Source organism: Myotis yumanensis, unplaced genomic scaffold, assembly GCF_028538775.1.
Source record: "Myotis yumanensis isolate MYYU_CA2020_CCGP unplaced genomic scaffold, mMyoYum1.0.hap1 SCAF_6, whole genome shotgun sequence".
NCBI lineage: Eukaryota > Metazoa > Chordata > Mammalia > Chiroptera > Vespertilionidae > Myotis > Myotis yumanensis.
This window is the reverse complement of record NW_027223757.1, coordinates 74,250,977-74,323,065: the sequence shown is the minus strand read 5'-3', so window position 1 is coordinate 74,323,065 and position 72,089 is coordinate 74,250,977. Positions and strand designations below refer to the sequence as shown.

At 37.7% G+C, this 72,089-nt stretch overlaps 1 protein-coding gene across 1 annotated transcript; it reads left to right on the top strand.

Moving 5' to 3' along the window:
- The first annotated feature begins 18,804 nt into the window (after nucleotides 1-18,804).
- Nucleotides 18,805-71,882, top strand: GFRAL (GDNF family receptor alpha like). Its single transcript, XM_070419342.1, has 9 exons — nucleotides 18,805-18,922; nucleotides 23,568-23,702; nucleotides 25,616-25,768; nucleotides 27,537-27,947; nucleotides 33,937-34,267; nucleotides 39,185-39,435; nucleotides 68,587-68,682; nucleotides 68,769-68,841; nucleotides 71,196-71,882. The coding sequence occupies exons 1-9, from the start codon at nucleotides 18,844-18,846 to the stop codon at nucleotides 71,266-71,268; spliced, it is 1,602 nt and encodes a 533-aa protein (XP_070275443.1). The 5' UTR covers nucleotides 18,805-18,843; the 3' UTR covers nucleotides 71,269-71,882.
- The last annotated feature ends 207 nt before the right edge of the window (nucleotides 71,883-72,089 follow it).

Here is a 72,089-nt window from a genome sequence, read left to right as displayed (position 1 = left end):
GAATGTTTCAGAGGCTAACTCACAAAAGGCAACGCTGGCTTCCATCTGGCTTTCTCTTGGGCCATGTGCCATGGGAGCCCTGAACTGACATATACAAGAGCAGCATGTGGAGAAACTACGTAGAGACAAAACCTATGTCCAAGGAGTACCAGATGCTCCAGTTTTCACAAGTCAGGCACCAGACACATGGTGAAGAGACTTTTGAGATCATCTCTCTGAAATAACTCTTCAATATCGAGAGAGGTTTATGCCAGAACACACAACCAAACCACTCCCAATTCCAGACCCACAAAAAGAGTAAGCTATAGTAAATTGTTATTATTGTTTCAAGACACTATGCTTTGGCATAATTTTTACATTGCAATAGAAAAGAAAACCTAATAAATTGGAGACATGGAAAAACATGCAAAGTAGGAGAAAATGGGGGTGAGATAAAGAGAAAATGGGGGGGGGGGGTGAGTTAAAGTGCTCTGCAGAAAAAGGCAATGGAATGGCTTTCAAAAGGAAAAGTTTGCTCTGAGAATCTTAATGAATAGTCAGATTACATGGTTCAAGTACCATTAATCCCAGGCCCTATTTGTAATAATTGAACTGTTAGGAAAATATGATTTGAAAACGAACATTACATCAACAGAGATGTTGAATTTGTTTAGAAATCTATCATAGGAGGGGAAGAACAAAAGCTGTTGGAAAAGTTTTTATGATAATTCCATTAAAGAGACAAAGGCCTTTTCAGGAGGGGATGAAAGGGGAGTGAAAATATGATGACCTGCTTAACATGATATAACATATTAATAACGTATTAATAGTTTCCGTAAAGCAGCAGACAGATGTAGAATATGGATGAGAGAAAAACATGTGAAATGACACCAAAATGGGGGTGAAGAAAACTAATCTCAGGTGGGTGCTTCTAACTGAGAGACATGGGGCCTACAGGAAAGAGCCACAGTTGTACTATAGAAGTGACTCAAACATTCACTTCAATTATATCTGCCATCAGGAAAAGTGTGTTAGGTATAGAACAAATATATTGAATATCTCTCCCTTGACCTCATATCCCTCCCCAGATATTTCCCCAATTCTGTTTCACTCCTTTCCCTGAAAGAGGAAATACCTATTGTCAGAAATTCTTCTGCTTCTATTTTATCCTCAATCTACTCTATCTAGGTTTTTGCACCCCAGGTTTCACAATTGCTTTATTATTATCACCAATGACCTCCACGTTGCTAACTTAATACTCCGTTCTCATTGTATTTGAGTTATTGGTACCTGGTTACCCACCTTCTCCTTGAAACACTTCTACTTGGCTTCTAGAATGCTTCGTGTTCGTGGACTACTTTCACTTCATTGGCCATTTCTTCCCAGTTTCTTGTCACCTTCCTGACCCTGTATTTTGGTGCCCCCTCCCATGGCACTTAACTAGCCTCCCAACTAGGCTTCCTGCTTTCACCTTAACTCCTGTACTATGTTCTCCACACAGCAGGAGTTGTGATCCATTTGTAAAAACTATAATCAATCCTATTACTACTCTGCAATGTTATTCAAGTAAAAAATAAATAAAAATCCTAGATCTACAAATTCCCATATGGTCTGGCCACAGAACCCCTTTGACTCCATGTCCTATCACTCTGCCAGTCCAGCCACAGGGGCCTACTTGCTCATCTGGGAACATACCCAAAACTTACCTATCTCAAGATTTTTTACTTGCTCCTCCCCTGCTTGGAATTTCTCCCTAACTTGTTCTCTTGAGTGTCTTGTTTCTTCACTTACTTATCCTATATAAAATAGTAATTCTTTTTCCCACAACTCAGGCATTTCACTTTTTTTTAATCTTTCCTTATTTTTCTTCTTAAACTTACAGATATCTGGTATAGATGGTATTTATTTCTTATTTTGTTTATGCCTGTATATCCCAAGTAGAATATATGAAAACAAGAGCAATGTCTCTTTTATTACCTATCTCCAAAACAAGAGCTGTGCCTGGAATATAGTAGGTGCTCAATAGATATCTTTTGAATCAATAAATGAATATTATAATTAATAATGTTTAAAATATCCCCATAATAGAATACAAGGCAGACATAAATATGATAATTTTGATATTGACATATGTACATGGAAACGTGTTTGTGGTACATTGTTAAGGGGACAAATCAAATTATAAAACAGTATGTGGAGTATAATGTTAAAAGATATATATAAAATAGGGGCCCGGTGCACGAAGATTCATGCATGGGCGGTGGGGGGGGGGGGGGGGGGGGGGGGAGGGCGTCCCTCAGCCCGACCTGCCCTCTCCAATCTGGGAGCTCTCAGGGGAGCCCTCTCCAATCCAGAAGTTTCTGTCTGTCTTTGCAATCATATGAGCGAATTGTCTGAGACCCCAACCCAGTTTGGTTTGTTACTCACAGAATAATAGAGGCATTTTTTTTTCCTTTGCTTCATTGTGGAGATTTCCTGGAAGTTTTAGGATATCTTCCCTTTAATTTTTCCTAGACACTCTGATTTTACTTATGTCTCTCATCTTTGCTTTCCCTCCATCCCCAACCGCAACAGTAACTTGCTCCAGGCTCACTTTGCTCTAGTGTCTAGGAGATCTGTCTGCCACCAGAACTATGATTCCCAGCATTCCTGGTGCTCCCCGCACTCTGGGCTTCCACTTCCAGTTCTAGGGCTGCCATCAGAACTACTATTCCCAGAATTCCTGGTGCTCCCCATGCTGGGAGCAACCAAGGGGGCCATGGCCCCCCAAGGGAGTACTGAGGGAGCCACGTCCCCCCAATTTGCTGGCTCTCCTGCTTCTGCTCTCCGCCTGGCACCTGTGTATGCAAATTAACCCACCATCTTTGTCATGTTAATTTGCATATTCACCCTGATTGGCTGGTGAGAGTAGCAAAGGGGTGGTCAATTTACATGTTTCTCTTTTATTATATAGGATATATATATATATATGCCTAGAAACATTTTGAAAGTTGTGCATTGAATCTTAACATCATTTATCTCAGGGAGTAAAATAACGTAGTATTTTTTTTTTAGATTCTTTATTGTTTAAAGTATTACATATAGTATTACATATGTCTCCTTTTCCCCCCATTGACTTCTCCCCAGTCACCCCACCCCTAGCACATGCCCTCACTCCCCCTATTGTCTGTATCCATTGGTTATGCTTATATGCATGCATACAAGTCCTTTGGTTGACCTCTTACTCTCCCCTGCCTTCCCTCTGAAGTTTGACGATCTGTTCAATACTTCTCTGTCTCTGGATCTATTTTGTTCATCAGTTTATGTTGTTCATTTTATTCCACAAATTGGTGAGATCATGTGATATTTATCTTTCTCCAATTGGCTTATTTAGCTTAGCATAATGCTCTCCATGTCCATTCATGCTGTTGCGAATGGTAAGAGTTCTTTCTATTTTAAAGCAGTGTAGTATTCCATTGTGTAGATGTACCATCATTTTTTAAAAATATATTTTTATTGATTAAGTGATGAAGGAAGAAGTAGAGAGAGAGATAAACATCAATGATGAGAGAGAATCCTTGATCGGCTGCCTCCTGCACACCCTCTCTGGGGATCGAGCCCAAAACCCAGGCATGTTCCCTTGGCCAGAATCAAACCTGGGACCCTTCAGTCCACAGGCTGATGCTCTATCCATTCAGGCAAACCAGATAGGGCAATAGATGTACCACCATTCCATTTTTTAATCCACTTACCTGATGACAGGCACTTAGGCTGTTTCCAAATCTTAGCTATTGTAAATTGTGCTGCTATGAACATAGGGATGCATATGTCCTTTCTGATTGGTGTTTCTGTTTTTGGGGGATATATTCCTAGAAGTGGTATTACTGGGTCAAATGGGAGTTCCATTTTTAATTTTTTGAGGAAAATCCATACTGTTTTCCACAGTGGCTGTACCAGTCTGCATTCCCACCAGCAGTGCACGAGGGTTCCTTTTTCTCCACATCCTGCATATAAAATTTGCATATTATGTGCCAGAGCCTTTGCAAACATCACATGTAATCTACATCAGAATGGCTTACACAAAATGAATGCACTCCCACAGATCAGCAAACATTATCTTCTGATCCAAAGTGGGTAATGAAGTGACAAAGCCTGATAGGGAGGAACAGCAGGCCTGGGCTTCTGACAGGGCTTCTGGGCCTGTCAGTGGTTAGAGAAGGTTCACAGGCAGTTGAGGCACATACAGGATCACAGGGAAAGACACACTCGAGGGGCCGCCCTGCACTGGCTCTAAGACCAGGGAACTAGAAGCTTGAGGAAGAGAATCCATCACAGGGGGCTACTTCTTAACTTTCACCTTCGTCCCTGTCCCAACTACATCTCCATTGTAGCTAGAAGGGAAGGAAACTATTGACTTGCACTTGGCTAAATTTCCTCTAAGTGGAGGACTTTGTAGTTGCTCCAAGTAAACTTCTTCCCAAAGAGCCTTTCCTGTCGGTGTTGTATGGCAAGAGAAGGCCCATGGCCGTTTGCTATGAAGGAGACCTGGCATTTCTGCAGGGACATAACCAACCTGAATCACCTAACTTCACTCCCCTAAAGAAGCTGTGGGAGCAGGAGAGGCAGGCAGACATCCTGGTTCTCAGTGGCTCTTATACTCGCCACAGTTGGTCACCAAGGAAGACCCCAAGGCCCTGGCTGTTGCTTTGCACTGGGACATAAAGAAGACGGAAATTGTTCAACAGGCCTGTCGTCAGGAGCTGAGCCTGTGCCTCCAGCAGACACAGAGTTTGCACTTCCTCGGGAGCATTTCAGCAGGGAGGGGCTCACTGCCTGGAGAACTGCAGAATTCCAAAGAGCCAAGCAAGACCCCACATTGCTGTAGCTGCAGATATGCCAAAGAAAGCCCCATGACCTTGGTTTTGTTATCAGTAAATCCCTTCAGCCTTTTCAGCTACCTGTGTACTACTCTGCCCCCTGCCTTGGAGCACGATCTCCCGGGAGAGGCTGGAAGACAGCTCCAGATCTCAGCATCTGCCCTTCTGCCATTTTGAATGCTGTAGCTGCACCAATATACCCAGCTCCTCTACGTATTCTTATGTCCTGTTTTAAGTTGCGAAGGGCAGTGAAAAGATATTGTCATACTTCAGACTGACCATCCTGTTCTAAAGGTAGAAATGCAGAATTTAAACAAGTAATGGTAAAGAAGGTGGCACAATAGTGTTGATTATGGCCACACACTTGTTTCCCAAATCAATGAACTTTTTTGTTTATCTGTTCAAAGGCACATATTAAGTTTGCAGACCTTAGGGACATACGGAGAGTCTCATGATTTCTAATATCCAATTCAGGATTGTGAAATTGTATCTGAAACTCTTTTCAGTTTTCTAATATGTTTTATCAGCAGGGGTATAAGAGGTCATTGAATCGATTTCCATGTGATATGACTGAGTCTCTCTGGGTGCAAAGCAGAGACTTCTGGTTTACATGCCTTCTGTTTCTGTGCAAACTTACTCTTCAGGTTTTGTAATCTACAGTACCTCTCCTTGCAAGGAAAAGGTAACGGGTTATCATTGACTGATTTTTTTTTTAAAGCATGCTTAAAGAAAGTAGAGTGCTATTGAGATACATTGGCTAATTTTTATTTTAAGTGAATTATTAAGTGAAGAAATATAACAGTGTGTCCTGGGGCCAGGGTAACACACAGAATAGGAAAACTGTTTCCTTCTGTGATCTTTAAGGAGGGCTCAGCTGTATTCAGCATCCTTTCACTAATGCCTTACACCCTTGGTTCGCACTTATTAGCTATTTCCTTTTTGATAGCATACTTTGTTATGCCTCCTTAATTATCCTTAAATGAAAGCCAGGACTGATAACCTGCCTACATACGTACTTTCGAAAGCACTGAAATAATACCCCAAATGTAATATTTCAGAAGAAACAAAAGGAAAATTTCCAATAAAATGGCATTATATCTATAAAGAAAAAGAAAAAAGATATTGCTACGACATATGGCTGATATTTTGCTGCCTGTGGATTCCTCTAAGATTTTTATGCTTTCCCGTCTTACATATAAGTCCTTTATCCATTTTGAGTTTATTTTTGTGTATGGTGTAAGTTGGTGGTCTAGTTTTATTTTTGCATGTATCTGTCCACTTTTCCCTGCACCATTTATTGAAGAGACTGTCTTGACTCCATTGTATGCTCTTGCCTCTTTTGTCAAATATTAATTGAGCATAATGGCTTGGATCAATTTCTGGGTTCTCTGTTCTGTTCTATTGGGCTATATGTCTGTTCTTGTGCCAGTACATTGAGAACAGTGGCTTTGTAATACAGCTTGATATCTGGTATTGTGGTCCTTCCAACTTTGTTCTTCTTTCTCAGGATTGCTGCAGTTATTCAGGGTCTTTTTTTTTTTTTTTATCCCATATGAATATTTGGAGAGTTTGTTCTAGGTCTGTGAAATATGCCATTGGTATTTTAATGGGGAGTGCATTGAATCTATAGATTGCTTTGGGTAGTATGGACAATTTAACGATGTTGATCCTACCAACCCATGAACACGGTATGTTCTTCCATCTGTTTATGTCTTCCTCTATCTCTTTTTTCAATGTCCTGTAGTTTTCCGAGTACAGGTCTCTTACCTCCTTAGTTAAGAGACTAAGTAACTTAATTTTCTTGATGAAATGGTAAATGGGATTATTATTATTATTTATTTCTCTTCCTGTGAGTTTATTGGTGCATAAAAAAGCCATAGATGTCTGGGTGTTAATTTTGTATCCTGTTACATTGCCAAATTCATTTATTAAGTCTAGTAGGTTATTTTGGGGAGTCTTTAGGGTTTTCTATGTACAATATCATGACATCTGCAAATAATGACAGTTTTACTTCTTCTTTTCCAATTTGGATGCCTTTTATTTGTTCTTATTGTCTGATTTCTATGGCTAGCACTTCCAGTACGATGTCGAACAGGAATGGTGAAAGTGGGCATCCCTGTCTTTTCCTGAATAAATAGTATCTTTATTTCCTGATTTATAATTTTCTGAATTTCCCAATATTTTAACAATATTGTAAGTTTACTTGTACATTTACAAAATGCATATGAATAATTTTCACATCAGAAAAAAAAAAAGACACTGTCTGGACAAATGTTATTTTATGAAATTTTTATTTCTATTTTAACATTTAGGATTTAGAAAACCTGGTTTAAAAAATTAATATCTTAAATCCAAGAATTAAATGTAGAATTTTAATGGAAATATCTGAAAAGTCAGTATATATACTAACTTTCAACCCTTTTTTCACATTATTTTAATTTACAATTTGAGTAATACTGTGCTATCTATGCTTTGAAAAATGATGTATAGAGTATATATCTATGTAGATATGTAACAAGAGCTAGAAGAAAAACAAACATGTACATTAGTTGCCCATAAGTCATAGGGTTATTGTGATTTTTTTCCTTCACATTTGTAATCAGAAGAAAAGATGGTTTTATCATTTTTAAAAAATATATTTTTATTGATTTCAGAGAGGAAGGGAGAAGAAGAAAGAGATAGAAACAACAATGATGAGAGAGAATCATTGATGGGCTGCCTCCTGTATGCCCCACACTGGGGATCGAGCCCACAACCCAGGCATGTGCTCAGACTGGGAATTGAACCGTGACCTCTGGTTCCTAGGTCGATGCTCAACCACTGAGCCATGCCGGCTGGGCGGTTTTATCATTTTAATGAACAAATGTGTATATGAATATGATAATGATCTTTTAAAAGTAATAAAAAATATAGGTAAAATAATTTAAAGAAAATAAATCAAAAGGTAAATTGCCGGGGCTGACCAGCAGACCCTGAGCAATGGATGACTGATTACTCTTAACACATGTTTCTGTGAAAGAGAGGGCTAAGGGACTACTTGGCTATTGCTGCCAAGTAGTCCTGTTCGCCTGCCTCCTTTGGCTTTTAATGTCATAACAGCTTGAACTAAAATTAACTATTAGATACTCTTAGCAGGGTAAGCATCCTTGAGTAAGTATATGCTTCTACAGGTTGGGTCTAAACGACTAAACATAGAGATTCAGGGAAAACACCCCAGGGGGTCGGACTTGTTTGGAAAAATCAAGGGAGCAGCCGCCACCTTTGGCAAGGCCCCCTCAGAGGCCCCTGACCTTTCAGACATTCCCACCAAGTCCTGTGCTTCCCCACAGTAAATATTGGATATCTCTTATAATCTAAATGCAAATATTTTCATTTGTTGTTTTTTCCAATGCTATACTTAAGTACCAAATATTTTACAAGGGAAACAAACTTTACTTTGAAAAGAATAAGAAGGTAATTTAAACAGTATAATCTGCTTCCAGTAGCTTTGACAACATATTAATAATAGCACGTTCCTGTATGTTATTGTCAGACATCTCTTCCATGGGATGTACAAATCCTCTCTCCAATACTCCCTTGGGAGAATTGATCTTATAAAAACAGTTCAGTCTGTAATTCAGCAGCAAACTTTCCCTACCGCTAATCATTTATTTCTTTGGAGGACAATGCACCATGCGTGGATGACCTCATTTCAAAGGCTGCTATATCTTATAATAAAGGGAAGAAAGTATGTTAAAATTAAAAATAAATATATGATACTTTGAGGTTATCTGATAATAAGTGGTCCCGCCTCCATTTAGTAATAAATTTACCAAGACAGCAGACACATAAAATCTTCCTGCCATGATGATTAGAATGTCCACTAGACCTTAGCATTAACATGAATTGGGAAGCAGAGAGCACAACAGAGTAAGGAAAACAAAATTTAAAGGAATTAAACATTTCTCAAAAGTTGGTTTTGATTCTGTTTTTAGAGGTGTCACAAATTCCCCAAAATTAGACCCAACTAATAGAAATTCCAGAGAAAGTCAAAGCCAGTATACAGAACTGCTGTTTCAGATATGAATATTAGCTATTTTATAGACAAAACTTTCTGTCATACATTTGACTCTTACAATTAGCCCAATTGTAAATGATGTTCTACTATATAAATATTTAAATTATGTGTCAACACAAAGGATATGAGCACATTAGAGTTGCAATATTTCTCAAGAGCTTGGAAGAAAATTTACCAAAATTTAAACTATAAAATCAATAAACCACAATATGGAGAGAGATGTCCAATTTTAGCTGAAATATTGTCTTGGGCTGCTCTGATTGAGTACATTAATTTACTCAAAGAAAGCAACAGTGTGTCATATACCCCATTGTCACAAAGAGTGATATCTGGGGATTATTCTAACCTGATGTCAAAAAGTATTCAGGACTAATCCTCCTTAATGTAAAACTTTCATCTATTTCCCCTGTTGGCATGCTTACATGAAGTAAATATACTAGCTAGGAATTAGATTTCTTCTTATGAATAAATAAATTGGCAATATCATTAATATTTCCATTTCCATGATCTTTCTTAATGTTAGCGAGGTCCTAAAGGACAAATCCATTCTTGATCCTATTAGATAGCAAGCAGTCCTTGTACAACAATAATCACCCACAGCAGTGCTATCTCCTGGAGCTGTTTGATCCTCTTGGAGATAGCCAACCTGTCTTCCCCAGTGACAGATGGACCATAGAAACTGCTGTTTCATCCTAATTTTTAAGTTCTTCAATGGATAATATTATATTGTATATAGAGCATTGGACTGTGAGCCAAGTGACTCAATAAGTAACAGCAATCAACACCACATTACACAAACCACAAGTAAGGATGCATCCTGGACTCCTCCTTCTCCCCATCCTGTCTGTATCTCAAATGGTCACCAGATCCTGTATACATCTTGGATCTACCAACCTCTCCATTGTCACTACTTCTTAGTTCAGCCATTGCCATGTCTCTCCTCAACTACTGAAATAGACTCAGAACTGGTAATTATATTTGTTTCCAAACCATCTTCCATAGCATTGCTCAAGCAGTTTCTCAGAACACCAATCTGATTATTTTCTCTTAAAACCCACTAATATCCTCCTTTTTCTCTATGGATAAACACTAGTCTCCTTGGTGAGGTATAAAATGCTTCCCATAGTATGGTTATTTATCTTTTTTCCCACCCACCACGAGTTTCAGTGATATTAGTCCTTCTGAAGTCCCCAGAACATGCCGTAGGGTCATGTCTCTATGCTGTTTCTTGTTTCCTTCCAATCCTGGCTGCCCTGTCTCCTCACTCAAAGCCATCTCCCATCAGTTTGTTAGTGAGGAGACCAGTAGGCAACTCAGGATGAGGTGATTACATACACCATCACATTGGCCTAATTTTTCTTTTCTAGTGAAGCCCTCCAGTAAAAGACAGTGAGAAGCTCTTATTTTCCTCCAAAATACTGCATGTCTTCCTTTACTACTGTCCTAGAACCTTTAGAGACCTCATAGTCAAGGTATATAAATACATAAATAAATGAATAAATGAATAAATAAATAAATAAATAAATATCCTATATAATAAAGAGGTAATATGTAAATTAACCCTCATGACCTCAGAAGATGGCTGCCTATGACCAGGCCGGCAGGGGGTTTAGTGAGGGAAGACCAAATGATTGAACAAGCAGGCTGTGTGGGGCGACCAGGCCGGTAGGGGGGTTAGTGAGGGACAATCAAATGACTGAAAAAGCAGGCTGCGTGGGGCAACCAAGTAGGCAGGGGGACCGTGAGGGGAGACCAGGTTGCAGGGAGTCAGTTGGGGGCGACCAGGCTGGCAGGGGAGCAGTTGGGGGCAACCAGGCAGGCAGGGGGGGCAGTAAGAGGCCACCAGGCCGGCAGGGGGGCAGTAAGGGGAGACTAGGCTGGAGGGGGGGGGAGGAGTTGGGGGCTACCAGGCCAGCGGGGGGGGGGGGCAGTTAGGGGCAATCAGGCCGGCACGCAGAGGCAGTGAGGAGTGATCAGGCCAGTGGGGGGGCGGGCAGTTAGAGGCAACCAGGCAGGCAGGCAGGTGAGCGATTAGGAGCCAGTGGTCCAGGATTGTGAGAGGGATGTCTGACTGCTGGTTTAGGCCGGATCCCCAGGATCGGGCCTAAACCGGCAGTCGGACATGCCCCGAGGGGTCCCAGATTGGAGAGGATGCAGGCTGGACTGCACAGGCCCTCTAGTATATATATTTTTTCTTCCTAGAGCTGTCAATTTTAGTTTGACTCTAAATTTGAGGCTGATTAAGTTTTATTTCTCTCCTCCAGATGAGTGAGTGTCTTATGGAATTTTAAGTAGTTGGATAGAGAATATAGTATCAATGCAGGGATAGTTGGAGAGGAATTGCTGTTGTTGTTACCAAAGTAGTTTCCTTGTGTTCATTCCAAAAGAAAATGTCTTCTAGGAATAGGTGTTTTACTGATTGGCTATTGCTTTCATTTTTCAACAATTTTCTTTTCTTTCTTATTTGTAGTTTCATCTGATCTGTGAAACAAGGGACCATTCCTCATTTTTACACAGAGGCTTGGGTATAGCAGGCTTTTAGTAAACATCCTATCTAATAAAAGAGAAACATGGTAATTAGCCACACCTCTGCTACCCTTCCCATTGGCTAATCAGGGCGATATGCAAATTAACTGCCAGCCAAGATAGCGGCCAGTAGCCAGGCAGCTTGAAGCGAACATGAGGCTTGCTTGCTTCAGTGATGGAGGAAGCCAACGTTCCCCGCCTGCCGCTGCCGGCCTCTGAGCTTGCAGTTTGAAACATTGTTACAAATATAGAAGCTAAACAAAACCCCAGAAGCCTGCTTTCAGCCAGCCGGGATCTCAAAGCTGGAGTTGAAACAGTGTTTCGATTATAGAACCCAAACAAACCAGATACCTGCTTTCAGCAGCGAGTCCTCAGAGCTGGAGCCAAGCCTCGAGCTAAAGCTGGCCCAGAATAAAAAAAAAAAAAGGAAAAAGGAGCGGTTGGGAGCTTCAGTCACCCGCCAGCCTGAAAACAGCCCTCAGCCCCTCACCCAGACTGGCCAGGCATCCCAGTGGGGACCCCGACCCTGAAGGGGGTGTGACCAGCTGCAAACAGCCCTCAGCCCCTCACAAAGGCTGGCCAGGCACCCAAGCAGGACCCCCACCCTGATCCAGGACACGCTTCAGGGCAAACCAGCCGGCCCCCACCCGTGCACAAGGCCTCTATCCTATATAGTAAAAAGGTAATATGCCTCCCAGCACCGGGATCAGCGGAGCAGCAAGGCTCCCGGCACCGGGATCAGCGTGACAGGCGGCAGCGCCCAAACCCCCTGATCGCCCTGCGGCTCTGTGTGTGACAGGGGGCAGGGCCACAACCTCACAAACCCAGTACCTGCTTTCAGCAGCCAAGGTCTTAGAGCTGCAGCTGAGGTCTCAGAGCTGCAGCCGAGCCGCAGAGCTAAAGCCGGCTCTCAGCTCCAGTGACAGCCATAGAAGGTAAATAAATCCCAGAATAAAAGAAAAAAGAAAAAAAAGGAGAGGTTGGGAGCTTCAGTCGCCCGCCAGCCTGAAAACAGCCCTCAGCCCCTCACCCAGACTGGCCAGGTACCACAGTGGGGACCCCCTCCCTGAAGGGGGTGTGACCAGCTGCAAACAGCCATCATCCCCTCACCTAGACTGGCCAGGCACCCCAGTGGGGACCCCCACCCTGAAGCAACAAGATGGAGGCTAATTTGAATACTGAAGGCGGGCGGCAGTGGGCAAGGCTGTCCGTGGTCCTGGGACCCGGATCTGTGACCCTGCTGGACGGGGGGCAGTGCTTGAGGTTGTCCACAGTCCAGGACCAGATCTCTGACCCTGCTTGGCAGGGGGTAGCAGGGGAGGCTGTCCGCAGTCCAGGACCGGATCTGTGACCCTGCCGGGCAGGGGGCAGTGCTTGAAGCTGTCCGTGGTCTGGGACCTGGATCTGTGACCTGGTGGGCGGGTAGCAGTACTTGAGGCTGTCCGAGGTCCAGATCCTGATCCGTGACCTGGAAGGCGGGGGGGTGCCTCGGGGGGTGCCGCGGGAGGCTGTCCGCGGTCCCGGGACCCAGATCCGTGACCCTGCCAAGCGGGGGGCAGTGCTTGAGGCTGTCGGCGGTCTAGGACCTGGATCCGTGACCTGGCGGATGGGGGGCAGCGTTTGACGCTTTCTGTGATCCCAGGACCCAGATTTGTGACCCTGCCGAGGCGGGTGGGGGCAGTGCTTGAGGCTGTCCGCAGTCCCAGGACCTGGATTCGTGACCCTTCCTGGCGGGGTGGCAGCTCGCACAGGGGAGGATCAGCCAGGGTTGGGCAGGGCAGGACGCCTGGCTTCCGCCCAGCCCCAGTCACTTTGGGCAGGTGAGCAGCGCAGAGAGCCTCTGGACAGGGGAGGCAGGCCGGCGGAAGGCAGCCTGTACTCCCCACATGGCGGTGGTGACAGCTGTGAGCACGCCAAGCGGAGCCTGCAGGCTGAGCTGAAGTAGCGCCTGCAGGCCATCAGCGCCCAGGAGTGGCTGCGCAAGATCCGCCTCCTGGCCCAGAAGGTGCAGGATCGAAGGGACAGCCACCATGGCCGGCCAGACTGACATCCTCCTGGCCGCACCACGGGGGTTTGCGGATCTGCAAAGCCAGTGGCCTCTGGTGTGCACATCCTCCCCTGGTGTGCGAACATCCCCTAGGACACTGTCACCCTCCCATGCCTGCAACAGTTGCAAACCAAGGCTTGCACAAGTTCCCCCTGCCTCTCCACCGCACTTCCATCAACCCGGCATGCCTAACACCCCCACAGGATGTGCACACATCCCCTCTGATGCGTCCTTTGGAGAGTGTCAGGGTTTCTGGATGCCGAGGGTGGGCACCTGTGAGATGACAGTGAGAGGGTGGAGTGGTGATGCCCTGTTCCCATGGAGGCCAGTGCAGCTACGAGATCACCTCTGGGGGGTTAATGCAGGTGCTGAGGTGGGAGCAGGTGCAGACAGACACACCTGGTGGGCGCGGGCGGCCCTCTCTGAGGTGCCTTCGGTCAGCGTTCAAGATCAAGAACCCAGAGGCGGAGAGGAATTCCGTCCTCTCAGTGAAACAGTGGGATAGTCGGGGCGACTGTAGAGGAGGAATGTGCACTTTGGGTGACAGCACCCATGAGCAAAGGCTGCCCTGACTGAGCCTCACTTGCTTGGGGCCTAGCGCACTCCTGCCGGGCAGCGGGTGACAGGACGTGCTTTTCTGAGTTAATGAGAGAAAACATTGATTCTGCTGCTGCCCACGAAGGTGGAAAGTGAAGTGGGGAGACATGTGGGGAGTGAGCGAGGTTCCCTGTCTGGGGGTTCCAAATCTGCTTTTGGTTTCTTTCACCGCTGACTAGAGATATACAGGGGGTCCCCCCAAAATGTATACACACTTTGAATACCTACTAATTCCAATGGTTTTAAGCATAAGAAAGAAACAACAATGGAGCTGTTATCTGTTAAAAGTGTGGGCACAAACAGGCAGTTGGACATTCCCTGAGGGGTCTCAGATTGGAGAGGGTGAAGGCCAGACTGAGGGGCCCCTCCCCCCCACCCCACCCCAGTGCACGAATTTCGTGCACCGGGCTACTAGTTTGTTGAATAAAAACCCTAGTGTCTTTTGCCCAGTGACAAGGTATAAGGTATTGTGCATTTCACTTATCGGTTATGAGAATGGATTCTTTATGTGAAAAAATTAGAACAATCAAATGAGATCAGTGAATTCTGAATAGGAGTTCTGGAAACCGTGGATGCCTCAGTGGTATCTGTGGATGGTGATGGCAAAGCCAATGAACAGAGGTTGGGCTTCTCACATAGATTTCAGCCAAATCAACTCTGTTTTTCTCTTTTATTCATTAATTAGTTGCATGCTATTCAAAACATAGATATATTTTAAAAATCTCACACTGGTGATCATTGTAAACTATTGGAGTACAAGATTTTATCATTTCCTCTCACCTCTAAAATGTTCTATTTCAATGGCTGGTTTTCATTTGAGTAAGTAATCAAGTTGAAATTACTTTTTTTGTTAATGTTAGAATAAGGTTTATTAATTTGGGGTTTCTGTACATTTGCCTGGAGCAAAATTGTATTCTATTTTTACTAAACTCCAATTGAAATTCAGTACATCTTGTGCTGTCATTGTCACCAATAGAAATTACAGATATTTTTATGGCACTGAATTTGTGGAAATTATCCCAAATTAGCATTTATGGTCATCAATCACTACAGTGAAATTACAGTATTATTTTGTTCCACCTGGATCTTGATATTTACTCTTGTGATAAAGTACCATATATATTTCTTTCTTAGAAATTTATTTGATAAATATATTTTAATATGGTTAATCTTTTTCATAATCCTCTTAAAAATTGTACCTTAAAAATAGTCATAAAAATATAGAGAAAGGATTTAAAGAGCATTATGCTAAGAGAAGTAGGCCAGTTAGAGAAAGATAGTATCACATGATCTCACTCATTTGTGGAATCTAATGAACAAAATAAACTGATGAACAAAAATAGATCCAGAGACATGGAAGCAACAAACAGAGTGTTGAACCACAGTGGGAAAGTAGGGGAGGGTTTGTGGGTGGAGAGAGATCAACCAATGAACTTATATGCATATATACATAACCCATGGATATAAACAATATGGTGGTGAAGGCCTGGGATGGAGAGGTGGAAGTGGGCTGGACGAGGTCAATGGGGTAAAAGAGGGGACATATGTAACACTTTCAGCAATAAAGAAAAACATGAAAAGTTAAAACAACAAATGAAATTTAAGGAAAAACATGTTCTGGAATATGTATATGGATAATTTGAATAAAATAAAAAGGATACTAGCAAAAATATATAGAGAGAAAGGGTGCAGATGGCACACTGAAATGCTAAAAATTTCCTGATTTAGATGGTGACACAGCTAATAATTATTGTTTTGGGATAAGCAGCTATAAGAGCACAGATACTTTCTACACCTGTCAGTGGTAGACCTCAGCAGCTGTACCTATTTGCAATGATTAGCCTCTTTCACCCGGTGTCATAAGTTCAGGTTCTGTGTATCACTGTACTCAAGAAAGTCATAACTATATCACCTCCTTGAACAGGAAACTGTGTTTTAATATTCTTTTCTTTTGTTTCATCAGTTTATTTTGCTTGTGGTAGCCCTACATAAATTCACCCTTTTTTAGATGCTTTACTGAATAGGTTTTTTTCTCCTCCCAGGATCCTTTCACATGCTTCTTTGAATACAATAATTTTCCTTGGTGATGCACTCTTCTCCCACCATGGGCACCTGTGGATTGAGCAGGGTCAAACTCTACCTAAGTCTGTGATGCTGGGCACCAACTGGGGTCAGTTTCAATGGATGGGCATGGGACACATGTAGAACTCAGGTGACTCAATTCTGGAATTTTAATAGGAAAAGAGTCACATTTCTTACTCTGGCTTCTAAGAGAGAAAGGCGCATACCCAGTGCTACCTTCCAAAGGAAGAAAAGAAACTGCCTGAGAATGAAGCTGACACAGAAGAAAGTGCTCAGAGACAGGAGGGGGAAAACCCTCAGACCCAAAAGACAAGGTATAAAACATGCCTGAAGTCCATTCTACACCTGGACTCTTCAGCTATGGAGCCTATTGGAGGAGGTCAAGAAGAGGACATGACTGCCTGTTGACCCTCAAGCTGGACTCAGCAATTGGAGGCTCCTCACCCCCTTCCCTGTCCTTGGAATGTTCATTCTGTTCACAGTTCCCTCAGTGGAAGCTGTTTTAAGGACACAACCACGAAAGAATAATGTATTGTTGAGCCCATGTGGGCTGAATATGTGACTGAACCCAGTAAGGCTTCTATATAAACTTTGAAGAATCTGGCAGATGGGTGCAGAGATCTACTAATCTTTCCGGCACCTAAGACAACCCACATCACAGGTCAGTTTCCTTGCATAGTAACCCTGTCACCTGCCAGTCCGGAGTGGCCTGCTTCTTTTGGGTCTCTCCTTGCCCCCATGTATGGGAGCCACCAAAGCTCTCTCTAGCTTAAGGCATTTTTAGTTGGCTTCTATATAAAAGAACAATTATCTTGGTAAAATTATAATACAAGCTTAGTGACTCGGTACCTTTACAAAGGAAACCTTTGATTAATTTTATGACAGTATAATTATTGTATTAAATAATAATTAAGTCTGTGGGTGAAATATAACTGGCATTTGTTGATCTCTGTGGTATACAGTAAATCTGATCCATATACTTAATATTTATAGCACCATGAATACAATTAGCCCATTATTACAGAGGAATAAATATAAATAACTTCCTACATTTATAGAGGAAAAGCAGTGTTACTATTTTGGTTTTTTGGACTCCAGAGTCTTGTTTTTTCATTATGCATTCTTAAAACAAAATATAGCTTCTTTCTTAGTATAAAATAAACATGGACAATTGCAATCAACAACTCTCTCATTTTATAACTGTGTACACACAAATGCTTCTTTCCTATATCAATAGTTGATTATCTAAACCTGTCTTTTTCTAATTTCTTGTCAAAGTGGCATTTATATTTCTAAGCATCCATTACAGAAAGGTTTCGAGGCGGGGGGGGGGGGGGGAGGATTAAAAGTGGAAGCCCCATGATGCCCCAAGGGAGACGATGTGTTCTGGGTTCCTGTGAGGAAGAACACAAAGTACAATGAGCCTGACCGACATGGCTCAGTGGTTGAGTGTCAACCTATGAACCAAGAGGTCATGGTTTGATTCCCAATCAGAGCACATGGCCAGGTTTTGGGCTTGATTCCCAGTATGGGGCTTGCAGGAGGCAGCCAATCAATGATTCTCTCTCATTATTGATGTTTCTGGCTCTCTCTCTCCCTCTCCCTTCCTCTCTGAAATCAATTTTTTAAAAGTACAGTGAGGTAAATAATGCTTTCTAGTCCAGACTTTGCATTTTTGCTATAACAAAATATTACAAACTAGGAGGCTTATAAAACAATGGAAATTTATTTCTCACGGTTCTGGAAACTGAAGTCCAATGTCAAGGCATCTCCAAAAAGTCACATTCTCACGAGGGTGTTCTTCCTCGTTCATAGATGGCACTTCTTGCTATGTCTAGAGCCTCCTTCTTAAGGCAATAATTCAGTTCTGGGGGTTTCACACTCACAAGCATCTGCAACCTCTCTGCCTCCTCACTCCTCCTCACCTTTGGGGTTTAGGATTTCAACATATGAATTTTAGGAGGACACATTTATTTAGACAATAGCATTGCCTCCCATTGATGCCAGGAGGAAAATAGTTGTCAAGTGATGAGCACATGTGGAGGAATAGCACATAGAATAGCACATATCTATTTCCATTTCCATTGAAGGAGGATTTCTGCATTATGGTGAGAAGTGGTTTCTTACACTGTCATTGCATTGGAGGCTTTGAGGAACTGTAGCTGAAGCATACTGAACCTGGTTGTGGCACATGGAGAGAGCATTTCCTATTTGGGAGGATGAAGTACACCAGTTTGATACTAGTGGATCTTGAATTCCCCAGGCATTTTTTCTGAGCTGCCTTGATGCCTTTTTTCCTTAAATCTCAAATAACATAAAATTGCCTTAATGAGACTAATTAAGCAAGTGGAAACTGAGCATGCTCAAGTGTTTAGGAAAATGTTGGGTTATAGTTGGCAGTCTTTTACACAATTTCATATTCTAGTTGTAGGGAAAAAAAAAAAACACTTTCCATGAATGTGCAGAGTATGTATCATTTCTTAGTATCTGGCTTGTGGGCTTTCTTGGAAGAGTAATATCTGAGATCAGTACACTCAAAACAAAATAATTGAATTTGGACGTAATAAGGAAAGTTCACAGCTCAGAAAAGATCGGTGAGGAAGTGGTGACCTAGGTACATGACTTGTCTGAATCTGTAATGCTTTTAGGAAGCAAGAGCAGGGGCTGAAGGCTTATTCTGGACAGTTGTTGTTAAGAAGATGGTTGGAGAAGGTACATCTGCCTTTCTTCCAGGTGAACAGCCCAAGTCGTCCAGCATGCTAGTCTTCATTTTCCTGGGTAAGTGAATTATGCTCTGGTTTATCTGACTTCACACCACCAATTCTTTGGGCACCAAATGCTTTTCTATGTAATTTAACTATTGAATAAGCTAGTAGGGGCTTATAATATAAAGTACAAATTATAAATTTTTATTTTAGCATGGTTTATGACTTTTGCAAAAATTTACACTTACTTTTGCTCATTTATAATTACAGAAGATACATAATGTGAGAATTGCATTAATTACTCAGGTTGCTTCTGTTTTAGTGTATAGGATAATCCAGTTACTTTGAGTTATTTATTAGGACTTATGGAACTCACATATATACTAGAACCTTTTAGAAATAAAACCTTCCAGTATCTATTTACAAGTTATAAGATGACAAATTTCAAATTATTATCTATTTTTCTTTAAAATTAAATAAAAATGAAATTAATTTAAACCATACAGTCCTCCTACTTTTAAGGTGTTTATATTTAAAAGGTAGGAGTCATTTATAGTATAAAATAGCACTGAAGCAAATTCTTAGTCTTTCAGTCAGTTTCTGGGACCGAGAGATAAAGTATGGCTATATCTCTCTTATATTGGGTAGTGTAGATCTATTGTAAGATATTGGTGAGAAAAGAATTCTACTTAAAGTAGAATTCATGAACTCTATTTGACATATGTGTTATTGGAGAAGTTATGTTTATATATTTAGTAGAATATATAAAATTAATTTAGAATAAAAGGGATATTTAAGATTATAGCTGAATAGCAATAGTCTACTCATTAAACCAAAGCTAGTATATTTTCAGCTTATTCTACACTAATAAATTTTGATAAATAAAGACATAATTGTGGGCAAGAAAACAGAAAAGTCTATTTCAAATTATGTTAAGCACAAAAGGATAGTTAATTTAAACCAAGTTAAAGAAATTAAGGCAAGAAGTGAAAGCATTTTTAACATGTTTTTAGCTTTTCTTTAGTTTAAGTAATAGTTATTCAGTGTTCCAAAAATTTGCTTCTTGTATTTATTTCTAACAATAGCAATTTCTTATTTCTATTCTTTATTATAAAGAGAATGTAGGAGAGTTTAACTTTTGTAGATCAGGTAGCCATATAACAAAATACAAAACATATTACAACCTCATTATGGCCCCAGTTGAGAAGGCAATGGTGGCCTCCTGTTTTCAACTTTTACTCCTAGATAACCTTGACACTAGGTTGCATGAAGGAGAGAAATAATTTCCAATACTCACAGGGTTAAAATAGTACTATTTGATAGGGTTTTTTTTGTTTGTTTTTAAATATATTTTTATTGATTTTCAGAGAGGAAGGGAAAGGAAGAGAGAGAGATAGAAACATCAATGATGAGAGAGAATCATTGATTGGCTGCCTCCTGCACACCCCCTACTGGGGATGGAGCCCACAACCTGGGCATGTGCCCTTGACTGGAATCGAACCTGGGAACTCTTGAGTCCACAGGCCAATGCTCTATCCATTGAGCCAAACCGGCCAGGGCAATAGTTTTAACCAGTATTTACCACAGTTCATCCTTCAAAATGCTTGTTTAACATTATCTAAATAGGTCTTGTGATGTGGGAAAGTCCAAAGACATGTGGGACATAGTGAATTATTAAAAGAGTATTTAATATCCTCATGAGCCTTTTACATCTTTAAAGGGTAAATATAATCTGCAACATTCTTCATCATATTAATTTTAAAATATACCTTTTTTTTTTTTTCACTGAGCACTTTAAGAGAACCCTTGAAAACTGGGTTAAATACACAGTCACAAACAAATCCCAGTTAGGAATGAATAAGATTTTGGAAAGTTGAAGATATTTGGTGTTGTGTGGGCCAAATCATTGAGATGATTTTTCTAGTTGGTTCAGTGTTTCATCGGAGTGGAAGCTATAAAAAATTATGTAAAATAAACAATCTGAATTGTTCAACCTAAACATTTAAATATGAAAGAAAATGAAAGGGTTTATGGAAAGACCATAAGTAGAATTCATTAATGATTATTGCATTGAGATACTGGTGAGGTTTCAATGATATATCCAGGAGATCATCACATATTATAAGTTGGTGGAGGGAGATAATTATAAGATATAATGATCAATGGAAAATAAAATTCCAGTGTTTTGTAAATAGAATTTCTGACATAAAATCCCTACTTCAGGGTGTTCGGCAAACTGGATTTAAACAAGTAACCTGGGCCAGAATCCAAGGAGCTCACTTTATCTTTCTCTAAGTTTGCAAACCTAGGGCTGGGGCTTGGCTAAATGAGGTTATCCATGAACACATAAACAACAAACAAACAAACGAAACTGAAAACTGTTATGTTAATTTTTGTTCCAGTCCTCAATTAAAAAAAAATGTGACCAAATTACACCCATGGCCCTAACCTTCAAATGTGGTGACCCAGAAAGTAGCACATATGATCTAATCAGTTGTCTTGGATTCTCCTTATGAGAAGAGATTGGAAAAGATGTAAGATAAATATTTTAAGCCTATAATTTTATATTGTCACAGATGATTAATAATTAACATCACCCTTTTAAAAATTCAAGTTATTTGGCTCTGGTTAAGATATAGCTAAATGTCTCTCTTTTTTTTTTTTCTTTTTTAAAAAATATATTTTATTGATTTTTCACAGAGAGGAAGGAAGAGGGACAGAGAGTTAGAAACATCAATGAGAGAGAAACATTGATCAGCTGCCTCCTGCACACCCCCCACTGGGGACGTTCTGGCAACCAAGGTACATGCCCTTGACCGGACTCGAACCTGAGACTCCCCAGTCCGCAGGCTGACGCTCTATCCACTGAGCCAAACCGGCCAGGGCTTGCTAAATGTCTCTTGATTCTAGTTAATATTCTATCTCTGTAATTCATCTGCAATTTTCAAATTTTTCTATGGATTGATTAAGCAAGTTTAAGTTTGCATGCTTACAGAATCAATTTGAGTAATTTGTATAATATGCTAAATTAACATTGCTCCTTGATATTTTTAGAAAACTTGCTGGAATCTTTACTCTTCTATTCAAAATAACTTGTAAATATCTGGAATGTATTATTGTTATAGAATATTATAAGTTTTTTTTTAAATATGTAACTCATCCATAAACAACTATTCAAGTTGATGTATGTTAACACTCATTTATTAGATATCTATAATGCATCGTTGTGTTTGATGAGGAGGATACAATAATGAATTACCTGTAATGCCAGTAAAACCCTAAAATCCAATTGTGGAGACAAGCATAAAGATACACACTTTTATTACGGAGTAATAAATGCTTTAGATGAGGAATTCCCAAAATTGTAGTGAAACAAATGAAGGGTATTAAATTCAATTTGGATGTAGGAAAAGGGGGTATTGAATTAAGGGACAATTTCTATAAAATAGGCAATTATGTTGAGACTTAAAGGACAAAAAAAAATTATTTCAGAAGAAAAAGAAAATGAGTGCCTACTAGTGACTGTACAGCAAATGATCAGAGGTACAAGACAGCATGGAACATTTGGGAAACCATAAAGATGAAGAATATAAGTCATGCTATGAGGGACCATTCAAAGGATAAAGCAGAGAAATGACAGCACTGGAATATTGCATTAGGCAATTTAGGGCATGTAAAGAATCAATGGGGGAAAAAAGGAGACATATGTACTACTATTTGTAATACTGTACTTTAAACAATAAAATAAAATTAAAAAAATATAAAAAAAGAATCTATCTGAATAGATGGAACTGGAGTCAGACTGATTAACTAATGAACTGGTGAAATATCCTAAATGATAGTCAATGAATTATGCATGAATGGATATGGGAGAGTGAAGTTCAGGATAGAAAAGGAATCTATGACAAATTCAAGGTTTCTAGTTGGGTGCCTATGTGAATGTGGAATTGCTGATGAAGTAGGGTAGTCCATCAGGAAATGTAACTATGAGGTCAATATTAAAGATACTATAGTCTGGAGATGTGTTTGGAACATTAGGTCGGATTAACAGCATCTATAACTGGAATTCTAGAAAATGATGGGATTTAATTGTACATTTGAGAATCCAGTCTGAAGATGTTAGTTAAAATGATGAGAGTACATGGAATTATCCACAGAGAATGTATAAAATGAGAATGGAAAACCTGTGAGGAAAGAACATAAACTAAAACTATATGTTAACAGAAGAGTAAGAGGATCCTGGGAAGGATTCTGAGTGATCAGAAAATATCAAATGAGTAAGTATCAAGAGAACTAGAAGAGAAGGAAGGGAGAGTTTGAAGAACAAAACAACAACAAAATGCCCAATGATAAAAGTAGGCAAGGTAAAGTCTTAAAACTATTAAAATTTGATGTTATAAAAATGATTAGGACATGTTAAATACCAGTGTCAATAGAGTAATCGTCATAACAATAAATTATAAGTTGAGAAATACATAGGCAGTAAGAAAGAGAGAGAGAGAGCAAATGCAGACTATTCATTGAAGAATTTTATGTAGGAAAAAATATAGACCTAAAGCTAGAGGGGAGGTAAAGATCCATTCCAATCTTGAATGATCTCATCACACTTTATTTTCCACAATTATGCTCTTTATCATTAATGATGTAGATTTGAGGTAAATAACTGTCATGCTGTAATATCTCAAACTTGTTTTGTCCTGTGATTGTTGTTATTCAAGCCATGGGGCTGTGCTCAGAAAATGAATCCACTCCCCAAACCACTGACTGCACACATTTGAGAGCCCAATGCCTAAGTGATGTGAATGGATGTAAACATGCCTGGAGAAGAATGGAAGATGCCTGCAGTGTTTCAGGTAAAACAAATTGTTTGAAATACATTCAGATGATTTTCTTGTACTGAGATAAGACTAGGATTTGATATTTTCTTTCACTATCTGATGAACTAAGTTAGTTTTGCTCTAAATATTTTACTCAAATGTGGTATTCAAGTGATTCACCTGCAATTGCTTATTAGAGAATTATAACTATAAAATGATATTCTTAAATTACTCAAGGGTTCTAAATGTATTGACACCATGGGCAGCATTATGCAGTATTTCAGCCTATCTTTTTTTTTTTTTTTTTACTTATCTCATTATGTATAATGTCACAATTATATGTATGCTTCTCAGAAGCATAACAACTAATTTTCAAATCAAATTTCTTCTGCTTTATATGTTAATATATCAATGACAAAATAGGGAAATAATAATATTGGTAATAATCAAAGGCATTATTATTTATTTGTAAGTGTATAACATGCATTCTATATTCTCACAACATATACACTATTTTGCATTCCAACTGTATCAAGAGCATGCTAAAATTTATTATTTATAACTTGTTCTACATTCCAAATATCTGGGGACAGGCCCAAAGGGTAGAGCATGTAAAGATTAGAGGACCACTGTTACTTATTTAAAACAAAAACAAAAAAACACGTTTTAAATATATCAAGTACTGAAGAAATATTGAGTGAGAGCATTATAGGAAGACTCAATTTTTAGATAATCTGGTTATATAGTAGGACATTGCCCTAATAGTATTATGACAAAACTTTTCAAAATATCATATTCTAACATAATGATAATTGTATCATCCTGTATAGCGAATATGTAATACAATAAAACCTGTTCAGCTTTCTGGAATATTCAATAAAAGAAATCTGAAAGGGAAAATAAAAATATATCCTCCCTGACTCACTTTATTTCTCCATCTATTTCAGAAAGAGTAAATTCTGTAAAGCTCATAACTCCTGCCTATTGGCATCTATTTATTCTACCTCCCAAAAGATGTCAGGTGGAGTGTGTTGGGTTAACAGGAGCGACCTGTAGTTCTGACAATGTCAAAGTGTTCCATCCCCTGGTGGAAAGGAGAGAGATTTCCTTCTCTTCCCTGCACTTGAAGGGAGGTCATGGACTATTCATACTGCAAAGAAAGATATATCTCTCTAATCCAAACATTCTTATTACTATTTAGGAAAAGATTTTCAAAGGCATAATTTGCTCAAAGTGACACAATATTTTTAAGTGAGAATAGAGGATGATGACAAAAAACCATCTGTTGTTTGTTTTGATGATGAAGTTCCTTGTTACATTTTATATGGCAATTTAAAATATCACATTCAGTGTGGTACTTATTTCAGTGTACAAATAGCAGCAAATTGCAATGTTTGCATAATTATCCCATGCATGAAGCTGAAATAGAAATATTCTGAAATCCACAAATGAAATGATATAAAGTAGTTTTATTCAGAAAGATGAAAAAAAGAGAAAATGGTTGGGTATATGAATATGGCTTTTTAAATTAAAGCAGAAAATGAATTATTGGTCATTATGAAGGACTCATTATTTAATGATATTTATTGAGTGCTTTCTAAGTGTCAGGACCATTTCATTTCCCATGATAACTTTAGAGCCACCTACACATCTCTTGTTATAATCTTAGAATGTTGTAAAATAAAATTGCAGATTAATACTAATTAACTCCTGAAATAGCTAAACTGACAAAAGAGCATTCTGGTCACCTCATACAAGGGCAGTTGTGATTATTATTGGAGCAAAAATTGACATTCTAAGTGGAGAAAAGCTATTTAAAAATGTGGAAAATTTTAAGCTATTTAAAAATGTAGAAAATTTTAATTTACAAAAACAGTAATATATATATGTGTTTGGATAAAATTATATTCAAAATAATATCTGGAGTGCTATATGTTTGTGAAATCCAGGTGACCCCTGCAGGATGAAGAATTCATTGAGCTGTAACCTGGGCATCCAATCCTTAGTGGAAACCAGTTTACAATTTAAAGATTGTCTCTGTACTGATGACTTCTATTGCACTGTTAACAACCTGCTTGGAAAAAAATGCATCAATGAATCAGGTAATATATTGTTATATGGAATATTTAAAGTCATGAAAAAGAAAAGTACAATTTTAAAATTAATTGCATATAACACATTTTATGAACTTTTAAATAATTGTCTTCAAGCAACTTAAGAGTCTATGAGTTGTACATCTCAATATCTGCATAACATATTTCTGTAATTACACTAAAGTCCTCACCCCTTCTTTCACAAGCAACCTTCTCCCACCCTATAAACAATAGGCTTTCCTCTCCTCTATCTTGAATGGTCCCACTGTCCAACTCCTCCAATCATACATGGTGATCTCACTCAACACTTTTCTTATCTATAATTTGCATTTTCCAGAATTTCATATGAAGAGAATTATATAACATGCAACCTTTTCAGCCCGATTTCTTCTACTTAACATGATGCATTTGAGATTCATCATGGTTTCATGTATAAGTTTGTTCCCTTTTTTGAGGAGTAGTATTCCAGTCTATGTTAGACCACAGATTGATTCACCATTAAGAGTCACTTGCATTTTTAGGGATATAAATAAAGCTGCTATACATATTCACAGATAAGATTTGTACAAATGTAAGTTTTTATTTCTCTTGGGTAAGAAATTATTGGGTCATATGATAAAGTTTATGTTTAACTTTTATAAAAAGTTTCCAAACAACATTTCAAATTTGGTTTAACCATCAATATATAAAAGTTCTAATTGCTCCACATTCTCAGATCATTTCACATTTTCCCATCTCAATACATATTTAGTGGTCCCACACTATGGATTTGATTTGCACTTAAAAAATAATGACATTGAGCATATTTTCAAATGCTTATATGCCTCTCTCTATATAATTTGTAAGTATCTCTTCAAAATTTTGCCCATTAAAATTTATTATGCTTAAAGTATATCTATATATATAAAAGCCCAATGACCGTTATGGCAGAAAAACCGGAACAACTGGTCACTATGATGTGCACTGACCACCAGGGAGCAGACACTCAATGCAGAAGCTGCCCCCTGGTGGCCTGGTGGTCAGTGCACTCCCGGAGCACCGCTCAGCCAGAAGCCGGGCTCAGCGCTGGCAAGTGCAGCAATGGTGGCGGGACCCTCTCCCGCCTCTGTGGCAGTGCTAAGGAGTGGCGAGCCAAGTGGTAAGGAGTGAGCAGGTGGGCGGTAAGGAGCAGCGAGGCAGATGGTGAGGAGTGAGCAGGTGGGCTGTTAGGAGCAAGCAGGCGAGCGATTAGGAGTGAGGGGTTCCAGACTGCAAGAGGGATGTCAGCTTGCAGGTGGACATCCCCCAAGGGCTCCTGGACTGCAAGAGGGCTGAGCCCCCTCGACCAGTGCAAGAATTTTATGCACTGAGCCTCTAATATATATATTTTCCCCCTAAACAGATATATAGTATATCTATGGAATTAAATTTCAAGAGAACGTAGAGGAATTATTTTTAAAAACTCTCTAAAAAGACTTAAGGGGGAAATAATGAAAAAGTTTGAGAAACACTTTAGTATAGGTACCAATTATTGTCAAAATATAATGAAAAGACAAAAGTATATGAGGAGGACAAATATTTTAAAAATGCCCATTATTTGGTTACCCAAACTAGTGTTTCATATCTCAATTTTTAACAGTTCAAGATTATTTGTCATAGCACTCTGGAAATAACTTTAATTATTTTTCAAAGAATGTAGATAATGAAATATTTATTAAGGATATGTCTATATTCCTGTTAGAAAACATTAAAATGTCATAGGCTAATTACTTTTTTTTCAATTTTACTTTATTCATAGAAGAATCAGCACTATCCTCAGATTTGGCATCACAATTAAATATCACAAAATGGTTCCATCAGAAAGATACATCGTTAATAGTCGAAAAAACAAGTGACTGTGCCATAGCAGCAAATATCTGCCAGGAATCTGAGCATTGCACTTTTTTGTATGAGAATTTTAAGAAAATCTGTGGGAGGGAATCAGAACAATGTAAGACCCTTGATGGAAGCCACCTGTGTGCAGCATTAACAGAAAGCCTGAAAGAAACAATCTTATGGACTTGTCAATGTAATGACCCTTCAAGAGTAGAGTGCATTGAAATTTGGAAGAGTTTGTTTGAAGACAAATGTATGCAGGATGCTCAAATTAATCAAGTTCCAGCCTTCAGAGAAGACGACGAAGATGGATTCAGCCAGGCCATTGTTTCCGGTTGGTATTCAAAAGAATTTAGAAACATTAAGTAAAATCACAAATATGAGTTAGCCAGAGAATATTTAATTTCTGATTCCAGCTCTGTCATTTCTGCCTGTGTTTCTCCTAGGAAATTAAAATTTGAAAACTTTATATTATGACTATGTCCAAAGTGATTATAGACAAAGAGGCAAATGCTAAAAGGTTTTAGCAAAATGTTGATTCATTCATTTATTGAATAAATACTTATGACACATGTACAATGTGCTAGTTCCTGTGCAACAGGATTAAAAACAAAACAAAAACTCTGTATCCTTCATAGAAGGAGATTATTGGTTTTTTTTTTAGGGAATTTAAAAACTTAAAGCAATAGATTATCGTGGAAAGTGACGATGATTTATTTATTTAATAGATATTTGTTTTGAGTGCCTACGTTGCCCTAGGCCAGTGATGGCGAACCTATGACACGCGTGTCAGAGGTGACACGTGAACTCATTCTTTTGGTTGATTTTTCTTTGTTAAATGGCATTTAAATATATAAAATAAATATCAAAAATATAAGTGTTTTACTATGGTTGCAAATATCAAAAAATTTCTATATGTGACACGGCACCAGAGTTAAGTTAGGGTTTTTCAAAATGCTGACACGCCGAGCTCAAAAGGTTCGCCATCACTGCCCTAGGCCATATTCTAAGATGGGATACAACAGCAAACAAAACAAAAATCCCTAGAATCAGACTCTGATACAGAGGTTTGCACACAGATAATGGGCTTCGAGCTCAGTAACAAAAGCAATAATGAAGAGAGGAAAACAGGATTAGGTAGAGGAAGAAGTTGAAATGCAACACAATGGCCATAGACAATTTAGTTGATTCCACAAGAAACATGGGCCTGGAATAGCTTTTCAGAGATATCATACCCATTGAGGCAAGGGAGCCTCCTCATCCCTGATCCTTGAACCCATCAAATGGACTAGTCCTGAGATATGAGCTGTAATCTGAGTAAATTGTAACCTTGGGTGTGGCAGCTTTCTTTAGACGAGGGCAATGTCAGGAAAAGGACTATTGTGACCCAGCACCCAAAATACTCCCAACACCTGGGGAAACTTGTACCTGGATCATCAAAGAAGAGATCTAAGTAGTGATCCACAGCATCCGGTATGGGAACGAAGAGGAAATTAACAAAATAAATGACATATATATATATATATATACACACACACACACACACACACATTTTATTTATTTTTTGTTCTCAGAGAGGAAGGGAGAGGGAGAGAGAGATAGAAACATCAATGATGAGAGAGAATCATCAATTAGCTGCTTCCTGCATGCCCCACACTGGGGATTGAGCCTGCAAATTGGGCATGTGCTCTTACTCTGGGAATTGAACCATGACCTCCTGGTTCATAGGTTGATGCTCAACCACTGAGCCATGCCAGCCAGGCTTGAGATATATATTTCAAACACTATAAGTGTTCAAAAGAAAACTAATACAGGTAGAAGAAATAAACTGGTCTGAGTAAGTGGTTTGTGTTTTTTATAGAATGGCCAGAAAGTTGTTGTGAAAAAAAAGCAAATGTTTGAGTAAAGATTGGAAGTGGCAAGGGACTGAGTCCTGTTGATATCTTGGGAAAGGGCATTTAAGGCAGAAGAAACAGCTAGTTAAAGGTCCTCAGCTGGAAATATTGTAACAGTGGGAAATTGTAACCCACCCCACCATTCTTTTGACATTGTTTCTGTAAATGCTGACTCTGTCAAATATGTAGCTTAGCATGTTTGTATAAAAAAATCCTAGGAACTTACTTCAGAATCTATAGACCCTGACCTTTAGTCATCCTAGTTCCAGGAGATTTGCTGACCTTTAACCATAGAACCAAAATGACAAAGACCAGGATGATGCACACCAGACCATCACTTGAAAGGTTTTAAAGTACTTATCATAATGGACTGTGATGGCCTTTACATGGAGAACTTTTTGTTTATTTCTTTGTTCTGCTTTGCCTCTCCCTCCTTATAAAAACCTTTGGCTACAATGAGATGTTGAGATGGGCTTTGGACAAGAGGTCCTCATCTTCTTGAGATACAAGTACTTGAATAAATCTCTTTCCTTTTTAACCAACATCTGTCTTCACAAGTTTGGCTTTCATGGTGTCAGGAAATTGAACCTTGGTTTCAATATGCCTGTAGGTTTGAAGAAAAGCAAAGAGGACATGAGCTAGAGCTGAGAGAGCAAGTGCAAAAGGTGTAGGAGATGAGATCTGATATAAAAACAGGGGACAAGATCATGAAAGGCATTTTAGGTCATTTCAAAATGGTTGGCTCTACTCTAAGTGATATAGGAAACCACTGAAGGATTTTGATCAGGGGAGTGACAGGGTCTGATTTATATCCTTAGCAGAATAATCCTCTTTATTTTATTTTATTTTTTATGTTTACAACTCACTGAAGAGAAGGAAAGGCCCAAGTGGGAAAGACCATGTAAGAGCTTTTATAATGATGCAGGGGGAAAAAAAGATGATGGATTCATGTAGAAACTTGTCAGATTCTGAATATGTTTTTATAGTAGTGGGTCATGTGGGAATGCAAGGGGAAAAAACGGATTAAAGTTGACCCCAAAGTTTTTGTGCTGAGTAGTTAGAAGGACGTGGTCACCATTATTTTTTTAACTACAGGAAAAAGATTCTTCGGTGGGGAGCAGAGGAAAGGTGAGAAGTGAGTTTTGGATGTGTTAAGTGTGAAATGTTTTTTAGGTATTCAAGTGAAGATATGAATAGGCAGTTTTATATATAGAATTGATATCTAAATTCTATGCATGACATAAGAAGTGAGATCTATTCGGTACATATGAATTGGAGGGTCATTTACTTACAGATAATAAGACCATAGGACTAGATGAGGTCAATCGAAAAAGTGCTTGGTGTCTTAAACCAGAGTGAGAAGATATCTAATTCTGGATATATTTTACTGTTAGTGGATCAATAAGAAAAAACTGTGTGTATTTTATATATATATGATCTTGTAACTGATTTAACCTAGCTGTTTCATGATTCTATTTATTTCCATGTAGCCCACATTTTCCTATTTCATATTGACCTTCAGCTCCTCTGCAGTAATTAAGCTAGAGTTTAAAATGTCCTCTGGGGAAAAATGTGTATGTATCATATGAAATTAGAATTTAATGTACAGATAATTTACATAATATATTCCTCATAGCATATAAAATTGTATACATCCAAGATAGATTTATTTCCCCATGCTAAAATAACTGTTCTGCTGTATTTGTAATAGTTATACATATAGTGAATATGTTACTCTGCTAGGGTTGCCATAACAAAATACCATCAGCTGGTGGCTTAAACAACAAAAATTTATTTTCTCAAAGTTCTGAAGGCTGAAAGTTTCTGATCAAGGTCCATCAGGGTTGGTTTCTGGTGAGAGCTTTCTTGCCAACTTATAAACTTCCTGGTTTCTTGTTATGTCCTAATATGAAATCGCATGTTGTGTGTGCATGGATAGGGAAAAGGGAATAAGGTCTCTAATGTTCCTTCTTAACAGAACACTAATCTTCAGATTAGCTTGCCATGCTTGTGACCTCATTTAACCTTAATTACTTCCTTAGCGATATCATCTCCAAAGGCAGCCACACTAGGTGTTAGGACTTCAACACACGACATTTGGAGGGCCACAGACATTCAGTCCATAACACTCAGTAAATTCAATATTTACTTCTGTTCCAATGATAGTTTCCTGAGTATGTTTTAGTCAGTGGCAATCAATTCCAAAGCAGAGGTATTAATCTATAATAGAAGGATTTGCCTAGGCTTTTGTGTCTTTACAAAAGCTCCATGACTCTCTGAGGTTTGCTTATTGGGATTTATTCACTCAGCAGTGGTCGGCAAACTCATTAGTCAACTGAGCCAAATATCAACAGTACAACGATTGAAATTTCTTTTGAGAGCCAAATTTTTTAAACTTAAACTATATAGGTAGGTACATTGTTATTAACTTAATTAGGATACTCCTAAGGCTTAGGAAGAGCCACAGTCAAGGGGCCAAAGAGCCGCATGTGGCTCACGAGCCACAGTTTGCCGACCACGGCACTATGGGATGCTAGCAGGAAAGAAGAAACATTCCAGGCTTCCTCGGAGACACAGGAGAGTGGAGTCCAGAAGAGATTAAGTCTCAGCTCAGTGATCCTCGAGCTTTAACTAAATCAGTAGAAAAATGAAAAACTGTGTAGTGAGAAGAGACAGAGTAAAACAAGGAATCTGGAAAGGCTGTGACACATGGGGGTAAAAATTTTCTCGTGACTGTACCATCATGTATGTGCAATAGATGGGCAGGCAGAAAGTTTGGACAGACAGCTCAAGTAGGGACAAAAACAGCATCATGAAATGACATTTATGCCATAACAGAAGTCAATATATCAGCAACCAATGGGAAAATTGAATTTTTATTTTATATAAAAATCAAATCATACTATTTCCCTGTCACTTTGTTTTTTTGTCATTTTGTGTTTATATGTCTGTGTTTCCTGCCAGGCTGAGGAGGCCTGGGACAGGGACTGCAGAAGTGTGACTTTGATGTGGCACCTGATACATAGTAGGATCCCAACCAATGCTTCTTGAAGATTTTAGAATTAAAGGCTACTCAGTTTACTTCCATCAATAAGATCCTCCGATTCTATAATTTTAGTTCCTAAGAACTCTATGAAACTAAAATAATGAGAGGTGAAAATAGTCTTCAAATTGCATTTCAATCTAATTAAGACTCTACTGGGAAGAAGTTTTGTTTTTTTTTGTTCAGACAATATTCCCTCTGTTTTTTCTCCCCAGACAGATTCTTTGTTTACTTCAGTGCACATGGCCTAGTCGTTAGCATTTGTTTAAACCTTCAAGTAACTGAATCCTCACAGCAGAGCTGTTTAACTCACTTGAATTATATTTCTGGGGTTTATTTTTCTTCATCTGTTCCTCGCTAATTTTGAGTATTAAGGGTTAAGCAAGTGTTACATGAGCTTGCATGTATTTTTGTTTAATTACTCATAAACGTAGCCCACATCTTCCTATTAAATTTAGAAAATTGTTCATGAATGAAAGTCTTAGTTTTCCTTCTAGATAACATGAAAGAGGGTAATAAATTCGAGTAGAATCTAACCACTCTTTTCTATCATGGTAATGTTTATAATTTGTAATTTTGATTAGCATTCTAAAATCAGGACAATACAATTTAAAAAGTAGTTACAAGGCTCCTTAAAGATATTTCAATACAAAATAAATTGTGCTGCTCTTTGAGAGTTTAAATATTACAAAATTCTCAAAATCATTGCATTTCTTACAGTAATGTATTAAAGCAACTGATTTGCCTATTTATCACCTATTTCTGGTTATGCTGAGGAATATTTCACAATTAAAACCAAAGACTAGATCGTGGTTACATTTTATGGATACTTTTATCACCTACATTAAATTGTTTTAGGCCAACCATTTATGTGTATGTTCGTCTGTGTTTGGGGCGAGGGTTCACATGTTCCTGTGTTTTCTAGCATGTGAGCATCTTTATATGTTGGGATAACTACGTGGAGCCTTAGTCAAGATTTCCCTCCAGAATAAAAAGTGTGACAGAATAAGAATCATTTTCACTTGAGCCAATAAACTCATCATAAGCTATACAGCTCAAATGAAATTTCTAATTTATTGTTTACATTCGAGAAACTTGGACTCAAGGGTTTTTCCTTCAGCTCAGTCTTGGCCCTACACACGCCACCTCTCTTCTGGATCACAACACGTATCCAGTGGAGATGAAAGATGATTCAAATAGTCCACTACTCAGGTCTCAGTAAATTCAGATGACCTCTATAAAGAAATGAAATGTTTGCTCAAAGTAGAACATTGGTACAAAGTTGCATTTTGCTCCAAGACATCTCACAGTGTTTTGCAGATTCTGTAAAGACAGCTTTATGTTTACATTTTCATGACCTGACTTGGGTATGTCATTGCTTTCAGGAACAAAAGGGATCCGGTCCTGTTTGGAAGTGGCAGAGATGTGTGTAGGGGATGCGGTCTGTAATGCACAGTTGGCCCTGTACCTTAAAGCTTGCTCAGCAAATGGAAATCTGTGTGATGTGAAACACTGCCAAGCAGCCATACGGTTCTTCTATCAAAATATGCCTTTTAATATTGCCCAGATGTTGGCTTTCTGTGACTGTGCTCCATCTGATATACCTTGTCAGCAGTCCAAAGAAGCTCTTCACAGCAAGCCATGTGCAGTGGACATAGTTCCACCCCCTACTTGCCTCAATGTAATTCGCAGCTGCCGAAATGATGAATTATGCAGGTGAGTAAAAACACGCATACCTTACTTTCTTATTTCGGCACCTTATTTGTTACAGTCCAGTCCTAACACTTGATCTCATTACATTAGCTAGAGTTCCCACCATTACCCAACATGATGTAAACAAAGCCAGACAATTCATATTTTTGAATCTGTAGTACATGTGTAGTATCCTCTTTGAAATTCAAATGTGGAACATGTTTGGAATAAAAAAAATCAATTTAAGTCAGGTTTTGATCACCATGAAATAGCATTATTGAAATTATATATTCAAATTAGACTAATGGATAATGAACCTATCTTGTATGTCAGTTTTTAATTTTCTTTTTGGCATAATCATAGAGGACTGTTAAATGTCATATAATTTTGACAAGCTGACTCATCAAACTTCAAAATAAATCCTTTCTGTCTTAGTCTGGAGATCAGAGAGGAGAAGTAGCTATATCCCCAGCACACATCCATGCCACGATATCAGAAACACCAATTCTCTTCCCAACTTTATACCTTTGAGTCTAAATGGGATAATGTTAGTCATTTATTTGTCTATTCAAACAAGTCATGTCAAGCACCTTGGCATCAGTGTACAAGAGACAAAAATGCCTGCCTTGTGGAGTTTATATTCTAGTGGGGGAGGCAGATAATGCACAAGAAAAATGTATATTATATTGTAAGATAATGAGTGCTCTGGATATTAACAACAGCAGCACAACAAAATAAGAGGGGTTCTGTATGGATGGAAAGAGTAGCAATGTAAATGGGGTGGTCCCAGGAGAGAGCATTTACCAGAGAAAAAGTGAGGGAGGTAATGAGCCTCTCTCAGTAAATAACCAAAAGAAGAGATACTAAACAGACCAGCCAGTGCTGAGAAAGAAATGTGTGTGGCCTGTTACAAAGGTAATGAGGGCAGAGAGTGCAGGGGGAGAGCAATGGAGAAGTGGTTAGAGCTTTAACTGCAGAGGAAGTGGGGTTAGATCACACAGGGCCTTGAGCGACACCATCAACTTAGGTTTTTACTCCAAGTGAAATGGAGAAGTACTGGAGGATTTTGAATGGAGGTATGAATGATCTGGCTCACTTGTTAAAACTTCAACTCTTGCTATTAGTTGAGACTAGATTATACTTTTACAGATAACTGCTCCTGGGAACCACAACTCTAATCCAACACCGTGACTATTATTTTCCTTACTATGGTCATTAACACATTTCATTGTATATTCAAGATGAATTTTATATTTTGTGTGGTAAAAAATCAAAAGTCAAATTGGCCTCTTTAGACAAGAGTAAGAAGATGGAGGGAAATATGAAAATACTAAATAAATTTGATGGGTCAAAACAAATAGTTTGCAACAACCAGCACTAAACTATAGAATTTTTGAATTCTACTTTTGCTTCTCTTTTGAGTAAGACTTTATATTAATTTGCTTGCCTGGGGCATTTATCAGGGGCTATTATAATTAATTTTATTCAAATGGATAAAACTTCATATATAGCAAACTCATTTAAATGTCAAGATAAGTATTTAGTATGGAGGATTAGCTCAGAGCAAGATCTATCCCATTTGTCACCTTGCTTCAACCACTGGCAAATGAACTAAAAGATTTAATGATAACTTTCTCAAGGGCTTGGTTCTTGGTAAACTGTTTTCTTTTGGCCTTGTCAAACGATAACTGTCAACTGTCTTAATTCCTTTTCTCTCAGTCATTCTAACTTGAAAAGTAGCTCCAGGTCTTGTAAACATTTGTCAAAAAAGACAACTGCTTCCCTATAATACACATTCAGTAAGATAAAGGGTAAAGATCTAAACAGAATGCTAGGACATTCACATATTTTTTGCTTCAACTTGTATAGAATGCCAATGTTCTTCAGAAAATTTTATTTAAGAATTTTGTCATGTAATTGTTTTATCAGTAATTTTAAGGTATATTAATAACTTCTCTTGGGTTACAAATAATATTAATGATAAAAATATTTTATAATGCAATTTAGATTTTTCAAATTCATTTATATCTCCCAAATTCTTTTTTAGTAACATATTGTATTTTATTGATTCGAAGATGTAAATTTTTTAAAAATATATTTCTTTATTTCAGAGAGGAAGGGAGAGTGAGCGAGAGATAGAAACATCAATGATGAGAGAGAATCATTGATTGGCTGCCTCCTGCATGCCCTCCACTGGGGATCAAGCCTGCAACCCAGGCATGTGCCCTTGCCTGGAATCGAACCTGGGACCTTTCAGTCCACAGGCCGATGCTCTATCCATGGAGCCAAACCAGCTAGGATGATGTAAATTTTTTTATACATTTTCATGTCCTTAACATTTTAGGATGAGTCTTAAGCTCACTGACCAGAAAACATTTATTAAGTTATAACAATAATTTCATTGCCAACAAGTGATGTCAGTTATAATATAGCAATGATATCTCCTCCATTCAATGAAATATGATTAAAATGTTTGATTATACTATGTTTCTCATATTTTACAAATAGAATATTACCATCTATCTATCAATTATCTATCATCCATGTACACTAAAAATGAAACCTAATAACATTTTAAGCAGCCAGGGGATATGTTATTATCATGTTTTAATCAATCCCTGTAAGAATACCAGATGTCTGCATGGATGGGCACCCAGTTTTACCTGATACCACTGCAAGGGCTCTAGATAGGCTACCTCATTATCCTAAAATACTTGCATTCAACCTTCAAAGAATGATATATCTAAGCTTCCCTATCAAATTAAATATTTTAATGGCAAGTGATGGGGTCTGCTGTTATAGTCCTTGAGAAGTCCCGTGATGGATTCTGAAGCACACACTTTTGAAATAAACTCACCTTGACATCAGATTGACTGGCACATTTTTTGTTAAATTTCCTCCACAAATAATCCTGTGTCTCACCACCTCTCCAAAGTGCTTGGTTCAGGGTCCAGGACACAAAAGACACAGAAGTTGTCATATGTTTTCCTCTACTTTTTAATATCTTGCACTTTATTTTTATAATTTATTGATATACATGTCTCCTTTTATGTAATTTCTATCTTTCATAGATTAGTTTAGAGTAAGGCTGTGTGTTATCAATGTCTTTTCACCATGTGGGATAATCCCTTAATGAATACTTTACAGAAGTGATGGAAATATTACACAATATTAGTAGTCAAGGTGAAAAGACAAATCTTGTCATTTTCTGAAGCAAATTTTGCCTTAGAGAGATTTCCAGCATTTATATTAAATTTGTGTTAATGTAATTCAGATGGAAAAAATCTCCAAGAGAAAAACTATTTCTTCAGTGAAGATATTAAGCCCTTTATCACTTCCTTCATTGGCTGAAGAGGCTGTATATGGGGCTAAGGAGAGCACTTGGGTTTGAAAATAGTACTTCTGTCCCTGTTCCAGATTCTTCAATACATAATAGATTTGAAACTCCTTTATTTATTTAAATGAGCCAAAGGAGTCAATATAAAGACTATTTTTCAATTAATTTTGTCCCACACAAATATATACTGGGAGTTGAGATTATGTTTTGCCAATTATATACATTTGGGAACATACAGAAAATTATAATGCATTACAGATTTGTATTTATGAAATCAATAAAATAGTAGGGAAAAAGGAATTTGCTTAGAAAAAATAACAACTTTTTAAACAAATTTTTAAATATATATTTTTATTGATTTCAGAGAGGAAAGGAGAGTGAGAGAGAGATAGAAACATCAATGATGAAAGAGAACCATTGATTGGCTGCCTCCTGCACACACCCTACTGGGGATCAAGCCCGCAACCCAGGGATGTGCCCTTGACCGGAATCAAACCTGGGACCCTTCAGTCCGCAGGCCGACACTCTATCCACTGAGCCAAACCAGCCAGGGCAATACTTACATTTAGATAACATCTTATGAATAACCCATAATTGCATTAAAGGAATATATTTGTTCTTCTGGCATCAAAATTATATACTCAAACTTTCTATTGTATTTCTTTGTGTATAAATTAATTTTGCCAATGTATTGAAAAGCTGATTCTTTTAAGATGACTTAAAATATGAGATTATTGAAAATGATGTGGCTTATGGTTTTAGCAGAGTAGAACCATGTGGACAAATAAGCTCATGACAAGTATGTATTCAGAGGGTTTTCATGCAGATTTAATGGTGACCTATTCAATAAAGGGTAAAAAGTAATTTTAGGTGATAAATATTAAGTAGGAAGATTAATATCCTTGGTTCCACTGAGAGGAATATCCTGTTACTGTGAAAATTTCAAATATGAAATTATTGTACATTAGTGAGATTTTTATTCACTGCTAGTACAGCACGAATGCATGGTCAGGAAAGTTATGAATGGATGTGGTTCTAATGGATTATGTTGGCAATTAAATAAACTCATAAATTTTTTGCTTTAAATTAGCTTTTGCAGCCAGAGAAGCTCAAAGGATTTTAAAAATTTTAATTGGTCTGCTTAGAAATGTTAAGAAAGAATATATTACCTCCCATCCTGTGGGAAAACAGGCTGGAAAGGTGAAGAGCCTTATCTAAAATCACTTGGTGTGAAACAGTGGCCAACTGCTAGTCAACCAAAACCACATTCTGCTTCAAAAAACACTGCTAATAAATCTCCCATGTAGTTCAGACTGCAAATCATCAGCCATTGAAAGAAAATTAGTAATGAAGGAAAATTCATCCAGGGAATCGTAAACTCAGCCTCTGTCTTTCATCACGCGAGGAAATTCACAAGGTTTCTCCACTTTTTCTTCCACACTCTCTATGGGGATGTTTAAATGTACAAATTTAGTTTTCAGCCATGTACTGGCATCCAGGAGGCATTGTGTTTTATGTCAGTCTTTCATTAGCTGAGGAAGCACCTCATGCTAATGTGAAAGAATATTATTCAGAGATGAAGTCCATTTCTTGACTCTTTATAGGAGGCGCTACAGGACATTTCAGTCAAAATGCTGGCAGCCTGTGACTAGAAAGTGCCACGAAGATGAGACTTGCATCAGTACCTTGGGCAAGCAGGACCTCATTTGCTCAGGAAGCGATGACTGCAAAGCAGCTTACATGGGCACCCTTGGGACGGTGCTTCAAGTGCAGTGCACCTGTAGGACCATGTCACAAAGTGAAGAATCTCTGTGCAAGATTTTCCAGCATATGCTTCACAGAAGATCATGTTTCAGTAAGTTATACATATTCAGTGAATTATATATAATATATATTTCTTGAACAGCACAAAGTAGTAATCCCGCACAGAAAATCTGTTCACAAAGACAACTTAGTCTGCTATTCCATTTTTTAAAATCTATTTTCTGATTCTGTTTTGTGCATTTGGAAATTTTACTCATTTGTCTACATGTGTTATATGTCTTTAACTTACATGATTGGTCATTCCTAGATATTATTTATTGATTTCAATATTAACTGCATAAAATATTTATCCTACCAGATAGCTGAATGTATTAGGTATTTATTGTGAGTAACAAACCACCTCAAAATGTAGGGACTAGAAATAACCATATATTTACTCACAATTCTGCACACTGGGCTTGGCTCAGTTGGGTAGTTCTTCTGATGATCTGGGGTCACTCATATAACTATGGTCATCCGGTGGCTCAACTGAGGCTGGGCAATGCAAGATGGTATTTAGCAAGCATCTTTGGCATGGCTCTTCTCCCTGGGACCTCTTCAGCAATAGATCCTGGGATTCTGACAGTGAAGATAGCATTCACAGCAGCTAAGCACTAATGGGCAAGAACTTATCAAGCCTTTACTTCTTTCACATTTGCTCATGTCTCATTGGACAAGCAAGTCACATGGCCAAGTTCAGCCTCACTATGAGAGGAGGCTTTACAAGGATGTATATATCAAGGTTGGATTCATTAGGGGACCATTAATTTTTTAGTCTACTTTCTGGTTGCCAAACTATGTAAAACATACTGACTCTTGGATTTGTTTTGTCTCCCCTTGTTTTTATTTTATTTATTTATATATTTTTATTGATTTCAGAGAGGAAGGGAGATAGAGAGAGAGAGAATGAATCATCAATGGTGAGAGAAAATCATTGATCAGCTGCCTCCTGCAGGCCCCACACTGGAGACTGAGCTACAACCCAGGCATGTGTCCTGAACGGGAATCACACCGTGACCTCCTAGTTCATAGGTCGATGCTCAACCACTGAGCCATACCAGCCAGGCTCCCCTTGGTTTTAATATGTCTGTTGACCTGGCTGTAATGATGAGATGGAAAACATACTTTCTAAAGTTATTATTTATTCAATTTTTGAAAGAAGAAAACTGATATTTAGGAATTTAAATAATTTTCCTAGCATCTTAAAGTAAGCAAGTGGTTGAGAGGGATTTGTCTGAGTCTTATAGAAAGAACCGCAGGAAATGATCATATACTAATTCAAGGCCTCTCCACTGTCCATATTCAGGGTTAGTCCATGCAACCATCCAAATTTCAAAACATCCCCAGACCCCTAGACTTCTAGTTGAAATCACCAAACCTGCAAACAGCATTCATGGGAGGAAATAACAGATGTTTCATGGCAAACCAAACTTTTATATTTATGAAAAATATTTGAGAGATACAACCACATATGTATCTATATCTGTACCTATACATTGACATGGTTAACTATATACAGGTACACACACACATTTTAAATTTTTCTATGTTTCTTTACAGATACTAATGTGATTACAATTATGATTTGTTGTGTATTAGGTAATAGACATACAATTCAGTGTATGGTTTTGATTCCAACAGAGTCCTCTGTGGAATTTCTACAATTTTTATAATTATTACTAGAGACATATTTCAATTGAAACATGATACAAAGAGGAAAATGCAGCATGGTATATGTTGAATCTTAGTTTCTAACTATTCATGCTCTTTGATTAATATTAGGTTTACTTGTGTTGGAAGTAAATGTATTTATAATGAATGGCTCATAACATTACAGAAGGAAATAGCAAGTAAAATAATTGACACTGATAATATATAGTTACATTATCATGGTTATTTTTACTTGCTTTCTCCATATTAAATGATAGTCAGGAAAAAAAGGTAGGTTCTACAGGTTAGAGATAACTCTATTCCTGGGCATAAGTTCCCTCAAAATGTCAGTCCAGCAACCTAATTCTAGTTCTAAGCCTGGTTTCCTTCCATGTATTTTTAATTATTGTCATATTTTACTTCCATGTGTTTATCTACTATAACCTATACAGAGCAAAAATTATTTTTAGAGAAACAGTAGAAATAGAATTTAAAAATCCATCAACATTGAAGTAGTAGTAACAATGAAAAAAATCTAAAACTACTTCACTTTCTTCACTCACTAAACTTTATGAGCTTTGCTCCTCAAACATTACCTACTAAAAGCAGGAATTTTAAGTGACAGGTTTATAGACTTAAAAGAACCTTGCAGGCCTTCCGTCACAGTCTCCATACTTGAATTAAGAGGAAAAGTTTCAAACAAAAACAAGAACCAAATCCTGAGGCCTGGCTAGTTCTAAACGTCTTTATCCCTGCCCCATATGCTTGGGAAGTAGCAACAGCACATGTTTGAATGAACTGGCTCTCTCACCATCACCTCCTGATTTCTCACATCACCCCAGCATGCTCCTGCATTATCAAAAAGATCTATCGCTACAGCATGTTTCCAAAGCCCTAGAGCGTTTGCTCACTTTACTTGAAAGAGGCAGAAATGAGTAGAGTTTAGAAGACAATTGGGGAAGAGTTTCTGTTTTGCCCATTTGTTTGGCTTAAAGCATTGTTTTTCAAACTCACTTAACCTGAGACCACAGTAAGCAATGAATTTTCCATTAGCTTTTTATATGCAATGTCTTCTGTGTGTGTGTTTTTGATTATTGTTTTTCTATTCCATTAATTATTTTCAATGTTGACTACTACCCACTAAATGGATTTTATAACTCACTAATGTGTTTCTCTCTGAAGTTTGAAGAATACTTGCTTGGAGCCTGAATTCAGCTGGAAGTAATCTACATGAATGTGACCAAGTCCATCTTTTAATGTTATAATTATAAAGTTTATCGAGTGCTTAATTCTGGTCACTTTTTTTTTTTACTTAATCCTAATAATTTCGTGAGCTAGAAGCTCTTATTTTCTTCGTTTCACACACAAGATAAAGGGAGCTATGAGATTAAATGTCTTGCTCAGGGTTCTATACCCAGAGTGCAGTAGACTCGGGATCCTAACTGGCAGCCTCCTGTGTCCTCCTGTCTGTGAAAAGGTAGACAGCAAGCTGTGTCCCTTCAGTGTGCCACAAAGCCCTCGCAGGCAGAACCTCTTCGTTCTGGTCACAGAATTAAGCTTGGAAAATGTGCCAGAGAGCCCACCTCCCCTGCAGGACCAGACTTAGGCAGAGGAGCATCCTGAACAAAGTGTATGTATTCAGCCACCAACTTCCCCTTAACCACTAACCGCTGGATCCGCACAGACTGACTTCCTCCCGGGGTCTGGAGCACAGAGCAAGTCTGTGGCAGGTAGAGCTGATAGAAAGATGAAAGAAATGGAACAGAGGCACATTGGTTAGTACAGAGAGGACCACAGATAGAAAAGTTAAAGGATGACTATTGTGTAGCTCGGCTACACTGAGAGAGTCGGTCACTGACAGGAACGTGCTCTTGTCACGTTGCTTAAATTGTCTTTTTTCTTGCCAACTCTAAAAGAAATTTGGGACTATCCCCACTCTGCCCATAAAGATTCAGTTTCTTTTTTTGAGGAATTATTTTTAAAAATAAAAACGAAAAGAGACTACCTACTTATTAAATCCTACAGGGAATGGAAGGCATAGCAATACATGTATGATAGATATAAGCTGAGACTTAATTTAAAGGAGTACAGAAATAAAAATAAATCTCTCCCCTGTTCCATTCTCTAGAAAGTCAACCTTCAGAAGCTTGATGTACATTCTTTCAACCCCCCCTTTGTTTTTGCTTTGAACCTTTTAAATACATATAAAGCTTGAATACCTTGTATACATCCAAATAGGAGCCTTCCTCATCCTGACACACACATACACACATATTTTAATGTGATAATACTATATATTCTGCATTAGAGCTTGCTTCTTAACTTAAAAATATGTGATAGACACATTTGCAAATATATACATATGTGATGGCTTAATTCTTTGTAAAGTTTGCATAGTATTCTATAGTATTTGTGTGTATATATGTATATACATACATACCATATTTATTTAATTACTCTATGAATAGAATATGATTGTTTATCAATATAGACAATTTTAGCTGGCATTTCAATAGAATAGGTTTTGAACAGTGGGATTACTAGACCACAGGATTTTTGCATTTTTAAATTTGGTAGAAACTAGAAAAACATTTGTTTCAATTATATTCTTAGTAAAAAAAAGTATTGTTTTAATTTTCATTTTAAATATAAATGACACTGAGCATCTTTTGAAGCAGTAGTAACAATGAAAAAAAAATTTTACTTAGTCATATGCCTTGCCTAAAATATCTTCTTCTTTGAGTACCAGTAATGTCACTTTTGTAGCCTACATCAGATGGCTGTACTGACATATGTGACAACTCACTGACCTGCATGTCTCTTACAATGATTCTGAATCTATGGTCCCTTACAGCAAAGTGATGACCTGGTATAGCCTTGGGCTCATATTCTGACCCTGCATGTGTTTTCTGAGCTATGTAAAGGGGAAATCTTTTTCACTGCTTCTTGAATAGCCCACCATTCTTCCTCAATTAGATACTTTCTGTTGACATTTAAAAATATATTTTACATGATTTACCAAAGAAAATATTCAATATAAAAAAACTATGAGGAATAATGGTATCTACCATTCAGTTTCAGATACAGAACATTGCCTTTGTTTTTTTATTTGTTAAGTGCCCCTTCATTTTACATCTTTTTCTCCCCCCACTTCAGAAGTAATCATCATATACTGAAACCCACACACATGATACATAAGTGATACACATATGCATGCTATTGTCTAGGGTAGTGGTTCTCAACCACTACTGAAGAATCCCTGAGAGAATAAAAACTCTGATGTACAATAAGCTAACACAATTATGTCATAGAGAGGCAGGACCTAGGCATCAGCGGGGCCAATTTCATGGCCATGTGACCAGTGCAGTCACACAGGTACTCAGAAGGGCCTGCACCTGGGGCTTCATATTCTGCAGCCATCATCTCTGACGTCTCAATGATTTTATCTTTCCATTTGTGTGTTGTAAATGAAGTCCAGTGGGGCATATGTGAGGACCCTGGAGCCTTAGTCCTATGCATTCCTGCCTCTTGCCACCTTCCTGGGACAGGCAGGTTCTCAGCTGCCTACCCCGCTTTTTGGTACCCGGGCCCCATTCAAGACCCTTCCATTCCCTTGCCCTTCATCTGCCACCAGACATTTGCCTTTTTTTAAAAAATGATATTGAGCTTTATGATACATGGCTGTAATTTTTTTAATCTTTTAATTGGTCTTCATTTTCTTAATAAAAATTACAATAATAATTTTCTTAAATAGCTTTGACTATAATTATTTGTAGATGTTGTTACATATTACAGTTGTTACTATAAGTCATCATTTTTTTTTTAATATATTTTATTGATTTTTTACAGAGAGGAAGGGAGCGAGATAGAGAGTTAGAAACATCGATGAGAGAGAAACATCGATCAGCTGCCTCCTGCACATCCCCCACTGGGGATGTGCCCGCAACCCAGGTACATGACCCCGACCGGAATCGAACCTGGGACCCTTCAGTCCGCAGGCCGATGCTCTATCCACTGAGCCAAACCGGTTTCGGCATAAGTCATCATTTTAAGATTATATTTTAGACTCTTTGTAGTTGACCTCTATATATTTAATTGATTTTTATACATTATTTTATATACAGTAAGATTGTCCTTTAGGTTGATTTACAGTCATTATGGAAGACCTCTTTTCTATGCTTCTGAAAATTATCTGCCTACTTATTTTTTTTAAAATTTAAGATTGGAGTAGATCTTGGATGATGTGCAATCCAGATTTTATGGTGTGTTGTAGGAGACAGGCAACCTATAAACTATAGAGATTAGTTCTTATTCCCTGCAATCTCCCCCAATACAAACACCAACACTTCCTCCTCCAACACACACATGCATTATATACTGTAACAGAGACCTCATAACTTCAATAAAAACTCTCATTCAAAATAAGGAAATGTGGGAAAGTTAGTAATGGGATCCTTCTTGACAGGCCTTAGGAAGCTTCCCTGGCATTGTGGATATTTTGGGCCACCTGGGAAGGACCACTTTTTGTGGCTGTGATTTTTGCCCTCTGGGAGTTCTTCCCTATCCATCTTCCTTTATAGCCATATTCAAATTAGGTCTGGGGGAGTGTGCCCTCCTCCCTAGGAATATGGTGCTCTCATAGACCATATCCTGGTCATACAGTTTGAGGGACTGAAAGCTATTTTGGAGTCACACACTTTTTACAAGCAGACTAGTGGTTTGTTTGGCAATATAATCTCTTTAAAATGTGTTAGAGTTCTCATCTATTTGCTTTTAGTCAGTTACATTGGCCAGTACCCATAATAAAAAAAAGAGTTTTCTTGACTTAGTTCCCAAATCTGCCTTATTTCCCAAGTCTGCCTTATTTCCTTGCTTCCTTACTCCAACTTAATGATTTAAATTAATTTAATGATTTAAACTAATCTAAACAATGGACTTGGGTGAAAATGTAATACCCTTAATCTGTTTTTTGCTGCCTAGTTGAATCAATTTGTTTAACTCAGAAATAACTGGAAATCTTTTTCAGTCTTGGGCCTTTTAAAACTGGAAATCTTTTTTAGTCTTTTCTCTTGCTATTTGGGTTGTAGAAGCAGTCAGCTTTCAATGTTATAGAATCCTCATTTTAATCTCTCTGATTTCTACTTGAAAACCAGCCGGTTTCTACCTGAGCTCATATCCTTATTGTAAAACTCTACACAATGAAGTCAAGAATAAGCAACTCAAACTATCACTTTAACTCTTTTTGGGTTGTCTTGCTCTTTTAGATCCTTCCAAAGTGCTTTGAGAAACGCATTGTAGAACTGTCTTCATGCCAGAAAAAAAGGGGCAAGCATTTATCCTTTGGAACCTGTCCCACACCTCTCATGAGCCTTGATTCTCTAGAAATTGAATATACTATATTTATGACTACTGAGTGGAGCCACAGTGGCAGAAAGGCACTGGATAGGAAAGAAGGAGGTATGGCCTAAGGGGAAGGACTGTCATGTTGCACTTGCACAAAGATTAGGCATTTGAGGAAGCATTTTGATGATAACGAACAAAGGCATATTCATATCCAGAGTAGGGATAAATTCCAGTAGGAATGCATCACTGCCTTCTTCAGGGTTGAAGGATTATGAAATCATCAATCTGCCACCAAACTGCCAAATTGAGGGTTTAGTATTGGTCTCTGCTATTGCTGGGAGGTGTGTCATTCGGGATTGCTAAAACTTTGATGGATTAGCTCTAGGAAGAGGGAGTCCATTCTGTGGTGCCCAGACACTGCACCATCCTTTCACCATAGTTACACTCTTCATGCTCACTGCACAGGCCTGGTTGGCCTCCACGGGGTAGGTCACAAATTTACCTAATTGCTAAGGGCCTACTCTCTGGTGAGTACTCTCAGCGAGACATTAACTTGAATATAAAGATGTGCGCCACTATTATGGGTCCTTCCACATGCCTCTTCATCTGATTTCCTTATCTATAATCTTTTAAGTTTGCTCTTTTCATTTCTCTAATCAAGCAATTTACCGCTGTCCATCAGTCTTAACTTCTGCCCACTTCTTTCTCTACAAAGTGACAATTAAGAGCAGTACTTAACCCTGGCTGGGTTGCTCACTTAGTTGGAGTGTCATCCCGTACACCAAAAGTTTTCAGGTTCAATTATTAGTTAAGGCACCTAGGTTGTGGGTTCCATCCCTTTAATATTTCTCTCTCAAAAGTAATTTAAAAATATCCTTAGGTGAGGATTAAAAAAGAGAAGGAGTACTGTTCAAGCACTGCCTCTGGGGAGGATTTCCCTTCACCACTGTCCTCTAAAGCCACCTCTCATGGGTTTGTGCTGTGGCAGCTGCCCTTTTACAGTTAGCACTGATAGTCTCTATTCACCTTTCTGGGAACCAATGACTTAATGGATCTGATGATACCCAGTTAGGAGCATGTTAGGAGCTATATTTCAAATGGCAAATAGTCCTCCACTGCCGGTGGCATAGCCTTGCTCCAGAACTCGGGGGTGGGGGGTCTCTGCTATAACTCTCCTATAAGGGCATGACAGAGGCTCCACATTCATCCAGAGACTCTGAATGAGATTGTTTATAAAGTGCCTGTTACATAGCAAATGTCCTATACATTTTACTTGCTTGTCACGCTAAGCAATTGTTTGGGGTTCTGGATTGAGAACTGGACCATTGGGCGTCTTTTTCTAATGTTTCACTAAAGCCAACTGGTTCCATAACTCTATTAGGAAAAATCTTTCCATTATTAGTTAAGAACCTGATGATCACAGAGACAACCACAAAGTATTGAGAAAGATGGACATTAAATTTTTGATTCTCAAACCTGTTAACACTCTGAAATATCCAGATGATGATTAGTTTAAAATATAGATAGCTTAGAACTCATTATTAAGACACACACAGACACAGACACAGACACAGACACAGACACACACACACACAGACACACACACACCCCACACACACATCCCAGGTGGTTCTGATTTTCAATCAAGTGTGGGAAGTTTGGGAACCATTGCTCTAATCCACATGTGGGAAACACCCAGTCACCGGCCATAGGTCCCAGAGCCTCTTTTCACTCACACCTCCCAGGGAATGAGAAACGTCTGTGCACAGAAAGGCAAGGCTAACACTGTGCAGCGCTCAAGGTGGCCTGCTTCACCCCATTGCCTAAAAACAGTTGGTACACATTAGCCACTCAATACATAGTGAATGAATGAATGAACAAAATGAACCAATGTCTACTATATCTCTATAGCAGAACTGTCTTCTGAGCACCATTGTTTTTCTTTCTTTTATTGGAACTCTCCTAATAATTCAGCTTCCCTATTAAGAGCCTCCACTCATTTGTGTTTCTACTTACACTGGAATTTTCAATTCAAATATTTGAGCAAAGGAATCAGGAATTAACAAGACCAAGCTGCTGCTGCCCACTTTAATAAAAACATTTCAAGTTCCTTATAATTTCTAACAATTTTCCTCTTTATAGATCAACTTTCAAAAAGTTTGAGTAGTAGGCAACTATTTTACAGTTGATCCTTGGAAGGTATCAACACATAAATAAGTAATTGACCTGAACATATATTTGCTCTTAAATGATTTTATATCCTTAACAAACTATAAAATATGGGTCGCTCTGTCTGTTAATAATAAGGGCGAAAAAAGAGTATCCCCCAAAGATTTGCAAAACGAATTGGCTTTTGTGAAATTTTAATATAAAAATTCCTAAAAATGTATATAGTCCTTTAAGAAGCTTAAGAAAAGAGCCCTTGGTATTAGTACCTGTTTCTATCATTAATTTCTTTTTTTTTTTTTGTAGTCCTATTTCTTCCCCATCTGTTTATTAAAGCCTCATTTTAGATATCAAGATTGCTAGTAAGACTGTTTTATTTATTTTACTTGTCTGCATTCAATGGATAGATTATTTGGCTGCATTGCATATTGCCTTTCAACATTTCATCTGTCTATTCCCTGTGAAGGTCTTGATCTAAAAATAACATTCTATTAGTGAACATTTTTATATAAAGTTCTTTAAACATGCCCATATATATGGAGGTGCATAATGCATACTTTTATACATTTTTTTCTAACCTACATAAAATTTTACACTTATTTTTAGTACAATACTTTAAAGATTGCACAGAAAATGATTAATGAAAGCTCAAACTCACTTTTGTAAATTATTGTTTGAATTTTTATTGTCGGCTGATCATTAGCTGTCTGAGAAGGAAGATTATAGACTACAAATAAAACAGCTAAGTGAATTGTGAAAGACATTTCCATTGCAAAAATTTCTCTCTCTCTCTCTCTCTCTCTCTCTCTCTCTCTCTCTCTCTCTCCCTCTCCCTCTCCCTCTCCCTCTCCTGAACACACACACACATGCCACCTTCCCTTATAGCCAATTCATATAGGTTAGTATTCCAAGAGTTTGTGTTAAATTCTGGCTTTAAATAAATCACTTCATCTAGCCAAAACCACTGACCTTTTCTTGGTTTCTACACAAAACTTTAATTCAATTCCAGTATCCTTCAAATTCAGTCCAGGTGCTAAAAAAAGTCTCTTGGTTTTCCAAGGAACAGTCAACAGAATTTCCCTGCTCTGCATTCATATTTATAACATAGCCTGTAAATAGCCCAGTATTTTGTATTTTCTGTATTAAAGTGGCTCCATGGTGAATTTGTAGTTCATCAAATTCATAGACACTCACTTATAGATGTATGTTTTTCCTCTTAGAAATTAGTGATTATTCCTTTAGGATCTTGTTTTTTATTATATGAAAACTCTTCAGATTCTTTAAAGAATAGGCATGTGTGTTATAAGTTACCAATAAAGAGAATAGTAAAAAATAAGCCATTTCTTTAGTATGACTTTAGTTACCACCCAATGTAAAAATTCTGATCCATATTTTTTGCTTTTATGCTATTTAATTTATAGACTTAGAGATCAGGACATTTCTTTGGGTTTGGTCCTCATGAATAAATTAATATATTTAACCTTTATTAGCTTTCAAACCTAAAATATAAACAGGGCCCCTTCCTCCTCCCTTCTTCCTCAGCTCAACTCCTGAATTTTGGTAAAAACCATGATCAGTAGCAATTACTCTAATAATCAGATGCCATGTTTGAAAGTGTTAATAGATTTTATTTGAGATCATAGCCCTAGGAATGCAATATGGCTCTAGCATGTCTGGATTCAAATGTTTTGCCTTCTACAAGATAAATAACTGTAAACAAGAGACTCATTCTCTTTGCCTCAATTTTGTGTCTGTGAAGTGAAAAATATAATATCAATCCTAAACCAGAATGCTGGTACAAAGGTTATAGCAGTTAATTTATGTAAAGAAATAGCTAGAACATAGTAAAATTCAGTAAAAGAAATTCTTACTACAGATTTTGAGGAAATGGAAAATCATGCAAATAAATAATTTTTGCATAGTATTATGATGTCATACAGATGGTGCTGGAAACAGACTGATTTCTGGAAGATCTAAGGCAGTGGTTCTCAACCTGTGGGTCATGACCCCTTTGGGGTCGAACGGCCCTTTCACAGGGGTCGCCTAAGACCATCCTGCATATCAGATATTTACATTACGATTCATAACAGTAGCAAAATTACAGATATGAAGTAGCAATGAAAATAATTTTATGGTTGGGGGTCACAACATGAGGAACTGTATTAAAGGGCCAGAAGGTTGAGAACCATTGATCTAAGGTGTCATATTTTCTCAGGATGAGTGACTTCTTAAATATATCTTTGAGTGATGTTAGGTAGATGATGAACTTGGAACTGGCCTTAGACTTTAATGTGTTTAAGAATAAAGTGGTTTCCAGTAAGAATGCAGATTCTGATATAGTAGTTATGGAATGGGGCCTGAGATTTGCATTTCTAATGAGCTCCCAGGTGATGCTGTTGGTCCAGGAATCACCCTTTGAATATGTGGACCTAGATTACCTCTTAAGGACCACTTAAGATACATTAAATAATTTATATATCTGTCTACTGCTGAGAAATTGATTAACTAATCAACTGGATACATGGTGTTAATCTAATAATCCATTTTTATGGACACCAGGTGTCTTGGTGTCATGAAAGAGTTCAAGCGTGTCCTTATAATTTCCTATAATAGTGGCTTAGAGCAGGTCTGAGATGAACTTGGGCATTTGCATTTCTAACAAGTTCCCAGGTGTTGCAAATACTGTTTGTCCAGGTTCCACACTTTGGGAACTACTGACTTAGAGAAATTATTGATTCTTTCCTGGAATCAATTGATTCTTTTCCTGAATTCTTTACTTGAATCATCAATACAAGCACATACTTCTGTGCCTCCATTGAAGAAATTTCAGCACTGGTTGTTTTGAGGTATTGTGATTTATACTAAGAAAAAGACATTTGGTTTTCCACTCTATTCCTGGCATAGAGTTCCTATTATTTCTTGTGGTTAGAGCAATAAGGGTGTCTTTTGTTATGTTAATGAGGTGACCTTTGGAAACTCTTAGGTAACCCAAGGATGTAGGTTGGTTGCCAGGGGAACCTACTAAATGATTAGAGGAAACTTTTAGTACCCACCCCTCAACCTCCAGAGAGAAGGAGGGGCTGGTCAATGATTTAATAAACCATCTCTATGTAATAAGCCTCCATAAAAACCCAAAATGAATGGGTTCAGAGAACTTTCTGGTCCATGAACATGTGGAGGTGCTGGGAGAGGGCGTGCCTGGAGAGAGCATAGAAGCTCCTGGCCCTTTATATCTCTTCAGTCTGGCTGTCCCTGAATTATATACTTTCATAACAAGCTGGTGATCTGGTAAGTAAAGTGTTTCCCTGAGTTCTGTGTGCCGTTCTAGCAAATTAATCAAACCTGAGGAGAAGGTCATGAAAACCTCTCATTGATAGCCAGTCAGTCTGAAGTACAGATAACTTGGACATGCAGTTGGCATCCTGAGTTGGAGGGGTTGTTGGAAACTAATTTATAGCCAGTTGGTCAGAAGTATAAGTAAAAACCTGAAATTGCAACCGGCGTCTTTCGGGGGATGGTGGGGAGGGAACTGTATCGAAGAACTGTGGAATATGGCGTTACCTCTGGGTAGATAGTGTCAGAATTGGATTGAATTGTAGGACACCAGGTGGTATCTCTAAAATTGCTTGTTGTGGGGGAAACCCCCTTCCACACACACACATTGGAATTGGTCTCAGAACTCAAAAAGAGACACCATCCCTAGAACCATGATTCTTAAATATGTTTCAATTTGCTTACCGTCAGTGGAGCAACAGATCTCATCACCTCCCATTTATCCCACGCAATAAAACATCCCCAGAGTCAACAGAAAGAGAGGCACTGGTTTTCATTAAAGAATAGTGAGGTGATGTCTGCTTTTTGTTATGTATAAATAAATTATTAATATAGCCCAGATGCATTAGTACCAAGATTGTTATGTTATAAACATGAAAAAGTAAACATGGACCACCGGGAGAACTTTCATTGTCCCCACTATTTTACTGTCCACATGGATAACCAGTGATGTGACGGATAAAAGTCATGCATCAGAAAACAAAACAGTATCCTCACTGGAGCTTCATCATGCAACACAAGGTATTCAGCTAGAAATGTAGAATTTGAGCTCCATACCAAGGCTCCAAGGTAAAGAACAACCAAAGGGTTAGGAGGAAATTCAGTTAGATCAAGTTACTTATTTTAACTTCCAAAATGAAACCTAAATGTATTGGGGCAAATCCTATTTTTCATGCTAACTTTTGCAATTTTAAGGAACACTTTGTCTTGGCATCTCATTAGAACTTCACACATAGAAAAATCACAGAACCCTTAAATAGCCCCAAGGTTTGCCTAACCTCCCAAGGATAGCAGTCAGACTCAGTAACCAGGTTAGACCATGAGGAATGGTGTAACCTCTATGATGGTGTAGGTGGGGCTGTCTTGGAAGGTGCCAGGCTTTAGAATAGAGAGGTAGAGCCTATAGATCAGGGGTCCTCAAACTTTTTAAACAGGGAGACAGTTCACTGTCCCTCAGACCGTTGGAGGACAGGACTATAGTTTAAAAAAAAAAATGAACAATTTTCTATGCACACTGCACATATCTTATTTTGAAGTAAAAAAACAAAACGGGAACAAATACAATATTTGTATTTGCATGTGGCCCGCGGGCCATAGTTTGAGGACCCCTGCTATAGATGTTCTTTGGTGCAGTTAGCTTTCCTTTGAAATCACTTCTTTTGGAAAGCAGTGACTATCAGATGTTGGTACTCTTTGAGCATGTTGTCACCTCAAAGAAACTTCAAATAGATTGAATGACTAAAAGCCAGAAACAGCTCTTTAAAACACTGCATTAATATTAATGGTAGCAAGCTCTGGACACATGCTTGAAAATAATCCCACCGTTTGAAAAACGGCAAGGAACATTTTAAAAGATCTTGCAAACTCATCTCAGCATTGCAAAATAACATGGAAGAAACTGAAGCTATATAAGATATAATTCCTTCAAATTAAGGTTTAATAAACATATAAAGATGTTGCTTGCCAGTTTAAAGCTATATCCTGGCTATGAAGGCTAGCTTACTTGTCTTTTGTTGACTCAGAGTCCTGTAACCTACTTGAGTGCTACATGTATGTGTTTAACACTATTCTATTCATTTTATGTTTTGATTAATTTTCACAAGCAATATATGAAGTAGGTGCTCCTTTTTTTTTTTAATCCAAGAGGAAACTGTAATACTTAGAAGTTAGTAATTTATCTAAGATCACACTGAAGGCAATAGAGGCAGAATTTAAACAAGGCATGTTGGGGCACTGGAAACTGATTTTAACAACAATAATATACTCTTCTCATCTAATGATTTGAAATTTACAATTATCAGTTTATTATAAACTAGAGGCCTAGTGCACGAAATTTGTATACTGGGGCGGGGGGGGGGGGGCGGTGTCCCTCAGTCCAGCCTGCACCCTCTCCAATTTGGGACCCCTCATCGGATTTCCAACTGATCCCTCTCATAATCCAGAACGGTGGCTCCCAACCACTCGCCTGCCTGCCTGCCTGATTGCCCCTAACTGCTTCTGCCTGCCAGCCTGATCACCCCCTAACCACTCCCCTGCCAGCCTGATCGATGCCTAACTGCTCCCTTGCCAACCCGAACGCCCCTAACTGCCCTCCCCTGCAGGTCTGGTTGCCCCCAACTGCCCTCCCCTGTAGGCCTTGTCCCTCCCAACTGCCCTCCCCTGCAGGCCTGGTCACTCCTAACTGCCCTCCCCTGCTGGCCTGGTCCCCCCCCCCCACATTCCCTCCCCTGCAGGCCTGATTGCCCACAACTGCCCTCCCCTGCTGGCCATCTTGTGTTCACATGGGGACGGCCATCTTGTGTGTTGGAGTGATGGTCAATTTGCATATCATCTCTCTATTATATAGGATGTTATATCTTCCAGGGAACATGTGTATGTATAAGAAGAGAATCCTTGAAAATGTGTTTGATGGAAGACAGTATGTTGTAATATAAAGAACAAAACAAAACCAAGAGCCTGCCCTGGCCAGGTGGCTCAGTTGGTTGGGGCATCTTCCTGAACAGGAAGGTTTCAGGTTAGATCGCTGGGTGGGGCAAGTATGTGAGGCAAGCGATAGATGTTTCTCTCTCACATTGATGGTTTTTCTCTCTCTCTCTAAAAAAAAAAAATAATAATAAAAAGCATATCCTCAGGTGAAGATTTAAAAAAAAAAGCAAGAGTCTAGGAAATAAGTTTGATCTCTAAATATACCAGGTGGTACAGAGGAAATCAGCTACCCTTACCCTAGAACACAGGTTTCTTATATGTTAAATTTTAAATTTTAGTAAAAGTTTATAAAAAATAGGTGATTTCTGATTTTAGTCGTGCCCTAATATTCTTGGATTAGGTGGCTGAAGATATATTTGAGGCCAGTACATTTTCAACAAACATCCACACTGCCTGTGTACAGGGCCAGCTCTGGAGTTTTTTGTTTTTGTTTTTGTTTTTTTGTTTTTTAAGCCAAAAGACCATTAGTCTGCCAAGAACTTTTCCTTCCTGTGATTATACCAAAAATTTAAGAGAGGCTTTTCAGTTCTTTCTTTGCCCTTGAAAAAATACTCATTCTTTCAGAAATCTAAATTGAGATTTGGAGTAAAAGGTTTTTCTCTCGTTGTTTTCCAAACTCCAAATAGCTTTATAAATAATGTGTCTGAGGCTCACTAAATAGTCACAGTAGGGCATGTTTCTTTGCTTCTGCTACTTATATGTTTAAATCTATAAAATGGGATGTTTCTAAGCAAGGAAGATGAAAATTTTCACATAATTGATACTCAAAATATGGTATGGAACTTCTGCTGTATACAAAACCAATAAGTTGGCCAATATTTGGCACTTTGACCAAGCACTCTTCTGTGTGAGTGTGAAAGAGTTTCAGTGAATATGTATGTGTGGGTGTTGGCTTTTGTTTTTATAAGTACATGTATATGAGGAATCATTAGCTGTTTTAACTGGGGTCATTTAAAATCAGATTTCAGGGGGAGACCCAGCTTCCTCTTACCCTCTCTGAAGAGTGGCACCTGATCTGGTTGCACCATCCACCTTCACTGGCTAATATTCCAATCAGACCCTCTAAGAAATCACCTGGAAGGTTTCTCCAGGACATTTCAAAATTCAACACTCCCTCAAGGGAAGAGACATGGGGGTGGGGGTATCCCATAAAGACACAGCCCATTCCAATGGAGACAAACGCTGGCTTCAGTTTCACCACGAGGTTTACTTGTGCACAACAGTTCCCAATAAAATCCAGCTGGTTTAAATTTTGTCTGCAGACCTGAAACCCAGCAAATTTGGCTTGGCTTCCTATTTTGCAGAAAATGCTTCACACGACTGTAATCTGGAAATACTGCAGCGTACGAACCCTCAATAGAAACAACAGGAGAACAGCTGTCTCCTACCTTCACTTTCTCCCAACTCCATCTTAAAGGCTTAGGTGTTGTTAAGGGAGGGGAAAGAGTCTGCCACTGAGCATGAAAGATGGTATGAATCATCCGTGACTACCTTTGTTGTTTGTTCTGAGCCAAAAGAAAAAGATTAAAGAGTTGCCATTGATGAGTGAGACAACTCACATTTTGGAATCACTAGAGAAGGAAGGAGCATTTAAGATCATGGAAGGAAATAAAACAACAAAACAATACTGTTACAATCCAAACAATAAAAGGCTTCAGTCTGTGAAAGCATAGTGTTATCTTTTCCATTTTTCCACCCTTATGCTTTCACTGGCTTCATACAATCCCCTTGTTGCCTATAATTGGGGTTGGAGTTGGTGCCAAAGCTGCATAAAATAAGCAGCCTTTCCTTTATACTTTCTGTGCATCATGATTGTGTATGTGAAGTCATAAAATCATTTATTATGAGCATGTGTATTCCTTGCTTAAAGAGCCAAGTATTCTTGTGACAACAATATAATGGCATCAGATGTATTCCCATAAAACACCATATGTGGGCACTTAATAGTTATTGCTCTGGCACCTACATGCTGGGATATCATCTTAAAGGGGGACTCCTTAGAAAAAAAGAACATTTGGTACTTAGACAAATAAAATGAGATAGGTGAGCAAGGAGTCCAGATTTATTAAGAACCCGTTGATAATGACAGTTTACCTTCCATAAGTATCAGATTGTCTCAAAGCATCTTCTAGAGTTCTTTGCATGGGTTCAAGGAAACCCTTTACAGCAGGGATCCTCAAACTTTTTAAACAGGGGGCCAGTTCACTGTCCCTCAGACCGTTGGAGAGCCAGACTATAGTTTAAAAAAAACTATGAACAAATAACTATGCACACTGCACATATCTTATTTTGAAGTAAAAAAACAAAATGGAACAAATACAATATTTGTATTTGCATGTGGCCCGCGGGCTGTAGTTTGAGGACCCCTGCTTTACAGCATTGCAAACACCAGTAAACAGTCTCTCAATCTCCAAGTTATAAGAATGCTCTCACATCATGTTGATATCTAGGAAACTGTAAGAGTGGGAACAACATAATTTTTATTCTTCTTATCTATTACTCTTTCGAAAGAATTTATTTGGCTCCTGTGGTACCAATTACAGTAAAAAAGTTGGTTTTCAAACTAGATAAAAGAATGCAGAGTGAATGCTGTGTGAGGTAGAGGGAGTGCCTGATGATGTTCTGAGAGTATGTCTCTGAGACAGAGACGATTCCTCGTCATCTCTTTCTCGTCTGCCAGCTTCCACTTTAGGGTGGAATGGCTTCCTTTGTTTGCCACTGAGGCTGGAGTCTGAGAATTCCCAATTCCTAATATGCTTTGAGTTTGCCAGAACTATGGGACTGATCTGTCATGATGTTAGCCCCTGCATTGGGTGGCCAGACACTCATTGTCAGTATAAGACAGGGGGTTTCAAAACAATCCAACGGCAAGAAGAGACCAGAGCTCACTGGTTCCTGGTTGAATGTCCATTTCAGTTGGGGGTCAAAGCAATCTGAAAAGTGGGAAACCATATACATCAGATTTTAGGGCTGTTTTCAAAGGGCAGGTTAATGATATACTGCTGTGTGCCACCGGGGTCTGTGTAGGAAGATGCTGCTGCTGATGTTTTCAGTTTCCATGCCAGCCATGAGTCACTACCTGCATCTCTATTCACTCACTCTTCCTCGGGTAACAGACAGGCTGCAACATACAATGGCATTTTGTTTAAAGTACATATGGTAGTTATTACATTGAAAATGTACACTGAGCATATGTCTACAACCCTAATTGTGCCTTCCAACACTTCTACACGGCTGCTCCGACCCAGTCCACTTCTCTCACTGTTCTTTGGCCCTAACTTCCATTCCAGCACCACTCCTCTACAATGGAAATATTGTTGCTTTTAATTGTTTTTGTTCTTTTAATATTGCCAGGTAGCTGAAAGGGGAATTTTGAGGTGGAAAGATCTCTTCCTGAACCAAATAAATTTTTCTCTAATTGGTAAAACTGGCTTAAGAGTTACTATCCCTACATCTGGTTATTCTCTACCAGTTGCTGATTTTTTCAAAAGCCTTTATCTATTAAACAGAAATCCCTGACCTTTTCTTCTCTCTCTCATTAAGAACTTGTATGCCATTATCCTACCACAATGTGGTTGGAAATCTGGTTTCTCTCTCTTTCACCTCAAACATCATGAATTTTCCATTCTCTACCAATGGTTCTCTATCCCAACCATGCATTGAAAGGGTATAGACAACTTTTTGAAATTATGAATGTCCAGAACTTTATCCCCACTTATCCTTTGACCTATTAAATTAAAAATTATAGTGATAAATCCTAGGAATCTTTCATTTTTTAAAAAAATATACTTTATTGATTTTTTACAGAGAGGAAGGGAGAGAGATAGAGAGTTAGAAACATCGATGAGAGAGAAAAATCGATCCGCCGCCTCCTGCACATCTCCCACCGGGGATGTGCCCCGCAACCCAGGTACATGCCCTTGATCGGAATCGAACCTGGGACCTTTCAGTCCGCAGGCTGACGCTCTATCCACTGAGCCAAACCGGTTTCGGCAAGAATCTTTCATTTTTAATGCTGCATAGTTAATACTGATATGCAACCATAATGAAATATACCTTTCTAACTTAAGTAATAACTTCATTGTATGTCTATCATCTACAAGATATTTTATGTTTTGTCTCATTTAATCCTTACAATGAGCTAATAAATATTATTTTCTTCATTTAATTTAACAGGAAACTGGGGCACAGAAAGTCATTTTAAAAAGTATATTTTTATTGATTTCAGAGAGGAAGGGAAAGGGAGAGAGAGATAGAAACATCAATGATGAGAGAGAATCATTGATCGGCTGCCTCCTACATGCCCCTACTGGGGATGGAGCCCACAACCCTGGAATGTGCCCTTGACCAGAATCAAACCCAGGACCCTTTAGTCCTCAGGCCAACATTCTATCCACTGAGCCAAACCAGCTAGGACCAGAGAGTCTTTTGTTGAGGGTTTTTGGTTGTTGTTTTTTTTTTTTTTTTTTTTTTGGTTTTAAATACTTCAGGTAATATAGTTAGCAAATTTTAGAGTGAGGACTTGAATCTGTGGCTTGAAGCCAAAGTTTGGCCTCTCTTGACTATACTTACTATATTCACTCATTCATGCTATTTACTAGAAAATTCTTTTGTTTCTAATTCTCATTATGCCTTTGGGGATTTACTTAAAGTGACAAAACACCTCGAAAACTCACATTTACAATGGCCTATTATTTTGTATTGCAACCTAATGGTGTGTATGAGTAAAAATCATGTGGCCCTAGTTGATTAGGCTGCTGCTGGGTTATGCAGTTCCATACACTCCCCAAACTTCAGCAGCTTGTTTTCTAGGTCATAGTACCTGCAGGCAGCTGTGGGTTGACAGCTGAGGTCCTGTGACCCATTTCTAGACTCAGGCAAAAGGTGTCACCACTATTTGGAATATGCCATTTTTATGGCAGAGTTTTAAAAATGGCAAGCAATAAAATTGTTCTTAAGCTTCTGCTTGAACATAACATACATCATTGCCGATCACATTTTTTTAATAACTCAAGTCAAGTCCAAGCCCAATGTCAGTGAGGGCAGTAAATGTACTCCTCCCACAAAAATTGATGCTTTAAGTCATGTGGCATCAGACAGTGGGTATGTAATCCATTACAGTGAAAGAGGAGTGAATCCTTGTGCAAAATAATACAATCAATCTCAATTCCCCTTCCACATATGAGAAGCATGAGACTCAGAGGTTGAATTAGCTTGTCCAAGGCTAATGAATGACACAACTAAGAGAATGATGGAGTCTTTCTGACTCTAAAAGTCAGTGTTCTCTCTGAGCAGTCAGTTTGAAAAATGGGGAGAAGGACATTGTAGCTCTCTCCTCTATTATTCTTTCATCTTCATGCCAGAGCTATTTAAAACATCATGTCCCTCCAAGAACCTGAGTCATCTTTGATTTTCCTCCTCATATTCAATATCAAATAAAAGTCAATATAATATTTATTAATGATATTTATTGAGCAGGTATTTTGTACCAAACACAGGTCCAGAATCTCTTTATATATTGTCATATTTGATTTTTAGCAATACATTTTGTGGTAGGCATTATCCCATTTTAAAGATAGGAGGACAGAGTCTCAGTACATGGCTTAAAATGATAGAGCTGGAGTGAGCTGGTTTTAATCCATCTCTACTCACATGTTTGTGCTACAATGTTCTGTTACGCTTTCCAACAAAAAGTTCTCTGTTTTAAATGTACACTTACATTGGTTTTGTTTTCTGCTCTGGCTTCCACCACCTATTTTTAGTTTTCATTTTCTTATATCTAAACTGCTACTGTAGCTTCCTAGTTAGATCTCCGCACCAAACCAGTCTGTCTACCCTGAGCAGACTCATTCGCAAATGGTGCCTTGACCAAGTTATGTCTGTGTGCAAAAAGACAGCTCTTGCTCTCCTTGGATCCTTTTTTCACATCTAAACTCCTTCATCTGATTTCCAAGGACACCCAGAACACACACCAGTCTTACTTCCCCGCCATATCTCAAATGTGCACCAAATGTGACTAGGTATAAATGATCCATGAAAAGGTACACATTTGAGGAATGGTAGGAAATAAGGCTGGTATGTGTTCTGGTGTACTTAGTTGCCCCTCATTTATTCCCACCTCACTTTATTCATATTAGCCCCTTTACCTGAAACTAAATCGAGAACTTCATGAGGGCAGGGTCTTGTATTACCCTACAAATGTGCCCCATATTCATGATCATAGTGCTACCTTTGAAGTGGGAAGTGATTACTTAACTGGAACATCTGTACTTGGGTACAAATAGGGTGGTTTCTGCCACATGGTCCTGTAGACATTTATAGGTGACTAGGAATAAATGATCCATGAATTCTTTCTAGTTCGGCTGGAATAGGTCACCAAAGTAGAGGGAAAATGCTAAATTTGCCATATCCCCTGAGGACAAGTTAAGACATTGAAGAATGAAAGATTAACTGTCAGCAAGCATGGAATTAATGTTGCATCACACCAGCCTCTCCAAGGGGCAATAGGAGTAGCATTTGGGAAGTCAGGAATCTCCCAAACCACAGGGTAAAAAATTTGTTTGACTCCTAGGAATGGAGAATAAGAGAAATTGTGGTGTCAGGTCCTTGTGAATGTGTGTGCTTAGTAAAGTATTATACCTACATGTATTGTGCTTTCTGACTTTCTGTTGATTAAGATAAAAATCCTCAAAAAATTCCTTATGCCCACCCAAAATATATAAATATCTGTCTATCAACCACATATACCCATGTTTTCCAAAATTTTTTAGTAGATTCCAAGATATATCCCATGGGGAAAATAAATTTAGGTAAAGTATGCCCATATACCATAGTAAAAAAACACATAAAAACTAGAAACACGTGCAGCAAGTAAATGTTTGCAATTTATTGTGTTTAATCTAGAATTTTCAAAATCATTTACTTATGTTTACTCATGGCATCTTTTATTTGTCTAATGCATAAAAATATAAAGGTATTCTACAGAACCAACTAGTATTTTACAGTATACAGTTTATTTTGCCTCTTCTAACAAATTTTGAATTTACTGTGTCCACTCAGACATCTAATCCAATGAAGAAGATGCTTACTCTTTGGTCATTAGTAAAGTTTGTTTACTAATGGGCAAAGAGTAAACAAACTAGATTCTTAGAATCAATGCCCAGGAAAAAATAGTTTAGCACATTTTAATGGTTAGGAAACCCTATGCATTGCAGTTGGGACATTGGATTCATATTTTAAGAAATGGTAATAATATGTGAAAAGTATTGGGAATTAAATGTGATGACTCTTGGCTGATGGCATTTAAGTTGAGAAAGACTGGAATATAATAATATACTACACAGTGTATGTCACCATACAGTGACAGATGTGCTATTCCAAATGTGAAAGTTGCTAATATATACTTTTCTGGCCATTAGAAAATCACATGGGAATGGCATTGCAGTAGCCATATTATACTGTAAATTAGATAGATGTGGTGTCAATTCTCAAGAAGGTTGTTGTCTAAGGAAAATTAACAACATATATCATACGTTCAGCTTTTTTCCTAAAAATTTGCAAATTTATGTACAGGAAAGAGAGTTTCTGAATTATTTTATCATTCCAAATGACTATGAAGGCTTTCCGAAATGTTTCCCTTTTATTTATTTTATTTCTCTCTCTTTTCTCTGGTGTTTTTAATCAACCTTGAAAAAATTTCATAAGCCAATCAGGTAAAGTCTTATACATTTCCAAAAGGGTACACATTAGTAAATGATTCAATTCCAAATGGAGACATCAGAAAACTATCTATACAATTAATGTTATTGTCATATATACTTTTTTCATAAAAATTTTATATGTTACAAAACCTCCACATATAAAAACATAAACTTATTAAATCATTAAAATATAGTGTAAAATAGTCCAATTTTTATCTTACATTTGTTCTATTCCAAGCTCTCCTAGTGCTTACATAATTTAAAGTAAAAATGACTTCAGTTTTGGGAATACATTTTTTTTCTATTAAACATAGATAGTTTTAAACAGGGGAGTTATTTTTATGTAATACTCAAGTTGTATCAATGTAGACATAGATTATAGTAACCAAAGATATAGCCAAGTCTGTTTTTAAGCACTTACACTGATCTTTTGTGAATTTTTCTTTGTATGTCCTTTGTCTGATGAATACTCTGGAAAGATTTATCTGGTCCTAACTCTACATCTGTAAAAAGAGAAAATGCTCATTTTGAAATCAGTCTTTTTTCTGCCAAGAGCCATTTGGATATTTATAACATCATTCATGGGCCATACAAAATTATCAACTTAAAAATTATCCTGCTATATTTCATCAGTCATTTAATTAACTCACCCTAATGCCAGACCAAATGATTTCACAGGCCTTATATGGCCCGCAAGCTGAACATTCCCCACCCCGGTCTAAGATAACCCATGTTAAGAATTGCAGCATTAATTTTTTATATTTCTGTTAAATCCTAAAATTAAAGTGTTTGAGTTGTCTGCTTACATTGAAAATGATGTAATGTCAGAGATGTGCGCAGGTTAAAATGTACTACAGGTATATGTGAGGCATTTCAGATGCTTTAGTTATATTTGTAATGTTACTTCTTCTATTGTGAATTTCAGCAACAGAAACATATATAATCATGAACATTTGTAATCAGATAGTACTATTAAGTGCTGCTTATTATACAACACTATCAAATACAACTTGTCCCTATTATTTTTTCAAGTGTATTTCCTAATCCAATTGTCTGCCATGTTGAAAAAGCTAAAAGTATTTTACTTTTTTCTGGTTTCTAGGATGTATATTATATATCATTGGTAGGAGATTTTGCTGTAAGTCACATCTCCCCTACTTACCAAGTTTGTGATCTTGAACAGGACAACTATTCTGAGACTGAAATTCTTTTTTAAGTTGAACTAATAATTCCTCTTATATGACTAGCTCTAAAATTATACAGTGTTTGTCAAAGTGCCTTGTAAAGCATTAAGTACCATATGTATAGAAGTAAAGCATTGTGTGTTGTGTGTGTATATACATGCATTTTTCTCTTCCATTGTATGGATATATATATATACAAATATATAATTATAAAAATCTACATATATACTGAGGGGAGCAGGCCTAAGCCACAGTCTGTCCTCCCTCTGCAGGAGGCGACCAGCGGGCTGATTGCCACACCACCAGTGGCCTCCCTCTGCAGGAGGTGACCTGTGGGCCGATCTGGGGGATGGCACTGGCAGGTGAGCAGCCAGCACCACCCCCCATCACCCTGCCCACCCTCCCCCCATCGCCATCCCCTCCCTCTGCCCTCTGGTACCTCCCTTAGCTGGCCTGGCGCCGCCCTCACCAGCCCACCCTCTGCCCACTGGTTGTTCCACTGTTCAGTCGATTAGCATATTAGGCTTTTATTATATAGGATGCTCTAACAGAAATCTTCTATTACTACTTTCTGTCAATATTTTTTTTTTAAATATGTTTTTAGTTATTTCACAGAGAGGAAGGGAGAAGGAGAGAGAGATAGAAACATCAATGATGAGAGAAAATCATCAATCAGCTGCCTCCTGCCAGCTCCCTACTGGGGATCAAGTCTGCAACTGGGGCATTGCCTGGAGTCAAACTGTGACCTCTTTATTCATAGGTCAGTGCTCAACCATAGAGCCACACTGGCCAGGCTCTATCAGTATCTTTAGGTCTGTTTTGTATGAGCCCAAAGATATAGGTGTCAGGTGTGGGTTTTTTTAATTCTAAGATGTAAAATTATTTCCTTCTAAAACCATAATACTTTATTGATCTAATCTAGTGTTAGTTATTAGAAATACCATAATTTGCATTCCCATTGCTATCTCAGTGACTATTTCATTATTTGCAGAAATTAAGAAGAATGCAGAACATTTGGGAGATCTTATTAGTACAGTTATATATATGTATATTATATACTATATTCTATTATATGTTATATTGTTACATGTTACCTGTTACATGTTATATATTTTGTATATATAATCAACAGACAAATCTACAAGACGTGTGAACAAAACTGTCATTCAACCAAGGATCAAAGAGCCAGGCTTGTCAATAGATGCGCCTAGACTTAGGATGGGGTTATGTCCTGACAAACCCATCATAAATTGAAAATATAAGTTGAACATACATTTAATATACCCAACCTACATCACAGCCTAGTCTACCTTAGGTGTGATCAGAATACTTATTAACCTACAATTGGGCAAATCCATCTTGCTGCCACTGCCCAGTTCATGAGAGTATCATACCACAAATCACTAGCCCAGGATATTGAAAGCAGAGTTTCTACTAAACATGTATCACTTTTGCACATTCATAAAGTCAAAAAGCTTAAGTCAAACCATCAGAAGTCAGGATCATCAGGATAGTCATTTACTAACTCTGAGCTTTTTGGCTCAGGTCAAAACACAAGACCAATGTTCTGGAGTGCATACTTACTCATTTATGTGGGTTTTGTTTTGTTTTTGTTGATATATGAAAAGCTGTCCATATTTGATGTATGCAGCTTGATGAGTTTGAAGATAAGTACACACAATGAAACCATCACTAAAATCTATACCATAAACATATTTATCAGCTCCAAATTTTCCTTCCATTCCCTGTATTTATTATTTTTGTATGTGTATGATAAGGATACTTAAAATGAGGTCTAACCTTCCTGCTAATTTTTAAGTGTACAATTCAGTATTGCTAACAACAGGCACTACAGTGTACAGTACATCTTTAGGATTTATTCATCTTGCATAAATAAAACTTTGTACCCTTTGACTAATACCTCCAAGTTTCCCCTTCCTGCAGCCCCTGATTGGTAACCACCATGTGTTTAGCCATAGTGTAGAAAATAAACCTAAGACATGGTTTTGTCTCCTTTGAAGTTTGTGAACTAAATAAATGAGCATGTCTTATTGATGCAGATCATGATTGTTTAGGCACGCATATTATCTTGTTGGTTTAGTTTTACAACATAAGTTTTAGCAGCAGTGGTATTGAATCCTCATTATCTGTGTTTATACTTTGGTTTGTCATATTACTAATTTTCAAATTTAAAGATGCTTATGTATTTTCCTTTTGTCCCAATACCAATGCTTCTGGGGCATATTTTAGAAGGGGGCTTTCAGACAACAATGATCAAAATAGTCCATTATATATGAAATTTCATTCCTGATCATTAGATGAAATAATTCAAAACTCATTTTCTATTTGGGAATTTATATGCCTTCAGATAAGACAATCTTGACCAAATTAGAAATTTAATATATTAACACTAGTAAAGAGCACCAACCTTTGGATATGCAAGAAGGTAATCCTTGAATTACAAAATATATTTTTAAATTATGATATGAAAATTTTCATTTTATCAAATAGTTCTTCCAAGCAGACCCTTCTAGGTTATATTTTAATTAAAATTTTAATTGAAAATTTACACATTTGCAGTTTATATGTTTAAATTTTATTTTAAGTATTCTGACATTTATTTTTAAGTCATTATTTCATATGTGATCCACCACATTGTTTACACTGCATTTACCATTTTATATAAGTAGAGTTTTGGTCTCCATCAGCCATTTCTGCACAAGGATTTTGGAAGAAAAGAATAGAAATAATGACAACTCTGTGGCTCATTTGGGAAGAATACTATTTAAATTTGTTCTTAATGTTCAGCTGAAATTAATCTTGATTTCCCATCAAATGTACAGGGATTTTACAATATAGTTCATAACAGTGTTTAATTCCTCTAGGGAGCAAGTTAAGATAAACAAGTCACTGACAGTGTTTATCTATAAATATAGCAGATGGTGTGGGACTGAGGTTGGTTATTAAGTCTGACGACTTTAATTTCATGGTTATAAAACATTGTAAACCTCACTGTTTATAAAAGGCTGGGGAAGAATCTCCAATGGGCTTCAGTAGCCAAGAAACCTTCTGTAACATTAATCTCTCTAACTGATATTTGGTATCCTCCTAGGGTGCAATATTAAAGATTGTGGAGTGATTGCTAGACACTTTAAAATTTTCACTGGGATCATTAGCTAGCATTTCTGTCATTGATCTATTAGAACCTTGTTAATGAGTTCCATGTGAGTGAAATTTAGTGAATGAGATGATTCTTTCTAAACGTTGCTAGGTGAACGTTTAATGGTTACTTTAGGCAGTCATATACATAAAAGATAGTCTAATTTTTCAAAATAATACCTTTTATCTTATGCAAAGGTAAATCATGACACCTAACTAGACCAAATGTACTTAGAGATAGAATTTCATAAAAGAAAACTAAAGCACCATTTGAATAATCAATATACATTATATACATTTACATTTAGGCCATGGATCTGTCTAAAAGGTCACAAAATGCCACTGAATTTTAAAAGAGCAAAATAATTTATCCTTCATATTCATAATTAATTTAAATATAATTTTATTATAATAATTTATTTAACTAAAAATCTGTATGCTTAATTTAAATGAAACTAATTCTTCCAAAAAAGACTACTATTATAAAAATGCTATTATTTGAAATAGCTCAAATTTTCCATTTCAACTTTATAGTGAATGACAAAATTTATTTTATAACCATAAAAGTGAACATTTTTTCACAAGCCTTATCTAATTCTATCACTTTCACATTCAGAAGTTGATATTTTAGTTTCTAAGAAGGTCAGACTTCTATGAACATTACATGATAACCCAATATGTGAGTTGGGGATTTAAAAATCTTGAGCTAAAAATACCTTAACTGGATTAAAGTTTAGACTCATTGGGAATGGTTTTTCTAATGACAAAATCCTAGGTTACTTCTCTAACTCTTATATTAGGCTGCTTCTCCTGGACCAGCCCTGAGAGTTTGGTAACTGATATAAAACATGAAACAGCCTGTGTCCTGTGCTTTCTACCAATTATCCATAACACAGACCTGGCCTCTGAACAGCAGCATCCCTGGGTAGAGAATGGACTAAATGGAACTGATGGCAATGTATCTTCTCATCTCCCTTCCCGCTCAGAGCCTACCGTTACTAGTTGTCATGGGACATATTATCGTGCTACTTGATACACTCATTTCTGCAAAAAACTATCTACTCGTACTTGGACTTCCAGGTCTCAAAATGCACAAAGCATGTATAACAGATGATAGCAAAACCTCCTGCAAGTGAAGGCTTTATCTAATTTTTTATGCATCAAAACTCATCTGGATCAACATTATCATCAAAGAAATTGGATTTTTGGGTTATTGGTATGTTTGGCAATATTTGTGTTGAACTGGCTCAAGACTAGGCTGATTTCACTTCAAACTTATTAATAAAAGTCATCTAAAATAGTTTTATCAATTAATTTTAAGGATTGCATCTTTTCATCTTGTGTTTTGTGAAGTGAGGTAAACATGTGTTTTGGAAAACATGGCCATGAAGACTAGGGTCACAGAGTGGCCAAGAGTGCACTTGAGTGAGTAGAAAATAGGTAATAATAGAAACTGAAGGGGTTAAAAAAGGGAAACAGAATAATGGGAATAAGTAGAGCTGGATATTGAGATATCAGAGTAGAAAAGTGAACAGTGTGATTGGTTTAAAGACTCTTCTTTGTAAGAATTCATAAATACACTGGATCTTAGGGAAATAAGATATCATTAAAAGCACATTACAACAATCACTCATGTAAAGAAGGAATATTTTTCAATATCCCAATGGCAGCCTGAAGTTACTGTCTTTCTTTCCCCCAGTTTACCTATATAACTATCTTATAAACTGTGATTTTTTTTCTAATTATGTTTTGAAAAGAGGGTTTTTTTTAATAAGGAAATTATCTGATTCAAAGATGAAAAAAGCTGTTAAAATTTAAGAAACACCCTAATCTATTATATTTTATTAAATAGTAACATAGAAATAAGTTGCTGCCTTATAATATAAAGCAAATTACAACCCATGGGGTAAAAATAATGCTTCTCCTTTATGCTTTAATCTCATTTTCATTATTTTCTTTCAGATTATTCAGCTCCGGCTAATGTCAAAGGCATTGGGTTGCAAAAAAGAAAACAACCAAAGGAAAAAACTCTAAATGGATTTCATTCCCCCTTCAACGGTCAGTTAAACATCTGACCTCTGTACTATTTTTTATTATTTATTCTCTGTAGAAATCCAGTAATTTTCCTTTAATCTTGTTTCTAGGAGAAGTGATTTATGCCATCATGTGCATGACAGTCACCTGTGGAATCCTTCTCGTGGTTTTGTTCAAGCTGAGGTAACAGAATACAACCCAGAAGGGAAGGGCTGGAAGTGAATCAGCCCTGTTACAGCACACTGCACCATGGCAGAGCTCACACAGGGCCCGAGAATGAAACTTTCTCCATTAAGACCTACTAAATCAACATTTAATATGGGCTGGGTCCATGGAAACGTTACTCTCAGTCATCGTATGTAAGGGAAATGTGATCATAAGGGAATTTTTAGCATGCATTTTGCAAACGCATATGTATTGTTCTCCCAATTAAAGTGTTATCAATCTTTTCCCTGGTTTTCTTATGAAATCCAAATTGAACTTTGCTGCCTTCCTGCTTCCAATCACTTGCAGGATTGATCAGCTTACATAATGGACCCGTTGTGTACTTCACACAGTTTATATTTACCTAGAGGGGTGCTCTTCAGTCACATTTCTTACATGCTAATGTATTTTATTCATGTTTTAATATGCAAGCATCCAGGTCTGTATAATTGGAGGCCTCACAGGGTACCATTAGGAAGACATTACTTCAGCCTGACATTTTAATTCACTCTTTCCAAATCCTTTTTCTTGGCTGCCTTTGTTGCTCAAATGCAGTAATGATTCAAGAGGTATGTGAGATTGAAGATTAGAGTCACAGCTGCCTATGGATTTCTAAATGTCTAGGGTTTAAAAATCTTCCATTTATTGACCACTCACAAATAGATTTAAAGTGGTGTGCAGTTGCTTACTTTAATTAAAAAATAACCTCGTATTTAAATATTATTGATGTTGATTTGCTAATTCATATACCTATGTATATCATTGTATATAATTTGAGTATCACAAATGTTAATGAAGAAATTATATGTGTGTGTGTGTGTGTGTGTGTATGTGTAAACAAACATAAAATACATGCATCAGTAAAATTAGGGCTAGCAAGTAGCGAGACAATGGGCATCTCTCATCTCATGACACCCAGAGGGGGAGACAGAGTGAACTATGTCATGCACGTACATATATTGCTCCTCCAGAAACCTCAGACTTCTAGTGCTTGACATAATGGCAGATAAAATGAAAGTGGGAAGAAATGTGGCAATACCAAGGCGCAGGCACATGTAGAGTGTATGCTTTGCCAATGGACATTCAATGATATTTATTTTTAACAGCAATGCCAGCTAAACATATACACCTAATTAATCCATCTTCTGTAAATATTTAATTTGATGCTTATCAATACCAGTACCAAAACAAACTGCTTTCCTCCAATGCCTTAGGAGTCATATTTGTATGAGAATATATTTCTTGGATTCCAAGGTAAGTTTAAAGGCCAAATAATTAGAGTCAGTTTCAAGGGGAAAATAGAATTTGGAATTTATTCAACTTTTCTTTATGTGGATTAAAATGTTTGAGAGCACTGTTCAGACACTGGGCCTGCCTAGATAGTCCATCACAGACATATTGTTGCAGAGAAGCAGAAATGGTTCTCTAGCAAAACTCTTACTTTAATGGTTTCCAATCTTTATTTTTTAGCCTCACATATAATGTATCAAGTCCACATCTGCCACACAGGCCCATGGGTTTTCACAGATTACTGTTGTACTGTTGTGCCACAGATAAATAAGGTGACGGCCATTTAAAATTCCCTGTGTATCAGCTGTAATTTTACCTCTTTTCTTGCCTACATAAATAGGCATATCCCTTTACTGCATGACAATGGCAGTAAGGTGTTATAGACAAAAATCTTAATGTACTCCAATATGTATTTTAAAGCAAATCATTCATATTGTTAAGTATATCACATTTATTTACAAATTATTTTCCATACAATTTAAAATTGATTCTGACCTGTAATCTGAAAGGTCCACACTCTGGGTTAAGAAAATGATAAAAGTAAAAGCTATATAGCAAGAAAGAATAAAGTAGAACAAAAGCATCATTAACAACCAAACCTGTGTCACCGCACATCTGCGGATAAATAAGGCTTTCTCAATGAAGGAAGGCTGAGTGCCACTCACCTGGTAGTCACACCGCACCCATGTGAACACCTTTCCACAGCAAAGATGAACATTTTTGCATTTGTGTCATGTTATGCTAAATCCAAACAGCCCTAAGTCTTCAAAGAAATTTGCAGATAACCCAATAATTTAAAACACAAATATTTGAGGCAATAAATGACTCTTTTTCTTTTTGCAAATGATTACTTGGAAATCATAGTTCAATGCATGAGACCTCTTAGAAAGACCATAGAACCTTCTACTATTGGGTCTTTACATTCAGGAAGTTGATTCATTTTTCCCTCCAGGCACAGAATCCACCAAAAAATATAAGCACACATACATTTTTAAAATCCTTAAATTGGCTAATTGTTAACTTTTGCTTTTGCTTTTATGTAGAACCTTCAGAATATCAACTCAAACCAGAGATCGATCACCAAGCCAAATACCCAGAGGACTCATGGTTCATTAAGAATCTTGGATCATTAACAATCACTTCCTTTCAAGCAGGTCTTTCTAGCCAGTCAACAGAATATCCTGTTCATCATCAATAAAGAAAATGTTAAGAAGGGTTTAATGATATTGTATCATTAAGGATAATAATGTAAGGTATAATAAAATGACAGGTGTTCGATTTATTTTTTCTTTATAAGTTATTAACTATAAATGAACAGTGATATCTTTTATGAGACCAATACAGAATTACAGAATTGCCCTTGAAGGCAAAAAAGTGTTATCTTAAATTACAGTCTACATGATTTATTGCATGATAAAATTTGAATCTATAAAATGGTAATTAGCTACGTCATAATATGACATGGTTAGCAGGGTTTTTTTCTGATCAATTTAAAAAATTCCCATTAGCTTGCCTAAAGAAAAATGCTAATAAAATACCTAGTTTGGCCCTGACCAGTTTGGCTTAGTGGATAGAGCGGCAGCCTGCAGACTGAAGGGTCCCAGGTTCGATTCCAGTCAAGGGCGTGTACCTTGGTTGTGGGCACATCCCCAGTAGGGAGTGTGCAAGAGGCAGCTGAATCAATGTTTCTCTCTCATCAATGTTTCTAACTCTCTATCACTCTCCTTCTCCCTTCCTCTCTGTAAAAAATCAATAAAATATATTTAAAAAATACTTAGTATGTTTTTACTTGTATATCTTATATACAAATTAGATAAATTATTAGCATTGACTTTAACTTCCTAAGCATATTCATTTAGATGACTAGTCTTAAAAATTGCAAGTGGTATCTTTGGTTTTTTAAAATTTAATACTGTTGAACTTTACTTTTTAACTTG

Excerpts from the sequence above, each read along its gene's own strand:
- GFRAL (XM_070419342.1), top strand. The coding sequence starts at position 18,844 with ATGGTTGGAGAAGGTACATCTGCCTTTCTTCCAGGTGAACAGCCCAAG. Across the intron at positions 39,436-68,586 it reads TCACAGAAGATCATGTTTCA|ATTATTCAGCTCCGGCTAAT; the intron begins GTAAGTTATACA and ends ATTTTCTTTCAG. Across the intron at positions 68,842-71,195 it reads GTGGTTTTGTTCAAGCTGAG|AACCTTCAGAATATCAACTC; the intron begins GTAACAGAATAC and ends GCTTTTATGTAG.